The sequence below is a fragment of the Bufo gargarizans genome, chromosome 4, assembly GCF_014858855.1.
Source record: "Bufo gargarizans isolate SCDJY-AF-19 chromosome 4, ASM1485885v1, whole genome shotgun sequence".
Lineage (NCBI taxonomy): Eukaryota > Metazoa > Chordata > Amphibia > Anura > Bufonidae > Bufo > Bufo gargarizans.
The window spans coordinates 153,613,136-153,679,162 of NC_058083.1; the positions used below are offsets into that span (position 1 = coordinate 153,613,136).

Here is a 66,027-nt window from a genome sequence, read left to right on the forward strand (position 1 = left end):
GATTAGATACACAGCTCAGCAGACAGTATCACACAGGATAGGATTAGATACACAGCTCAGCAGACAGTATCACACAGGATAGGATTAGATACACAGCTCAGCAGACAGTATCACACAGGATAGGATTAGGTACACAGCTCAGCAGACAGTATCACATATTATAGTTTTAGATACACAGCTCAGCAGACAGAATCACACACCATAAGATTAGATACACAGCTCAGCAGACAGTATCACACACCATAAGATTAGATACACAGCTCAGCAGACAGTATCACACACCATAAGATTAGATACACAGCTCAGCAGACAGTATCACACACCATAAGATTAGATACACAGCTCATCAGACAGTATCACACCGGATAGGAATAGATACACAGCTCAGCAGACAGTATCACATAGGATATGATTAGATACACAGCTCAGCAGACAGGATCACACATGACAGGATTAGATACACTGCTCAGCAGGCAGTATCACACAGCCTAGGCTATTAGATACAAAGCGCAGCAAACAGTATCACACAGGAAAGGATTAGATACACAGCTCAGCAGACAGTATCACACAAAAAAGGATTAGATACGCAGCTCAGCAGACAGTATCACACAGGATAGGATTAGATACACAGCTCAGCTGACAGTATCACACAGGATAGGATTAGATACACACCTCAGCAGACAGTATCATACAGGATAGGATTAGATACACACCTCAGCAGACAGTATCATACAGGATAGGATTAGAAACACAGCTCAGCAGACAGTGAGGCGGGGTGCTGTAGAGGTCACTGTTATGGGGGATACTGTCGATATCTTTTAATGACACACACAAACATTACATGAAATAGATTAAATATACCCGTTCGAAGCCAGGTCCTTCTTCTAGTATATACACTCACCTAAAAAATTATTAGGAACACCATACTAATACGGTGTTGGACCCCCTTTTGCCTTCAGAACTGCCTTAATTCTACGTGGCATTGATTTAACATAGTGCTGATGGCATTCTTTAGAAATGTTGACCCATATTGATAGGATAGCATCTTGCAGTTGATGGAGATTTGAGGGATGCACATCCAGGGCACGAAGCTCCCGTTCCACCACATCCCAAAGATGCTCTATTGGGTTGAGATCTGGTGACTGTGGGGGCCATTTTAGTACAGTGAACTCATTGTCATGTTCAAGAAACCAATTTGAAATGATTCAAGCTTTGTGACATGGTGCATTATCCTGCTGGAAGTAGCCATCAGAGGATGGGTACATGGTGGTCATGAAGGGATGGACATGGTCAGAAACAATGCTCAGGTAGCCCGTGGCATTTAAACAATGGCCTAATTGGCACTAAGGGGCCTAAAGTGTGCCCAGAAAACATCCCCCACACCATTACACCACCACCAGCCTGCACAGTGGTAACAAGGCATGATGGATACATGTTCTCATTCTGTTTACAACAAATTCGGACTCTACCATTTGAATGTCTCAACAGAAATGGAGACTCATCAGACCAGGCAACATTTTTCCAGTCTTCAACAGTCCAATTTTGGTGAGCTTGTGCAAATTGTAGCCTCTTTTTCCTATTTGTAGTGGGGTCTTCTGCTGTTGTAGCCCACCTTTCTTTCCCATTCTGACATTCAGTTTGAAGTTCAGGAGATTGTCTTGACCAGGACCACAACCCTACATGCATTGAAGCAAGTGCCATGCGATTGGTTGACTAGCTAATCGCATTAATGAGAAATAGAACAGGTGTTCCTAATAATTATTTAGGTGAGTGTATGTATATATATATATATATATATATATATATATATATTGTAAGAAGGTACCTGGAATCATCGTGGATGGAAGGTACAGTCCTGATCAAAAGTTTAAGACCAAAAAATCATATTTAGCATGGCTGGATCTTAACAAGGTTCCAAGTAGAGCTTCAACATGCAACAAGAAGAAATGGGAGTGAGACAAAACGTTTTTTGAGCATTCAATTTAATGAAAACAACGAATAAACTGAAACAGGCTGTTTTTCAGCTGATCAAAAGTGTATGACCACACCCCAAAAAAAAACTAAAACCCCCCCAAAACAGAAATCCAACTTCCAAACATGAACTCAGTAATTAGTAGCTCCTCCGTTATTGTTTATCACTTCAGAAATTCATTTCGGCATGCTTGATGCAAGCGTTTCCATGAGGTGAGTGGGAACATTTCTCCAAGTGGTGAAGACGGCTGCACGAAGGCCATCTACTGTCTGGAACTGCTGTCCATTTTTGTAAACTTCCCTTGCCATCCATCCCCAAAGGTTCTCAATTGGATTTAGATCAGGGGAACACGCAGGATGGGCCAAAAGAGTGATGTTATTCTCCTGAGAGAAGTCCCTTGTCCTGCGGGCATTGTGTACTGTAGCCTTGTCCTGTTGAAAAACCCAGTCGTTGCCACACAGACGAGGGCCCTCAGTCATGAGGAATGCTCTCTGCAACATCTGGACATAGCCAGCGGCCGCTTGACGCCCCTGCACTTCCTGAAGCTCCATTGTTCCACTGAAGGAAAAAGCACCCCAGACCATTATGGCGCCCCCTCCACTGTGGCGTGTAGAAAACATCTCAGGTGGGATCTGCTTGTCATGCCAGTAACGTTAAAAAACATCAGGACCATCAAGGTTACATTTTTTTCTCATCAGAGAATAAAACTTTCTTCCACCTTTGAATGTCCCATGTTTGGTGCTCTCTTGCAAAGTCCAAACGAGCAGTTCTGTGGCGTTCAAGGAGATGAGGTCTTTGAAGACTTTTTTGTTTTTGAAGCCCTTCAGTCTCAGATGCCGTCTGATGGTTATGGGGCTGCAGTCAGCACCAGTAAGGGCCTTAATTTGGGTCGAGGATCGTTCAGTGTCTTGACGGACAGCCAATTGGATCCTCCGGTTCAGTGCTGATGAAATTTCTTTGGGTCTTCCACTTGACTTTTTTGTTCCATAACCCTCAGGATCATTTAAGAAATTTCAAATGACTGTCTTACTGCGTCCCACCTCAGCAGCGATGGCGCGCTGTGAGAGACCCTGCTTATGCAGTTCAACAACCGAACCACGTTCAAAAAGGGAGAGTTTTTTTGCCTTTGCCATCACAACGTGTGACTACCTGACAGAAAATGACAATGAATCCACATCTTTGCACAGATTTGGCCTTTTAAAGGCATGTGGTCCTAAACTTTTGATCAGCTGAAAAACAGCCTGTTTCAGTTTATTCGTTGTTTTCATTAAATTGAATGCTCAAAAAATGTTTTGTCTCACTCTCATTTATTCTTGTTGCATGTTGAAGCTCTACTTGGAACCTTGTTAAGATCCAGCCATGCTAAATATGATTTTTTGCCATTTTTCAAGTGGTCTTAAACTTTTGATCAGGACTGTATGTGTCACTGAGGTTCCTGTCCTCGGTGAAGTAAGAGCCGGTATTTTATGTGTCAGCAGCAGCTATTGCTAATTAACACCTGAAGATTTAGCATGGCTGTCATAGCTGATCTGGGACGGCTGTTACTGGGAGTAGTCAAAGTGCTGGGTAGGTGACTACTCCCCATGTTCCAGGCTGGGTTTTGCCAGGCATAAAAACCAGCCAGCACTACCTCCCTCTGACAGTGGAGCTCAGGAGTCTGTGTGCTGTGAACTGAGGGCTGTGCTGGGATTTGAGGTGGGCTGGAGGACTCAGGCCCCTCTAAAGGCGAACAGGCCTCCTATGGACTTGATGAGGCTGAATGGCTAACAGGGTATGAATTAACACCCAGGAGAAAAGGTGACCTGCATTTTGTGATACACCTTATCTGCATTTTGTTATACACCAGTGTGAATAAACACAGCTGTTTGATTCAAGAACTGTGTACTTTGCCTCTATACTGCATCCGCTAGTCCTAACTACCAGAGTGAATCCCCACAATATATACAAAAGTAAGCTCCAGCTCACCTCTACCTTTTTTGAATCAGACGTGCACAGTTGTAGTTTGATTCCCGACCTTTTGTTATCTACAAAGTAAAAAACAGCACCGTTCTTAAAAGCTGTGACTATCCTTTATTCTTGAGTACAGCAAGCACATACAAATAATCACGAAATCCCGATTGTAAACCTTTAGATTTAGGGTACTTTCACACTAGCGTTAGAGGAATCCGTCAGGCAGTTCCGTTGCCAGAACTGCCTGCCGGGTCTGTAAATCCGTGTGCAAACGGATAACATTTGTTTACGGATCCGGATGAGGATCCGTTTGATAAATGCATTAAAATACTGGATCCGTCTCTCCGGTGTCATCTTTTCCAGAACACTTGGTACCGGATCCGGCATTAGGAGTAAATGAGAAGGTTGAGCAGCTCTCACCTGCTGCACCTGTAGTGAGCACGGCAACCAGCCTGGACACGGCTGTAGCAGCAAACCAATAAAAGAGAAGAAAAATCTGGCTCTTGAACAACAGGAAACACTTTTATTTGCGGTAAAAACTCCCAATCCTCATAGGCAAGGGTATAGTCAACGCGTTTCGGACCTTTATATTTCAGTCCTTAATTATGTCATGATTAAGGACTGAAATATAAAGGTCTGAAACGCAATGACTATACCCTTGCCTATGAGGATTTGGAGTTTTTACCGCAAATAAAAGTGTTTCCTGTTGTTCAAGAGCCGTATTTTTCTTCTCTTTTATCGGATCCGGCAATAATACATTTCAATGGAAAATAATGCTGGATCCGGCTTTCCGGTAAGTGTTCTGGAATTTTGGCCGGAGAAAATACCTCAGCATGCTGTGGTATTTTTTCCGGCCAAACACCGTTAAAGTGACTGAACTGAAGACATCCTGATGCATACTGAACAGAATGCTTTCCATTCAGAATGCATTAGGACAAAACTGAAGCATTTTTTTTTCTGGTATTGAGCCCCTAGGACAGAACTTAATACCGGAAAACTTTAACGCTAGTGTGAAAGTACCCTTACAGTCAGGGTGCCATGATTCTTTGTATGTGCTTGCTGTACTTAAGAATAAAGGATTGTCACAGCTTTAAAGAACAGTGCTGGTTTTTACTTTGCAGATTGATATATAGTTTTGTGAGAAAATATTCAGTAGTTTTATACATTGACATCTCTGCTCTTTCTATATTTAAGACCACCCCCATATATCAGTGACTGACAGCTATCTCTGTATACACACTTACACAGAGAATGCTATCACTGATAAGACCTCCCCTGTGTAAAACTATCGGTGACTGACAGCTATCTATGTATACACAATTACACAGGGAATGCTATAAATCATTGATAACACCTCCCCGGTGTACAACTGTCAGTGACTGACACTTATCTCTGTATACACACACTGACAATGTTATCACTTGCTGATAATACCTCCCCTGTGTACAGCTATCAGGGACTGACAGCTATCTATGTATACATTTACACAGAGAATGCTATCAGTCACTGATAAAGATGGCCTCCATATACAACTGAAGTCAGAAGCAGATATTATTTAAATGGATAAATTACAAGTTTTAAAGAATTTCCCCATAAAACTTTATATCAATCTCCTCAGTTCCCCCTGTTCTATAGCATGCTGCCTGTTGATTCCACGACATTTTATGGTGCCAGATACTCTTTAACGGGCTCAGACTGACCCTATGCCCCCACCCTCTTCAGAAGTGGAACATGGCACAGTAGAGTTACTGCACTACATACAAATTACATTACACAGCATCTCAACCAACTTACATTCATATAAAAACTGAGGAGATTATTTACGCAGTGTACAGTCGTGGCCAAAAGTTTTGAGAATTACATAAATATTGGAAATTGGAAAAGTTGCTGCTTAAGTTTTTATAATAGCAATTTGCATATACTCCAGAATGTTATGAAGAGTGATCAGATGAATTGCATAGTCCTTCTTTGCCATGCAAATTTACTTAATCTAAAACTTAATCCCAAAAAAACCTTTCCACTGCATTTCATTGCTGTCATTAAAGGACCTGCTGAGATCATTTCAGTAATCGTCTTGTTAACTCAGGTGAGAATGTTGACGAGCACAAGGCTGGAGATCATTATGTCAGGCTGATTGGGTTAAAATGGCAGACATGACCTGTTAAAAGGAGGGTGATGCTTGAAATCATTGTTCTTCCATTGTTTGCCATGGTGACCTGCAAAGAAACGCGTGCAGCCATCATTGCGTTGCATAAAAATGGCTTCACAGGCAAGGATATTGTGGCTACTAAGATTGCACCTCAATCAACAATTTATAGGATGATCAAGAACTTCAAGGTAAGAGGTTCAATTCTTGTTAAGAAGGCTTCAGGGTGTCCAAGAAAGTCCAGCAAGCGCCAGGATAGTCTCCTAAAGAGGATTCAGCTGCGGGATCGGAGTGCCACCAGTGCAGAGCTTGCTCACGAATGGCAGCAGGCAGGTGAAGACTTTTGGAAGATGGTCTGGTGTCAAGAAGGGCAGCAAAGAAGCCACTTCTCTCCAAAAAAAACATCAGGGACAGATTGATCTTCTGATGAAAATATGGTGAATGGACTGCTGAGGACTGGGGCAAAGTCATATTCTCCGATGAAGCCTCTTTCCGATTGTTTGGGGCATCAGGAAGCAGGCTTGTCCGGAGAAGAAAAGGTGAGCGCTACCATCAGTCCTGTGTCATGCCAACAGTAAAGCATCCTGAGACCATTCATGTGTGGGGTTGCTTCTCATCCAAGGGAGTGGGCTCACTCACAATTTTTCCCCAAAACACAGCCATGAATAAAGAGTGGTACCAAAACACCCTCCAACAGCAATTTCTCCAACAATCCAACAACAGTTTGGTGAAGAACAATGCATTTTCCAGCACGATGGAGCACCGTGCCATAGGGCAAAAGTGATAGCTAAGTGGCTCGGGGACGAAAACGTTGACATTTTGGGTCCATGGCCTGGAAACTCCCCAGATCTTAATCCCATTGAGAACTTGTGGTCAATCCTCAAGAGGCGGGTGGACAAACAAAAACCCACTAATTCTGACAAACTCCAAGAAGTGATTATGAAAGAATGGTTTGCTATCAGTCAGGAATTGGCCAAGAAGTTGATTGAGAGCATGCCCAGCCGAATTGCAGAGGTCCTGAAAAAGAAGGGCCAACACTGCAAATACTGACTCTTTGCATAAATGTCATGTAATTGTCGATAAAAGCCTTTGAAACGTATGAAGTGCGTGTAATTATATTTCACTACATCACAGAAACAACTGAAACAAAGATCTAAAAGCAGTTTAGCAGCAGTTTAGCTGTGTCATTCTCAAAACTTTTGGCCACGACTGTATTATTGTAGAGCAGAGCTGATGACTTTTGGGTGTAGAGGAAGGCCAGCCACTATCCTCATTTCCTAGGGACCTGGCTTCCTGAAGGGTCCTACATAATCAATGAATTTGTAGCGTCTTGCTGCTCTTTTGCATACATCTATGCAGTGGGTCCCAGAATAAATTTTACTGGTGGGCCCTAGACATCCCAGTCCAACACTGCTCTTTAACCACTTCCCGACCGCCCATTGACTATAAACGTCCTTGGGCGGTTGGTTTATCTTTGAATGGACGTTCTGGAACGTCCTTTCAGAGATGGCAGCTGCACACTAATTGTGCAGCTGCTGAGCAGGGGGCGAGCTGTCAGTGACAGCAGGGCACCCCAAAAGAGAAGGCAGGGACCGTTTCTGGGTGTCCCTGCGTTCTATATCGCGATGTGTCTCTTCCTGTCCTGGCCTGTTCAGGTGATCGCCAGGGCCGGGTGAGTGCAGGAGCTGTCGGGTCTTCCATAGACCACGATAAGTCCTGCACTGAGGCTGTACAGTGCTGTATTAGTAAAAAAAAAAAAAAAAAAAGTTAAATGTCCCCCAGAGCTCTTGTATGACCTTATGGGGGACACAAAGTGTTAAAAAAAAAAAAAAAAAAAAAAAAAAAAAAAAGGGGTTTGAATTTTTTTTAAAAACTTTCACATTTAAAAAATAAATTTCCCCCCAAATAAGTTATTATTATTTTTTATAAATAGAATAAAAAAATAAAATAGACATATCTGGTATCACCACGACCGGCTCTATAATAATATCATATGATCTACCCTCAGGTGAACGCCGTAAAAATAAATAAACATTGCGCCAAAACAATTTTTTTTGTGAGCTCACCTCCCAAAAAACATAATGCTAATCAATCAAAAAGTCGTATGTACCCCAAAATGGTAGCAATAAAAATGTAACCTCATCCCGCAAAAAATTTGCCCCCACACAAGACTATAGCCAGAAAAGAAAAAAATAGGGCTCTATGAAAATTGCAACACAAATGCTCTTATTGTTTAAAATGTAAAAAAAAAAAAAAAAGACATATTTGGTATCGCTGCGTCCGTAACAATTGGCTCTACAAAAATATCACATCATCTACCTAGTGAACGGTGTAAAAAAATAAATAAAAATTATGCCAAAATTGTTTATCAATAAAAAAGTCGTATGTACCCCAAAATGGTAGCAATAAAAACATCACCTCGTTCTGCAAAAAACAAGCCCTCACAAAATAGCAACACAAAAGCATAATTTTTTCCTAAAAATGTTTGTGTAAAACGTGAAAAAATAAAATAGACATATTTGGTATTGTTTTGTCCAAAATGACCGAATCTATAAAAATATCACATGATCTACCCCATCAAATGAATGGTGTAAAAAATTAATTGAAAAATGACACTAAACAGCGATTTTTGTGACTTCACCTCCTAAAAATGAGCTAATAAAATTCCTTGGGTGGTGCAGTTCACAAAATGTGGTCACTTTTGGGGGTTTTTCACTGTAGGGTTACCTCAGGGCCTATTCAAATCCAACATGGTCCCCAAAGACCATTCCACCAAAATCTGCCCTCCAAAAACCATATGGCGCTCCTTGCCTTCTGTGCCCAAACAGCATTATACGACTACATATGGGGTGTTTCTGCAAACTGCAAAATCAAGGTAATAAATATTAATGTTTGTTAACCTTTGATGTGTTCCAGGAAAAAAAAAATTTAAAATGGAAAATGTGCAAAAAAAAAAAATGACATTTTGAAATTTCACCTCTATTTTGCTTTAATTCCTGTGGAATTAACATTATTTCTAAAACCAGTTTTGAATAGTTTGAGGGTGTCATTTCTAAAATGGGGTCATTTATGGGTTGGTTCTATTATGTAAGCCCCACAAAGTGACTTCAGAACTGAACTGGTCCTTAAAAAAGTTGACTTTGGATAATTTCTTAAAAAATTGCTTCTAAAATTCTAAACCTAACGTCCTAAAAAAATTAAATTACATTACTAAAATGATGACAACATAAAGTAGACATATGGTGAATGTTAATTAATAAATATTTTATGAGGCATCACTGTCTTAAAAGCAGAGATTCAAATTTAAAAAAGTGAATTTTTTCACATTTTAGTTAACTTTTGGATTTTTCTAAAAATAAAGGTAAACATATTGACTCAAATTTACCATTAACATGAAGTACAATGTGTCACAAGAGAACAATCTCTGAATGGCTTGGATAAGTAAAAGCGTTCCAAAGTCATTACCACATAAAGCAGGCATCCTCAAACTGTGGCCCTCCAGCTGTTGTAAAACTACAACTCCCACAATGCCCTGCTGTAGGCTGATCGGGCATGCTGGGAGTTGTAGTTTCTCAACAGCTGGAGGGCCGCAGTTTGAGGATGCCTGACAAAGTGACAGGTCAGATTTGCAAAATCAGGCCTGGTCAGGAAGGGGGTAAATGGCCCAGTCTGGAAGTAGTTAAAGGGGTTATCAGGTAAATTATACTGATGACCTATCCTCCGCGACACCCAGGCCCCCCACCGTAGAGCTGTTAGAAGACACCACTGCTCCATTAGTGCCTCGGCCTCTTCCTGGGCCATGTGACGTCACTGTACATTGGTCACATGGCCTAGTTGCAGCTCAGCCCCATTGAAGTGAAAGGGACTTAGCTGCAGTATCAAGCACAGGCACCATACAATGTACAGCGCTGTGCTTGGAAAGCTGCCAGGAGCCGGCTGCAATCACCCGAGCTCCGATGAGCGTGAGGGATCCACAGCCGATCGGCGGGTTTGCCCGGACTCAGCCCCCCCCCCCCCCCCCCAACGATGTGATAACGATGAGCTCTCTTGCCACTTTAAAAAGATGGATGAGCCTTTGTGGATGGGGGCATGGCAGCTTGACAGAAATGATAACTCAAATCTGCGCTATGATCCTCTGCATTTTCACCCCATGTGGTCGTACCCTAAAGTTGGAAAATGGTGTTGAGCGAATTACGTTATGGTTGGTGGTGGCGGAATCCATAAGTTATGGTCAGTGGTAGCAGAATCATTAATAGAATTCTTAGATAACCCAAACCTCGTATGCAGAACTTGAAACCACAAGTTCGCTCAACACTACTGGAAAACTACCATGCAGTTACTAAAACAATTTTTTTAAGGTGAAAGCCAGCAGGAGAAGTCCCTGGGTTGGGTCATTTCAGAAAATGGCATTTATCATGTAGAGAACATTAATACAAGACACTAATGTACTGTGATTGTCCATATTGCTTCCTTTGCTGGCTGTATTCATTTTTCCATCACATTATACACTGCTCGTTTCCATGGTTACTACCACCCTGCAATCCATCAGTGGTGGCAGTGGTTACACACTACAGAAAAAGGAACCAGCCTAAGTGCGCTCCCCATGGTCCCTGCCACCAGAGAGGTTGGAACTTTTTCCTAGTGTGCAAGCACAACCACCACTGATTAATTGCACGGGGGGGGGGGGGGGGGAGTTCCTGACAGATCCGTCTTGGCAATGTTAAAGATAATACAACCGGATCCGTTCATAACGGATGCAGATGGTTGTATCATCAGTAACGGAAGCGTTTTTGCCAAACCCTGCCGAATCCAGTAAAAACGCTAGCGTGAAAGTAGCCTAAGTATACTTGCCAGACATCATGACATTCAAATCTCCTGGTATGTAATTTTTGTGTTGTTCATAATACTGTCCCTCCATTCTAATGCATTTCACTTCAGACTTTCCCTGGATGTAAGCGCCAAGGGCAATATCAACATCATTCTCTCCTTGTGATGTTTTTAGAATGACAATTAAATTCTTCATTGTCTCATGTTGCACCAGAAGCAAATAGAGGAAATTATTTCTGCTTAACTAAGGGTACCGTACTTTCACACTAGCGTTAAAGTTTTCCGGTATTGAGTTCCATCACAGGGGCTCAATACCAGAAAAAAACACTTCAGTTTTATCCCAATGTATTCTGGATGGAAAGCAATCCGTTCAGGATGCATCAGGATGTCTTCAGTTCAGTCCCTTTTATGGTATTTGGCCGTAGAAAATACTGCAGCATGCTGCGGTATTTTCTCCGGCCAAAATTCCGGAACACTTGCCACTAACAGCAGGTTATACACATTAAACGCAGCACCAATTTTAGCAGGATTGTCAAAAACCTGTAGATTTGTATGGGTGGAAACCTGACAAGTCCAGAGACAGCTGCTGTTGGGGGAAATTAGAAACTGACATGTTGGATTTTACCCAGAAGACACCTCAAGCAGTGGTTGTGTCCCCCTCCTCACTGAAATTAACCAGTGTGGTTAAGTAGCTCCCTAATTCCTCTGGTTTTCCATTTTTTTTTTTTTTTTAATGCTGCACAAATTCTATCAACTAAGCATATGTTAAAATCTGGCAGGCTCTTATGGTCGGAAGGACAAAAACAGTTTTGTCCGAAACCCAGCATTTATGCCAGAAAGCAGCCATATTATAGTCAATAGGGATCAAGGGGTGAAATGGGAATGTATCCTTACAAATAGCTTCATAGGTATCTGCAGCCCCGCAATGCAATACTTGCAGAGTTTGGCTCCTTTTAGGGCTCTCGTCAGTTCTAATTTGGATGTACTATATGCACCGGACCCGACTATAAGGCCTCAGGCTCCATACTGTCCTAATGGTATCAAGCCTTCTGACAAGACCTTCCGTGAATGGGTCAATAACATACCCAAGTGACCTTACTATTACCACTATCTAATACTAAGTGTAACCACCGAGTGCTGTACAGACAGCAGTTAGATGGGCTGGGAATGACTAAGGTCCTAGTAGGATGTCACAGGTATCTGGAGCCATGCTGACTGTAGTGCATCCCACAGCTACTGGAGGGTGTAAAGTGAACACAATAATATAGATGGTCCAACAGATGCTCAATTAGGTTCAAGTCTAGGGAATTAGGGGGCCAGGATATCACTAAGTTTTGGTCATGCCCTACCAACCAATGTAGAACATTTCTAGCCCTGTAACAAATTACATTAACTTGCTGGAATATCCCATCCAACCCAAGGGAAAAAAATAATAAAAAAAATAATAAAAAAAATAATAAAAAAAATCTGCATGTATGGGATGTATATGACCTGCAAGGATGAATTCGTACCCAAATCAGTTGAGAGTGCCTTCAACATGGATGAATGAGCCCAGAGAATACCACAAAAACAATCCCTAGACCAAAATGCTGCCACCACCAGTTTGTGTTCTTCCAGCAGTGGTTGGAGGGTTTGTTCTGATGTTTCTTGCCTGACACGCCAAAGACTATTTATTCGATGAAGCAGAAAACATGACTCAGAGAAGACAACCCTTTGCCATCAGCAGTGGTCCTATTGTGATACTGTCGGGAAAACAAATCTTTTTTTTAAACTAAACGCAGTAGGGTACGATGAACTGCTTTAGACACACGATGGTAGCCCCCTGGTTCATTTTGGCTGTGTGCTGCTCCACTGTAGTGTGTTGGTCAACCTTCTTGTAACTCTCACATCAATGGCACATGGTGCTCCATAGTTTGTCACTTATTCACAATGGTGCCTCTTACCCACAACAGCAATGAGTGATATGTATGCAGACAGCCTATGGTACATCTTATATACCCACCAAGATAAGGTAGGGGAGGGTGAAAATGAATACATATATACACAGGACACTTCCATACATATCTATAGCTATCAGCCATTCATTATCTGCGAGTAGGTTGGACACTCACCCCTAATACAGGGCAGCGGAAAACGAGGTGAATACATAAGCTTCAGAGATATACCTGACGGCAGCGCAAGTGTCTGTTTTCATAAATTCAGTTGTTACCCACCAAGATAACTTCATGACATGTGACTTTCTTCATGAGCTACCCACTGCCACCAACAAAACTAGGAAGGGGTCATAATAATGTGATGCAGAAAACCTGCAACACAATATGTATGCTGCGGAATGTAAATGCAGGGATACACAATTTTCAGCCTAATTAGATAACATGAGGGGAAGTCTTGATGTTGCAGATTTTCTGGCAGAAAATTCCTCCATGTGTGAGTCCACACTTTTGCAAATCTGGTGTTGAAGGTCATCAAGGGCTTTATTATTGAATCAGGTGAGATAAAATACATCAAATACCTGGACTGACTAGAGGTTTCTTGAATGTGACTGCATGTGAGAAATAAGAGACTGGTCCAAAAAGTTGAGAGATCATTGCCATGCATAAAAAAACAATACAAAAATGACAGCAAAGGCACTCAATGAGAGATAGCGCTGTAAGGACAGTTTGCAAGTTCAAAGTTAAAGGGAACACTGGCTGCACTGCCGAGATACGGCAGAAAGGGGGGAGCTGGCTGTCACCAGGAGGCGGCAGGTGGTTACTAGCCATCAAGTGACTGTAAAAGACCTGCACAGCAAGATTTACTGTCAGCAGGCCCTGAGGTTTCAGTTTGCACAATAAGGCTTCTTTCACATGTTAGTGAATCATGGATGTGTTCTCTGTGGACAGTACACATACCCATTGACTTAAATGTGCTTATTTACACATTACACAGGGTCAGTGGAAAAACCACAAAGACATGCAATACTTTTGTCCTTGGTGCAGACCAAAACACATCCATTGTAGTATATGAATCCCTGAAAACCACTGACAACATGGATGGCATCTGTGTTCTGTCAGTGATTTTTGACAGACCATTGGTAGGAGATGCTCTAAGTTCAGCCTAGCAGTGTATGTGAAATATGGATGACAAACAGCCCAAACATGGATCCTTCATGGACGAACCACCGACCATCTAGTCACGGAAGTTATCATGAATGTGTGAAAGAGGCCTAAGGCACATACTGAATGCTAAAGGCCTCCATGCCCAAACTACAAAATGAACATCTCTACCCAAAAGCCCAATATTGCCAATATTTGTTGTATCTATTCACAGTTAAAATCAGAAGGCCTACCGTGTATGTATGCAGCAGAGAGTATTACACACAATTCATAAATGACGTGCAGCCCGGATTTAACTTTTTTGTTTATTTCCTAATAAAATGCAATTTGTATACATGCAGACTAAAACCAATATGAAAGATTTCACAAGTCTTTAAATAATCTTTAAATATACCAGTGTCTGCAACCAGTTTGTATAAAAAAAATAAGACCTTTCACAGCAATCCATTCCCAGAAGCTGTTTTAACACAAGTCTGACGATGGTTCTTTAATGTCATACTGTCAAGGTATCCTGTGCAAAAAGATATACATTGAAAGAAAACCAAAAATATCTGATGAATGTCCATTTCTGTGTTCAGATGTTTTAGTTACAAAAAACTACTTACAAAGTCCTTACAAACAAACATTTATTTCCCTTCTGATTTTCTGGTGTGGTATTCAGCGCCTGTGCCTGCTATGTCCAGAGTGACCACCACCATGATGTTTACTTTTGTGTGACCTTTCAAATGAACGAGACCTCTCTCTTCTATCCCGATGATGACCTCGGTCATGCCTGTGCTTTTTGGAAGGATCCCCGTGCTCCCTGGATTTGCTTGGGGTGGGGGAATGGGACTTTTTACGCTTATGACCATGTCTGTTTGAGCCTCTCAAATCATCTCCACGATGCTTTAGTTTGAGGTGTGGGGATGCATGGTTGTGATGTCTCCGGGGACTTTCACTGTGACTACGAGATCTGCTTCTTGATCTTGAGCTGTAAGTTCCAGATCGACTCCGTCTGTTATTATAGCTTGAGGAAGAAAAAAAAAAAGAAAAAAAAAAAGTTAAAGTATGTATATAAAGCTACTGTATATAGCACTGGCAAAATTCACTACCGCGCGGCAGTGCAACTTTAGAGCAGTATGTTTTTCTATACATAGTATAGATTTAAATTGGAATAAAAATAAAAAAAAAAGCAAGTTTAAATGTCCCAATTAACAAAAAGTAATTAATTACTTCTCTACTGTAAGAATAAAGGCCAATGCATGCAGTGCGTCACGTTACCACAAAACGAACACGTTAAGGTACCGTGAAGAAGCATGCTTTTCATATGCTTCACTATATGGCACGCAACGCAAAGTTAAGGAGCGGCAATACTTATACTTTCCATTGTGTTGTGTTCCGCTGTTACAGGGAACGCAACGGCCATGGTTAACCTAGCCTCTCACTGATAACTGATTAAGTAAATATGTTTTTTTGCAGGACTAGAGACACTTGTATAAGTGAAGGGAATGGATGGTCGAAAAGATCAGCACACAAAGGAGAAGGCAGCAGCTTCTGCCCAACTACCTCTCTGTGCTATAAGAGCTTAGAACTTGGTGGAACAGCTGTATGTTGCCTTTCTTTCCTTCAAGGAATGTATAAAATAAATTTGCATATTAAATACAGAGGAAGTACCAAAAACTGAGTCGTCTGAGTTTGAGTCAGGGCATTTATCTACCAACTCCACAGCCCTGAGCAGAACACTGCCCCCACCAGATTGCCTTCTTCCCATACTGCATCCTGGTGCTGTCTCTTTCCCAGATAAATGACATGTGCACCCAACAGTCCACTTGATGTAAAATAAAACAATGCATCAGAGCAGGGTTCAGCGTGGGCACTGCAACCAGGCCTTAAGGGGTTGTTGGCTGCTTTCTCAAACCAACGTCGTCACACCTGTCCACATGTGTGTGTGGCACTGCAGCTCAGCCCCATTCAAACGATTCAAAATAGCAATGCCAGATACAAACCTTTGAAAGGTGTGTGTCAGAGGAAAGGCTGTGTACACAGTTAGGGCATTTTTGTTTTAATTATTGCACTGAACTCATTTTAAGCTAAAAATAATTTTTTTAAATTGGTCTTTATTAAGAATTTTGAGCCTCTCTGTACAGCCTTGAGATTCTCTAGTGCCAGGCTCTGTATTTTTACTGTTCTCCGTTAAGCAGCTCATCCAACGGCTCTTCATCTCGGACCGCCTAAACACTTACGGCTCAATAATAATGTGGCTTGAAGAAGTGTTTATGACCTTTTAGTAATTTAGAGATAAGGTTTATTAGATGACCAGCACAAAGTTAAAGTGAAAGTACTATTCACATAAGCTAGACAGACAGTTAACCCTTTGTGACAGAACAGCTGAATATTTTCAATAAAGACCAATAGAAAAAATCATTTTTAGTACAGAATAAACAGTACAGAACCAAAGCTTTAAGTAGTAAGCTGCAATGCACTGTGTGGACCAGCATCTTTCTATCATGGCCTTTTACACCCACAACCCTGTTACAGAATCACTGGCTGACCTATTGAATATTTTCAGAAGGATACTAACACTTGCATAACCTGCCATTTTGGAGATACTCTGACGCATCACATCTTGTTATAGTTGCTCAGACCTTTACACGTTCCCATTTTACCTGCTCTAAACCTACTACAACTGCATGAGCTGACGGTTTACTTGCCGCCTAATATATCCTCATGAGATAAGTACAGTTATTAACTTTACCCCTGTGGTTTTAATGATATGGCCGATATTTCACAAACAGCCGGCCGCTGTAAATTATAGCCACATACAGCTTGGGGTATGTTAAAGGGAACCTGTCACCATGTTCTGACATATAAAACCAAATGTACCTTAATGCTCGAGTACTCTGATAGTTCCCAGCGATCGATCCATAATCTTCTCTGGACCAACCTGTCCTATTTTATCGCCCTATAACGCTTTCCCGCCTTTTATGACAATTAACATAAAACAGTCATATCTTACATGTTTGACCTCAGAAGAGAGTCATTTTCTCGGGAGTCAGGCACCTCAGCTCCGCCTAAGAAACGTCACTATAGATAAAATCTCACGCATACGCAATATTCAATTCGGGCAGAACATTCCAACACGTAGTGGCGTGAGGGGACATACACTAAACTATCTGATCGGTCTAACAAAGAAAGGGCAAGTGCGCGATTTCAGACAAGATTACAAGCAGTGAAAGCAGAAATTGGCTGTCAAAGTTTAGTGGGAGGGAAATAGGCTATGATGGTGAGGGGAAGGAATTATTTACGCAAATAAACCCAACGGCGGGAAAGCTTTATAGGGCGATAAAATAGAACAGCTTAGTCCTGAGAAGATTATGGATCAATCGCTGGGAACCATCAGGGTACTCAAGTATTAAGGTACATTCTGCTTTATATGTCAGAACATGGTGACAGGTTCCCTTTAATGTTAGGATTATAATGTCAGAAGTAAATGAGTCTGCACCATTGTACAAAAGTCACGATACTTACTGTCTTCTTGGAGAGCGGGATCTCGATTTTGTTCGTGAACGCGACCTGCTCACACTTCGACTTCTTTTGCCTTCCTTTCGCAGGCTGGAAACAAAGAAATAGCTCATTAGGCATAGGTGACCACTGTGGAATAAATACTGCTGGCTTTGTTAGTTATTTTTTTTTGTGTCTGACGTTTTCTGAAGTACACAGCATACTGAAACTATCATTTTGACATCTCTTCTAGAGGGGGGGGGGGGGGGGGGGGGGGGGGGGCAGAAAAGAAAAAAAGTTCAGGCATTTACAAAAGAAATGCCACTTAAAAACACACCATAAAAATTGTATGCAGTATGGGAAAAATAGAAACAGCTTGCCATGTATTTGGTACATCATCTGTGTATCCTTTTATATTTAACTGCCCAACTCTGTGCTGTTTCCCCTGATGAGACTTGCGCTCACCCGTAAGTGAAACATGCATGTAGGGATTTTCTAGGAGAGGGCTATTCAGGGTCTCCAATTCTAGGGTTAGGTTCCGGGCGGGACACCCTTGTTCTAGTGGGTGTACTGTAGTTAAGCCTCAGGGCTAGTGTAGGACCCCATAGGCCGGACCCCAAGTACCCATCTTTGATCCGAGAGGTAACTGCGGCACAACTGGAGTCGCCCGACTACGCGGTAGGACAAATTGGTTACCATCATACGGGTGCCGCCGTTCATCTCTTTTTTGTTCTACCCAAGTTTGACGTGTATGCTTTAATTTTTGTTTGGAGTCACCAATACTCTAATGTCATGTAAGATGTGACACGATTGAAGCTACACATCTTTTTGTTTGAGGTTCTATCTACATTTATTTATCTATGTAAGGGGCTATTTTCTAAAAAGCTTTAATTTAAAGTTATGTTTTAATAACCTAAAATTTCGATCACAATTACCAGATCCTTTAAAAATATATCATATACTCTATACACATACTTTTGTGTTTTGAGAACCTCAAAGCGGTATTGCTATCATTTATCTTTAGCTTGTTACTGCATGTGTAAAACAAAATTGTACCACTTTTTTGCCCTCTAGAAACTATCCACCTTACTGTTCACATAAAATGTGGACACTCCTCCGGCTCGACATTACTGCTGGATGTGAAGTCAGATAAATAACCCTTATACAACCAAAATGGCTGTAGCTTTTCTGCAGTAACTACTGGGGTGGGGTGCCTTAAAGGGGTGGTGCAGGGGTTTTATATTTATGACCTATCCTCAGAATAGTTTGCAAATAAAACCGGCACTCGCTGATGATTATTCTCGTAGATTTATTCAGTCACATATTCCATCATAGTGACGCGTGCGTTTCAGCAAATCATATGCTTTCAGACATGTGTAAATACCTTACCACTAGCTCTGATATATATACAAAGGAAATGACATCACATTGTTACTATAGGCTCCTCCCACAATCAGGTGTCTGGGGAGTATGTGAATCAACTCAATCAAACAGGTGAAACATTGTCAGAAACATCTAGTTTCATCACAAAAAAAAAAAATTATCATACAAATAATCGTATTACATGAAGCTACTGACATTATAGTCTCTATTGAGGCCTTTTGGATCCATTGTTTGTAACCGATGGATCCAATATGCCTCTTTTCAAAAGCACCTTATTTTGGTCTCCACCGCGTCGAGGTAAAGTAACGCCCTCTATGACCTGGTAGAGGGGTTACCCCAGGCGACTACTAGATAAACATAGAAATAGACTGGCAGGTCTACAAGAGGTTAAACCTTCTAAAACATCACGGATCCCACTGGTGGTCAAATATCACCCTTGTATCCAAAGGGTTAAAAGCATAGTCAATAAACATTGGCAGATAATTTCAAGATCTTACCCCCAAATTGATGAATTTAAGAGACCTCCAATGATGCGTTTTAAAAGAGCTGATAATCTGCGTGATAAAATTGTCAGAGCAGATATAGGCAGTAAAAAAAAAAAAATGGCCCTAGACATGACATTATCCACCACGAGACACGGCACATTCCTATGTTTAAATTGTGTGAATTGCTCTAATGTTATTAAAGGTGGTTACCTTTCACATCCGCACACCGGTGAACAAATCCCTATTCGAGGGGTTTTTACCTGTGATAGTCGATTTGTTGTATATATTCTTAAATGTCCCTGTGGTTTATTGTATGTGGGGGAAACCTCCATGAGAATAAAAGATCAACTTAGTAAACATAAAATCGACAATCAGAAAGGAGAACTTGCTACTCCCACTACCATACCACTTTCATCAAAAGGGCCACACTATAGCACAATTGCGCTACCAGGTCATAGAGGGCTTTACTTTACCTCGACGCGGTAATAAGTTGCTTTTGAAAAGAGAGGCATATTGGATCCATCGGTTACAAACAATGGATCCAAAAGGCCTCAATAGAAATTATAATGTCAGTAGCTTCATGTAATACGATTATTTGTATGATAATTTAGCTTTTTTTTTGTGATGAGACAATATGTTTCACCTGTTTGAGTTGATTCACTATATATATATATATATATATATATATATATCTATATCTATCAGAGCTAGTGGTAAGGTATTTACACATGTCTGAAGAAAGCATATGATTTGCTGAAACGCACGCATCACTATGATGGAAAATGTGACTGAATAAATCTACAAGAAAAATCATCAGCGAGTGCCGGTCTATATTTGCAAATGATCTACTGGGATCCCTGCCCGCAGACACATGCACCGCTACACCTCTTGAGCAGTGCCGACCTTCTTTGGAACAACTATCCTCAGGATAGGTCATCAATATCAGAAATTTGGCATTCTGCACCGCCCCTGCCCTGTGTAATGAAGAGGAAGCAGCGCTGGAGCAATGCATTCTTTTCAGATATTGATGACTAATGCTGAAGACAGGTTATCAATATAAAACCCCTGCACAACCCCTTTACTTTATCCTCCCTTTCCTTTAGTTATCTAAACTTCAGGAAAAACCTGAATTGGACATGATAATGGGAGTATGTATGTCATTTCGATTCATTTGACTGCTGCCTCCTGTGTATTAGTGCATTAAGCCATTTTTATATTTTAAATTGAAGAGGAGATTTCTAGCTACAAATAACCACACTACTCACCCATTGTAGGGACTCTTCAATGACTGCTTTTCTTCTGGCTCACGCTTAATTTTTGCAGATACCGGAGACTTCTCCTCGGCCTTCACTTCTCTCGGAGACGCTATACAAGTAAAGTCACTTATTACATTGCATAATAATATACTCTTATTTAGAAATGGTCTATTATGAGGCCATAAAGATTAATCATTATGAATTTGAAAAAATTATACAATATATGTCAACATTTTTGTCTGAAGTGCATAGTCTCAAAATGGTAGAGCCATAAATAATGGAAATGAATAACTTGATAGAAAACCTACATGGTTTAGATGCTGGCGAGAAACCTCCCATTGTAGAAAGAGCAGGTGTTCCATCAGGATTCAGCCCCTTTGCTTTGAGTTTAGCTTCCTGCAGGGCAACTTTCCTCTTTTCCACTTCTTTGTCCAAAAGGTCATAGTTTGGCTGTTAAAACATATCAAGCACATAGATTTATTTATTATTATATATTTTTTGCATTTTGTTGCTGAAAAATATGATTAACCACCTAACAGTTCTGCCCGACCATAGCATAAGGAGGAGCAGGGGGATAATGTACAGCATTAGCACAACATCAGAAGGAGATATCACAGTAAGGCCTCATGCATCATGGATGTGGACCTATTCACTTGAATGGGTCTGTAATCTGAAAGGTATAGTGCAGAACAGAGGCACAAAACCCCACAGAAGAACCATGGAGTGCTTCAGTATTATTTTTTGCGGTGCAGAGATCAAGGACCTATTCAAGTTGAGTGGGTCTGCATCTGTCTGCACCAGTCACACGGATGGTGCCCGTGCATTAGGAACCGCAATTTGCAGTTGTGTGCATGAGCCCATAGAAATCAAGTCAAGAATAATCATGACAAAATCTGCATTTACTTTCACTTTCAGCTGCATTCACTGCCATCCCAATATCTAACAGTGATAGCCTCCAATGTAGTGAAGATAATGCAGTGGTTCTCGTATTGTTTGAAAGCTTGGAATGTCAGCTTTCAACCAAGAGCTGCTATCAATCCTGAGATTTAAACAGCTAAAGCAGCCCCCACCTGCTGCCAGGACTTGGGCAGAACTATTAGGAGGATGAAGCAATCTGACTAAAGACAGCATGTATGGCAATTCAATTTACCTTCTTCCAACTGTAAAGTCTCAAAGTTGAAACACAGATTTCTTGAATGCTTTCTTCAGTAGCTCCAAATAATAAAAACCAGTGTGGTTTATTTGGTAATGGAATCTAAAAAAAAGAATGGAAAAAGGTTCAGAAACTGTTTATTCAGCAGTGAACATACACAAGACAATTTTGTAACATCACATCCATCAAAAACCCTATTTACTTAAATCTGATCATCTCTGGATTGGAGGAACCTGGGCTCATTTGTCCAGGGCAGGCTAGTGTTAAGATGGTGTGTAGTCAGATTCCTGTGTAGCTTGTAGCTCATCAGTTAAAGAAGGTAATAGTGGAAAATGCAATTCCTTATTCCCTGAGTCTAGGTACCCCAAACTGTAGGTAATATTACTGTTACATAAAAAAAACAAAAAAAAAAAAAAACATAGAACAGGGACTATTCCTTTGTGTTGCCTCCACTCCTGGTTTTGGCTCACAATCACTGATTAAACACTGAATGCGTGACAGTGACCTTACTCTGCAGAATACTCTACAAGCTCAAATAACATGTTCTCCTGTTTTAGAGGAGACAGATGTGGCCAGCAGGTGGCGGCATTATGGTGAAGCTCCTTCCTTGCCATGTGAAGAATTAGCAGTAGATCATAGGTGAAGTTGCCAAAGTGAATGCAGGGTATGTAAATGTATGACCACTACTGCCCAATATAAAAAATATAAGAGCTATTTTGTAAACCCAAAAAGGAAAAACAAAGAGGGTCATTCATTAAGACCAGCGATTTATAGGCCAGCCTTAAAGGGGTTTTCTCATCTCAGACAATGGGGGCATATCGCTAGGATATGCCCCCATTGTCTTATAGATGCAGGTCCCACCGCTAGGACCCGCACCTATATCGAGAACGGAGCCCCGAAAGTGAAGGAGAGCGCACTGCGCATGCGCAGCCGCCCTCCATTCAGTTCTATGGCTATTGCAGTCTGCCCTATAGAAATGAATGGGAGCATGGGCCGCGCATGCTCGGCACGCTCTTATTCACTTCTATGGGAGAGGCGGGGATTAGCACTTGGTGGTGGACAGACCTCGGGAAATCTGGGGTCCTCCAGCCAGTGCTCCCCGCTCCGTTCTCGATATAGGTGCAGGTCCCAGCGGTGGGACCCGCACCTATCAGCCAATGGGAGCATATCCTAGCGATATGCCCCCATTGTCTAAGATGGGAATATCCCTTTAATCCCCATGTGCTGGCAGTGGATGCAAGAAAGTTATGTAGAGGCACAGGCCTCTACAGAAACTTTGGCACTTAGTTCCACCGACCATATGACATGGTTTAAACTACGCCAGATCCCTGATGGTAAATCAGACAGGACAGACGTGCCGCCCTCTACATCGTCCCCTTTTTATACCACTTCAGAAAAGTGATGAGCGGAGAAAAGTACCAGATTTTGACGCAAAACCCTTTGCAACAATCTACGCCTTAAAATACACCAAAAAGAAAAGTATATTTTTTAATAACTGACCTCCAATGTTCCTAAAGCCTCACCTGCAAAACTCTAGCAGCAAGATAAATACAAGCGCAGGCAATAGTTTCTGCTTCGAATCTGACAAACACATTGGTTCGAAGGCAATCATTCATGAAGTTCCTGAGAAACAAATATGAACGATCACGAAATAATCTAACAAGTTCAGAATAAAAAAAATCAAGGGTCAAAGAAAACCACCACTTTGGAGACTCAGTATACTTTGTTTTTTCTTCTCACTCTGGTTATATTACAAATATAAAAGAATGTAAAATTACACTTACAAGTAAATATGGTAATTATATTGTTTTCTGACCCATATTTCTATCCCTTAATATAACTAAAGGCAAATAACGATATTAACACAGATTTGCTTTAGGAAATGCACCTTAATATATTTCTACTTAATATATTTCTTGACATAAATATTTAAATATTAAGGGAACCGGTTACAGAAAATGCAGTGCAATCTCCTAGTCCAGAATGAGCACATCAATTTACATAAAAAACATTTTTACTGAAACTTTTCCCACAACGCTAAACACAAATCTGCTAGGACCCTGCTCTATAGCATGCTGCCTGCAGATTAGACACCAGGTTCCCTTGAAACGGGCTCGTTTGACTTTTAATTTATTTTTTTTACTAGAGAGCTTAGTGGTTTAAAAAAAAATAAAATAAAATTATATATATATATATATATATATATATATATATATATATATATATATATATATATATATATATATAATTAATGAATCTATATCTCCCCCCCAATTGCTCATGTTCTAACACACACTGGGTCCCAGATGATCTCTCTCTCAGTCCTATCTCATGCAGGAAAGGGCAGAAATGGCCCACTAGGCTAATCACTGACTATGATAGGTCTCCGTAGTGGCTGGTGATTGGGTGAGTAGGCCTTTCTAATTCCTGGTTTTGTCACAGGAAAAAAAAAATAAATCGGGAAAGTAGTGAGGAGCTATAAGTGTCTGAAGGGGACAAATAGGTGTGGCTCAGTACCAACTGTGTTGTTTAACCAATGTGTGCATTGCAAAACATTCTGCTCTGCCAAACAACCACTAACTTATTAATATTTGCTGCAACTCTTCAGCCTGCTATGTTCAACTATTCACACAAGATAGAGACTGAGGCTACTTTCACATTAGCGTTTTCAATTCCGCTATTGAGATCCGTCACAGGATCTCAATAACATAGTAACAGTTTACAATGCCGAAAAAAGACATCTGTCCATCCAATTCGGCCTGTTATCCTGCAAGTTGATCCAGAGGAAGGCAAAAACCCCCATGAAGTAGAATCCAATTTTCCCCACTTAAGAAAACGCTTCAGTTTTGTTCCCATTGTCAATAGGGACAAAATTGAACGGAAGGAAACGGAATGCACTAGAATGCATTCCATTTGGTCATCACGAACAGCATAACACTGCAAGCAGCATTTTTCTGTCCGCAATGTGGTGCGGAGCAAGACAGATCCGTCCTGACGCACAATGTAAGTCAATGGGGACAGATCAGTTTTCTCTGACAAAATAGAAAACGGATCCGTCCCCCATTGACTTTAAATAGTGTTCATGATGGATCAGTCATGGCCATAGAAGACATAATACAACCGAATCAGTTCATGACTGATGCATGCGGTTGTATTATGGAAACGGAAGCGTTTTTGCAGATCCGTGACGGATCCGCAAAACACGCTAATGTGAAAGTAGCCCAAGACATTTTTTTCTATTCATTTCATTCTGCACATTAAGATAACAGGATGGTCTTTGCTTTGCTTGCATTTACAACTAATAAGCTTGAGATAATTTAGTTGAGGAATAATGGTATGATTACTAGAGTCCTAGGTCAGAGACACACTACTTCAGTGATCTATGACCGTCTGCTATCCAAGTAATCAAACATATATACGATTTAGCTTTAACCTTCTTCTGTACACCAGAAGAGTTAAAGTGCTCAAATTGTATTTTGCATTTCAATTTGTCACCAAAATTGAAATCTCTGCTTGCCGTCAGAAAATGGAAAGGTTTTTTTTTTAGTTTTTTTTATTGCATCATGAAGCTGAAACACTTTCAGTTTTTTTTACAAGAGCTCCGACACTTCATTAGCTGTGCAAATGTCTGCTCAATGCAGCCAGGACAAGTTTTCAGCCTCTGAAAGTCAATAGTTTCCAGTTACTAGGAGCAAGCATACTGTATATTCGAAAGATGCAAAACTTTGCATTACACATTGCTGAAGCTACATAAAACACACACCCCGAAAGTCCCTTTAAAATAAAAACTATCAGACAACATAAAACTGGTTTGAACTCACCTTACTATTTACAATAGCAGCCATACCTTTTATGTATCCCAACAATGTGATATTTAAAAAAAATAAAGCAAAATGTGGTAAAATGAAGACATAACATTACCCCTTCTCTGAACAGCACATTACAAAAATAGTTCTAAAAGTAAATATACAAATCCTTTGGCCACCAGCACAGAACTAGGAGATGCGACCAGATGGATATGGACCGCTTCAGTGAATCACGGATGAGAGCTTGCACTGCATTGGCTGAAGAGAAGGGCAGCCAATCAGGCCATCCGGAGAGGTTGGTATGGTGCAGAGGGCAGAGTTCTATGACTTACCATCAGGCACTACCCTTTAACCAAAGAGTAGAAAAAAGAACAAAGTTAAACAGAGATCTCCAATTGTTAGCTTGCTCATGCCATGAAAACAGTAAGCAGAAACTCTTGAATGTGTAAATGTGTTCAAATGATTTACAATCTAGGGCTCTGAGAACTCCAACAACTGATTTCTGCTACCATTTCCCTGGTAGTGAGAAAAAAACAAAACAAAACACGACTAAAAGAACCTTGCGATAAAAAAAACTAAAAGAACTTACCAGGCCGTCTGAACAAGGATTGGATTCCTTTCACATTCTAGGACCTGAAGGTACATAACGATAATCTAGAAAACATAAAATGGAAAAAAAACAATGCAATACTGAAAGCAGTATGACGTTAACCCCTTAAAGACAGTCACAGTACACGTAGAGTTCTTTCTTGCAGTTTTAAATAGACACCATGGGCTAATGTCTGTGACCAGCATTATAGCCAATCACAGACATTGCACACCTCAGATGCCATTGTCAATTGTGACCACAGCGTCGGAGGGGCTTTTCCACTCCCTGGGCCCAAAAGGCTCCCCATTAAAAATCATTATGGACTCCACGTATAATATTATATGTCAGACAGTAGGGGCCTCTATGACTGTCCCATCCAGCGTCTTCAAAAAAAAAAAAAAAAAAAAAACACAGGCGTATGCAAGTGTTCTAGAAGTGCAGTGTTTGTGTCTGCAGACGACCTCTGGAAGGGTTACTGTGGAGGAGCCCTTACAGCACTGAGACACACATTCTGTGTGCTACTGTAGGTACCTATGGAATGCAATGGAGCATGTTAATGTATTTTTTGCCAGGTCAGTACAGCATCAGACATAAAAAACCCTCCATACCAAATTCAAGGTACACAAGAATACAGTGCCATACAACTCAGAAGTCACAACACAACTGAATAATCCTTTATGTTTTTGTAAGGTCTTTCTATAGAAAGTTCTGTAGAACTACAGAAAAAGGTCAGTGAGGGATGCTGCATTTTAAGAACCAAAAATGCTATGGTGAAATGTATACAATAATTTGCACGTTCTCGTTTTAATTTCAACATTTTATTTCCACATTTCTTTTGAACCAATATACCACCAGCATGAAATGGGCTTGAAGGCTTCTGTCATTAGGAACACTGTTATTAAACTGTCCGACTTTGGACATGTGCTAATGTCAGCTTAAGCCAAGTCTTTGCCCCTTTTTGTGAAAAACTAGATTTTTGAACTCGCCATAAAATCTGTTTCTCTTCCGTACTTTGGGGGACACAGGCATTGACCATGGGTATAGCCGTTTTCACTAGGAGGCGGACACTAAGCACAAAGTGTAAGCTCCTCCCTCTTCAGCCTATATCCCTTCCTGCAAGGACCAAGCTAATCTGTTTAGTGAAAAAGCAGTAGAAGCCAGACATAAGAAAATCACATTATGTGCAAACCCAGAACCACAGAGCCATTAGCAAGAAATTGGGTGGGCGCTGTGTCCCCCAATGAACGGAAGAGAAACTGATTTTAGGGCGAGTACAAAAATCTAGTTCTCATCCGTCTCATTGGGGGACACAGGCCTCGACCATGCGACGTTCCAGAGCAGTTCCTGAGGGTGGGCTTAACTTCAGCCCCCCTGCTAATCAGAGAACTTCTGTCTGCAAAACTCTACGCCCCAAAGAAGCGTCAGAAGATGCAAAGGTGTGCACTCTGTAAAAACTTGGAAAAAGTATGCAAAGACGACCAGGTCGCCGGCTTGCACAGCTGAAGACCCGTGATGCACCGCCCGAGCTGAAAGAGCAGTCACACGAAAGGGCGGGGACCCGGTCTTTAATATGGTACGCTTCCACAATAGCCAAACAAATCTATCTGGAAATGGAAGTCTTCGATGCTGCCAGCCCTAGCCTTGGACCCTCTAATCACGAACAGGGAATACATCCGCCTGAAAGATGCCATCTGGGACAGATACAGTGCTGCCCATAATTATTCATACCCCAGGCAAATTTTGACTTAACCCCTTAAGGACCAGGCTCATTTTCACCTTAAGGACCAGGCCATTTTTTGCAAATCTGACCAGTGTCACTTTAAGTGCTCATAACTTTTAAACGCTTCGACTTACCCAGGCCGTTCTGAGATTGTTTTTTTCGTCACATATTGTACTTCATAACACTGCTAAAATTGGGTCAAAAAAGTTAATTTTTTTGCATAAAAAAAATAAATTTTTACCAAAAATTTTGAAAAATTAGCAAATTTCAAAGTTTCAGTTTCTCTACTTCTGTAATACATAGTAATACCCCCAAAAATTGTGATGACTTTACATTCCCCATATGTCTACTTCATGTTTGTAGCATTTTGGGAATGATATTTTATTTTTTGGGGATGTTACAAGGCTTAGAAGTTTAGAAGCAAATTTTGAAATTTTGAGAAATCTTCAAAATCCCACTTTTTATGGACCAGTTCAGGTTTGCAGTCATATTGTGAGGCTTAGATAATAGAAACCTCCCAAAAATGACCCCATTCTAGAAACTACACCCCTCAAGGTATTCAAAACTGTTTTTTCAAACTTTATTAACCCTTTAGGTCTTCCACAAGAGTTGATGGCAGATGGAGAAACAATTTTGAAATTTCTATTTTTTGGAAAATTTTCCAATATAATCAATTTTTTCCAGGAGTAAAACAAGGGTTAACTGCCAAACACCACTCAAAATGGGTTGCCCTGATTCTGTAGTTTACAGAAACACCCCATATGTGGTCGTAAACTACTATTTGGCCGAACGGGAGCACATAGAAGGAGGGGAACACCATATGGGTTTTGGAAGGCAGATTTTGCTGGACTGGTTTTGTTTATACCATGTCCCATTTGAAGCCCCCTGTTGCACCCCTAGAATAGAAATTTCAAAAAAGTGACTCCATCTAAGAAAGTACACCCCTCAAGGTATTCAAAACTGGGTTTACAAACGTTGTTAACCCTTTAGGTGTTCCACAAGAGTTAATGGCAGATGGAGAAACAATTTTGAAATTTCTATTTTTTGGAAAATTTTCCAATATAATCAATTTTTTCCAGGAGTAAAACAAGGGTTAACTGCCAAACAACACTCAAAATGGGTTGCCCTGATTCTGTAGTTTGCAAAAACACCCCATATGTGGTCGTAAACTACTATTTGGCCGAACGGTAGCACATAGAAGGAGGGGAACACCATATGGGTTTTGGAAGGCAGATTTTGCAGGACTGGTTTTGTTTATACCATGTCCCATTTGAAGCCCCCTGTTGCACCCCTAGAATAGAAATTTCAAAAAAGTGACTCCATCTAAGAAAGTACACCCCTCAAGGTATTCAAAACTGGGTTTACAAACTTTGTTAACCCTTTAGGTGTTCCACAAGAGTTAATGGCAGATGGAGAAACAATTTAGAAATTTCTATTTTTTGGAAAATTTTCCAATATAATCAGTTTTTTCCAGGAGTAAAACAAGGGTTAACTGCCAAACAAAACTCAAAATGGGTTGCCCTGATTCTGTAGTTTGCAAAAACACCCCAAATGTGGTCGTAAACTACTGTTTGGCTAAACGGCAGGACATAGAAGAAGGGGAACGCCATACGGTTTTTGGAAGGCAGATTTTGCTGGACTGGTTTATTTACACCATGTACCCTTTCAAGCCCCCTGATGCACCCCTAGAGTAGAAACTCCATAAAAGTGACCCCATCTAGGAAACTACGGGATAAGGTGGTTGTTGTTTTGGGACAATTTTTGGGGTAAATTAGATTTTTGGTTGCTCTATATTACTCTTTTTTGAGGCAATGTAACAAAAAAATTTAATTCTAAAATTGTTTCTACATTCGCTATTTAGTTTTGTGGAACACCTAAAGGGTTAACATAGTTTGTAAAGTAATTTTTGAATACCTTGAGGGGTGTAGTTTCTTAGATGGGGTCACTTTTTTGGAGTTTCTAGTCTAGGCTACATCAGGGGGGGCTTCTAATGGGACATGGTGTAAAAAAAAAAACTGTCCATCAAAATCTGCCTTCCAGAAACCGTATGGAGTTCCCTTCGTTCTATGCCCTGCCGTGCGGCTATATAGCCATTTACGACCACATATGGGGTGTTTCTGCAAACTACAGAATTGGGGCAATAAATGTTTAGTTTTGTTTGGCTGTTAACCCTTGCTTTATTACCGGCAAAATGGATTTAAATTTACATTTTGCCCAAAAATAGGTGTTTTGGCACCGTTTTTATTTTATATTTTTAACACCGTTCATCCGAGGCGTTTGGTAAAAAGTTATTTTTATAGCGACGACTTTTACGCACGCGACGATGCCCAATATGTATGGCTCTCAGACTTTGGAGACACTAAGCAGGCATCCTAAAACTGCGGCCCTCCAGATGTTGTAAAACTACAATTCCCACCATGCCCTGATGATGGCTGTAGGTTGTCTGGGCATGCTGGGAGTTATAGTTTTACAACATCTGGAGGGCCGCAGTTTGAGGATGCCTTCACTAAAACTAATATTTTTTGGGGAAAGAAAAATTGTTTTCGTGTCTCCAAAGTCTGAGAGCCATAGTGTTTTATGTTCTCTAGTGAACTGTTGGGGATTATAAAAATTTAGTACTCCATGGAAGTGTGATACTCCCTGAAGCAATCGATAATGCAGAGGCCCGGATGATCGGGGCACGTGTCACATTGAGTTGTGGTGTCCTTCCGTATCCCCCTCTTGTGACACACTCTGCACTTTTTTTGGGTTCGTCCCTTCTTTCCAGTATGGGGGACCACACCTGGAAAGTGTTGGCCAGGGACGATCCGGGCGCCTCCAGTTCCCGAGGTACTCCGGCCTGCTCTTTCCCGGTCCGAAAAGATCAGGTCTTTGAGGACTGCCTCATAGAATTGGAGGAATGTCCCTGTGCTGCCAGCGCTTCGGGATAGTACAAAAGAGTTGTACATGGCAACCTGCACCATGTAGACCGCAACTTTTTTGTACCATGCCCGGGTTTTGCGCATGGCGTTATATGGCGTGAGGACTTGATCAGAGAGATCAACTCCTCCCATATACCGATTGTAGTCGACGATACAATCGGGCTTGAGGACTGTTGCCGCGGTACCTCGCACAGGGACTGGGGTGGTGCTGTTACCGTGGATTGTGGACAGCATAAGGACATCCCTCTTGTCCTTATACCTGACCAGCAACAGGTTTCCACTGGTAAGTGCACGGGTCTCACCCCTGGGGATAGGTACCTGGAGGGGGTAGGCAGGGAGGCTGCGTTGATTTTTCCGCACGGTCCCACAAGCGAACGTGGATCTGGCGGCAAGGGACCTGAACAAGGGAATGCTGGTATAAAAGTTGTCCACGTACAAGTGGTAACCCTTATCCAGCAGTGGGTACATAAGGTCCCACACGAGTTTCCCGGTAACACCCAGAGTGGGGGGACATTCTGGTGGTTGAATCCGGGAATCTCGCCCCTCGTACACACGAAATTTGTAAGTGTACCCTGAGGTACTCACAATTTTTGTATAGCTTCACGCCATACCTCGCCCGCTTTGTGGGAATGTATTGGCGGAAACTGAGTCTCCCCTTGAACGCAACGAGAGACTCATCAACCGCGACCTCCCTTCCAGGTACGTAGGCCTGCTGAAATGTGGCCCCAAAGTGATCGATGATCGGCCGTATCTTGTACAGCCGGTCATAGGCAGGATCACCTCGGGGTGGACATGCTGCATTATCGGAATAATGCAGACATTTCCGGATGGCCTCAAACCGGTGACGTGTCATGACCATACTGTACAGTGGGGTCTGGTACAGGACGTCCCCACTCCAGTATTGCCTGACACTGGGTTTTTGGACTAGACCCATATGCAGCACGAGGCCCCAAAATGTCCTCATCTCGGCTGCACTGACCGGCGTCCAGCCACCGGGTCTAGCCAAAACTGAGCCTGGGTTTTGAGCGACGAACTGTTGGGCGTACAGATTCGTCTGCTCCACCATCAAATTCACCAGTGGGTTACTGAAAAAAAAACTAAAAAAGTCTATTTCAGTAAACCCCACTGTGGGAATCTGGATTCCAGGATTGCCAGCGAAATCCGGAATCTCAGGCTCAAAGTCCACTGGGGGACACCAGCTAAGTTCATCGGCAGGGGGCTCCGGTGAACTTATTTGGTGGGCCGGGAAACCAGTACGAACCCCAGGGCGGCTCGTACTAGGGTGGGCCACAGGATCCCTAGCATGTGTGGCCCCTGGCTCCGCCTGGCGGCGTCTCCGCTGCCTTGGTGGCTCATCGTCATCCGATGATGATGAGGAGGATGCGGATGACAAAAGGAACGTGGGGTCATCCTCATCCTCACTGGGGCTCTCAGAGTCGGAGGCAATCTGGGCATATGCCTCCTCGGCCGAGAACACCCGGCGGGCCATGGGTGTGTGTGTGTGCGTGTGTATGTGCGTGCGTGTAAACCTTTATTCTATGTGCGTGTGTGTGGGGGCACGGGTGTTCACGTACTAAAAAGTCCAGGCAAAAAAAAAGTTCAAACTTGCTGAACGTGGGCCAAGGGAGGACGTGAAAAGTGCCCGCAGATGGCAGGGGGGTTAGGGGTCTGGGGTCAATGGAGTTGATGAAGTTTGGAATAAAGTACTTTTTTTTTTTTTTCTAACTTTTCCCTTCTATCCCTGCCCTAAAGGTGCCTCTCCCTCACTGACCCTAACCTACCCTGGGTGGCGATGGGTGCAGGAGGGTGATGATGCCGATTTAGGGGGACACAGGAGCTGGTGCTGGACGATGCTGCACGGTCAGGGTGCTGGACAGGAAGAGGAGCGCAGGAAGTTTGAATCTCGCGCCTCTCTCCCCTGCACCAATCAGCACCCTGGACAGCGGCGTTCAGCACCAGGGCCAGCTCCGCCTCTGCAAATCCTCGGACTGCGATTGGTGGTGTAAAATTACGCCACCGATCGCAGTCTTTTTCCGGTTCATCGGGTCACAGGATACCCGAATGGACCGGAAACGCAGAAAACCGCAGGTCTGAATTGACCTGCGGTTTTCTGCGATCGCCGATACGGGGGGGGGGGTCCAATGACCCCCCCCCTGCGTTGTTACGGGATGCCGGCTGAATGATTTCAGCCGAAATCCCGTTTCGATTAACCCCCGCGGCGCCGGAATTCAGATTTTAAGTCAGGACGTACCGGTACGTCCTCGGTCCTTAAGGACTCGGGAAATAGGGCGTACCGGTACGTCCTCGGTCCTTAAGGGGTTAAAGTAACTTTTATTCAACCAGCAAGTACGGTAATTTTTTGACGGGAAAGGACATAGGTGTCTCCCAAAAGATAAGACGATGTACAAGAGGCATTATTGTGGGGAAAAATTTCTCAGCTTTTATTTACATTTGAGTAAGAAGTGTCCAGTCCAAAATTATTCATACCCTTCACAAACTGTCACATTCTGTGGGAAAAATCAAAAGTTCTATACCATTCAAATAGTCCAAGCTGTTCTAAAAGCATCCTAATTACCCAGATTATTTGGGAACAGTTCAACTCAACAGGTGAAAAACAGCAGCTCTCTGCAGTTGGTTTGTGGACAGTCATGGCTAAGACAAAAGGAGCTCAGTGAGGACCTGCGGCTCCGCATTGTGGCTGCTCACAAGTCAGGAAAGGGCTACAAGGCCATTTCTAAATGTTTTAAAGTTCCAGTGGCTACAGTGCAAAGTATTATTAAAAAATACAAGATGTTCCGCACTGTGGACAATCTCAGAGGACGTGGTCGGAAGCCAAAAAGGACACCTGTGCTGGCCAGGAGGATAGTTAGAGAGGTGAAAAAATAATCCAAGTATCACCACCAAGGCCATCCTGGTGAATCTGGGCTCTGCTGGTGGCAACGTCTCAAGGCAGACAATCCAACGGACACTGCACACTGCTGGGTTCCACAGATGCAGACCAAGGAGGAAGCCACTTCTCTAGATAAGGCACACAAAAGCTTGCTTGGCCTTTGCAAAAGCTCATCTGGACAAAGAAGACGACTTCTGGTCTTCTGTGTTATGGTCAGATGAAACAAAAATTTAATTGTTTGGTCACAATGATGTTTCCTTCATTTGGCGTAAAAAAGGAGAAGCCTTCAACCCAAAGAACACCATCCCCACTGTCAAACATGGTGGTGGGAACCTAATGCTTTGGGGGTGTTTTTCAGCCAATGGACCAGGGAACCTAATCACAGTAAACGGCACCATGTATTGCTCTTGGAATTACATGAGGATTCTCAAGGACAACATCAGGCAGTCTGCAGAGAAACTTGGCCTTCGGCACCAGTGGACATTTCAGCATGACAATTACCCCAAACACACAGCAAAAGTGGTGAAGAAATGGTTAGCAGACAACATTAACATTTTAGAGTGGCCCAGCCAGAGTAAAGATTTGAATCCAATTGAGAATCTGTGGAGGGAGCTAAAGATCAGGGTGATGGCAAGAAGACCCTCCAACCTGAAAGATTTGGAGCTCATTGCTAAAGATGAAAGGACAAAAATACCAGTGGAGACCTGCAAAAAGCTGGTCTGCAATTATAGGAAGCGTTTGAAGCTGTAATAGCCAATAAAGGCTTTTCTATTGATTATTGAGAAGGGTATTAATAATTTTGGACTGGACACTTTTTGCTCAAATTTAAATAAAAGCTGAGATGTCTTATTGTGGGGAAATGTTTTTTTTCCCCACAATAAGGCCTCTTGTACATTGTCTTATTATCTTTTGGGAGACACCCACGTCATTTCCCATCAAAAAGTTACTTGCTGGTTGAATAAAAGTAACTAAGTCAAAATTTGCCTGGAGTATGAATAATTATGGGCAGCACTGTAGATATGCACTGCACGCACCAGATCCAGAGTACGGAGCGACTGTTCTCGGGGATGAGATGGGTCCGGACAAAATTAAGGAAGAATAATCTCATTTAGATGGAATGTCGACACCATCTTTGGCAAGAAGGACTGCACAGGGCAAAGGATCACCTTATCCTGATGGAGGATCAGGAAGGGAGACAGACATGACAGAGCCACGAGTTCCGACACTAAGGATATAAATATTTGCACCCAAAAAAGCCACCTTATAAAGACAGCAAGCGGAGCGACACCTGCTGCAAAGGCTCAAAGGGAGAAGATTAGAGAGCGTTGAGCACTAAATTAAGATCTCAAGGATCCGACTGACGGACGGAAAGGGGGCGCAGCATGTGCCACCCCCTGCAGAAAAGTCAGAACCACCAAAAGCAAAGTTAAATTTCGCTGATAAAGAATGAAGAGAGCTGACACTTGCCCTTTGAGGGAGCCAAGAGCCAGCCCCAAGTCCATGCCCGACTGCAGGAAAGCCAAAAATTGCGGCAAAGAATAGCGAAAGGGAGACAGCTGTCGCCGCTCGCACCAACTAAAGTAGGACTTCCAGGTCAGGTGGTAGATTCTGGAAGACGCCGGCTTCCTGCCCCGAATCATGGTCTGGACCACCGCATCCGAAAACCCACAAGCTTTCGGTACGGCATCTTCAACAGCTATGATGTTAAATGTAGCGATCCTAATTTCGGGTGGAAGATCGGCCCCTGAGACAGAAGGTCCTCCTGGAGAGGAAGACGCCAAGGTTCGTCGGAGAGAAGGGCAACTAGGGACGCGTGCCTCACCCTGCGCGACCAATCTGGGGCCACAAGAATGACAGGCAGTTCCTCGGACATCATCTTCTGGAGAAGACGTGGGATGAGGGGAAGAGACGGGAAGACGCAAGGAAACGTGAACAGACTCCACGGCCTTACCAGCGCATTGCATGCCAGGGCCATGGGGTCCCTGGACCGCGCGACGGAGTCCTCGATCTTGTTGTTGAAGCGTGAGGTCATGAGATCCACATCTGGCTGCGCCCACCTCTCACAGATGGCCCAAAAGACCTGTGGATGAAGAGCCCACTCAGTGGGATCGAGACGCTCCCGGCTAAGGAAGTCCACGATTCCAGTTGTCGACGCCGGGTATGTGAACTGCTGACAGTGCAGAACATGTTTCTTCACCCAGCTGATTGGGTGCAGTCCAACAACTCCACGGTGGTGGCGTACATCAACTAACTAGCTTGGTCCCTGCAGGAAGGGATATAGCTGAAGAGGGAGGAGCTTACACCTTGCGTGCATAGTGTCTGCCTCCTAGCGGCAACAGTTATACCCATGGTCAAGGCCTGTGTCCCCCAATGAGACGGATGAGAAATTAAATTTTATTTTATGCAAATGAGCCACTATAAGCAATGAGGATGTTGCCCCTACTCCTAGAGGCTCTGCTCTCACTCCTCTGGGCACACCCTCATCATGCCGATTGCCAGGGCCTGGCAGTGTTCACATCTTCCTGCTTGGCCCTGTCAATGAACTTGATGAGGGTGTGCCCAAAGAAGGGAGAACACGCCCATTGCTCCTAGGAGGCTTATTTGCATAAATTTTTTTTTCACAAAAACAGAAGCACACAGAAAGAAGGGACACAGATGTTTTAGTTCAGATGACATTAGCACAGGTCTAAAGTCAGCCATTTCAATAACCAGGTTCCAGATGACAGAATTTTAGTTAAAGGGAACCTGTCACCCAAAAATCGCCTATTAAGCTGTTTACAGTACCTTATAGTGCTGTATAGTCGTTTCCTGATGCACTTTTTGTTAGTTTTGCAGCATGTATGCTCAGTCAGAAATCGATGTTATATTCAGCTGCTGCCCCGTGCTTCAAGTCAGGCTTGAAGTCACGGGGGCAGCGGCCTCGGCGTCTTACATGGCCCTCTCCCCGCCCCCTGCCTCTGTGACTGACAGCCGAAATCCGATTCCGGGACCGCGCTCAACGGCCGCATGCGCAGTAAAGGGCGGCAGGAGCGAGGTCCCGGCTGCCGCGCGTACTACGCGCCGTCTTACTTTCGCCGCACTGCGCATGCGCCCGACATCCTGTATCAAACGCGCCCGCGCCCGGCATCTGGGCGCGGGCGCGTTTGATACAGGATGTCGGGCGCATGCGCAGTGCGGCGAAAGTAAGACGGCGCGTAGTACGCGCGGCAGCCGGGACCGCGCTCCTGCCGCCCTTTACTGCGCATGCGGCCGTTGAGCGCGGTCCCGGAATCGGATTTCGGCTGTCAGTCACAGAGGCAGGGGGCGGGGAGAGGGCCATGTAAGACGCCGAGGCCGCTGCCCCCGTGACTTCAAGCCTGACTTGAAGCACGGGGCAGCAGCTGAATATAACATCGATTTCTGACTGAGCATACATGCTGCAAAACTAACAAAAAGTGCATCAGGAAACGACTATACAGCACTATAAGGTACTGTAAACAGCTTAATAGGCGATTTTTGGGTGACAGGTTCCCTTTAAGTATTTCATTTAGCCGGAGACCTTCCATACTGCATCTGCTCACCTTGTGAGGATGTTTCACGTGAACACAAAATCCCAGCTCCTTTAACACTCTTCTCTCCGCCTTTATTACTTGATTTTTGGTGTTTATGTAGCCTTGATCAAGTATCAGTGGACTCTGTGTCCTAATTTATGGGAAATAAAAGTTTCAAAATTGTTTGGAAACGAAAATAATCTTTTGCAGCCTTTTTTTCCCTTCCAACCGACTGAACGGCAACAGAAACCAAAAGGTTTGGCTTCCTGCAAGCATGTCCAGACTTCTACTTTGTACTGTCCAAGTTTAATTTAAGTGAGTCTAGGCGAACATATGCCATGATAGAACCACAGGCACAAATAAACTTACTGTAAAAATGGCAAAATAACTAACAACTCATCATAAAAAGATGCTCTACACTGAACAAGAAGAGTGTCTTGTAAGGTTTGAAGTGCTGTAGTGCACACTAAGGTCTCACTGTGCATACAAAATAGTATTTTATTAAATGTATATTTCAGTGATCTACTGAGGAATACGTGGAGGATATCAGGTTGGGCAATAAATTTGTGGCATAAACTCATGGAATTGCTTTGATAAACTGTGCTCCAATTGTGTCTAGGAAATAATATCCCTTCTGCAGAACAAAAGCAGTCATCTTACAAGCATACCCCCTTCAGCTGGCCACGCACCTTAAGCCTCATTCACGTCAGCATTTGTGAGCCTAAACCAGGTGCACCTCTAAACACAGAACATCTGCAGATCCTTATACCTTATGTCTGTGGAGGCTCCACTCCTGGTTTTGGCTCACAATCACTGATGGAAACCACTGACGTGTGAATGAGGCTTTAGATAGCAGTGACCTGAACACCTGTTCAGCTGCCAGCTATTTCTTATAACCCCCCCATACAATAGACTTCTCCCTGGAGTATCGAAAAATCAGGCATGTTGAAATTCAACACACCTGATGCACCCCCCCTTCTGCCATTGGTTAAGGCCCTCTGCACATAACGGTATTCTCAACACATATTCCCAACAAATATGACATCCGTATGCCATCCGTTTTTTTGAGGATCCATTGCAACAATGCCTGAACCGGACAAGAATAGGACATGTTCTATTTTTTGCGGGGCTACAGAACGATCATACTGAGGCTGTCTGCATTTTTTTGTGGACCCATTTAAATGAATGGGTCCGCATCCTATCCGCAAAAATAAACCCAAAAAACTGAACGAACACAGAAACAAATCAACGTTCGTGTGCATGTAGCCCTTTTGCAAACTGGGTGCAGAACCATTAATTTCAAAGGGGCTGGAAAAAAAAAAAAAAAAAAAAAAAAAAAAGACAGCACACTGTGCTCTCCATATCCATATGTCCATGCCACGGTCCCGTGAAAAAGATAATACATGTCCTATTCTTGTCTGTTTTGCAGACAAGTATAAGACATTTCTACAGGAGGTGGAATATAAAATAAAGGTTAAAATGACTTTCATTAAAAGGAGGTTTTCTGGGTGTTTAATATCGATGACCTTTCCTCATATGGGGGTTGGACCCCTGCCAAACACCCCCCGCCGATCAACTGCTTGAAGAGACCATGGTGCTCTTGTGAGGGCTGTGGACTCTTCTTAGGCCAGTGACATGTTCATTATTAAAGTGGCCTAGGTGCAGCTCATTCCCATTCAAGTGACTGGGGCTGAGCTGCGATACCAAGCACAGTCACTCATCAATGGATGACAATGTGCTTAGTAAGGCTACTTTCACACTCGCGTTTTGTGCGGATTAGTCATGGACGGATCCGTTCAGATAATACAACCGTCTGCATACATTCAGAATGGATCTGTTTGTATCATCTTTAACATAGCCAAGACAGCGCCGTCTTGAACACCATTGAAAGTCAGTGGAGGACGGATCCGTTGTGCCAGATTGCGTCAGAAAATGGATCCGTCCCCACGACTTACATTGTGTGTCAGAACAGATCCGTTTGGTCAGTTTCGTCAGACGGACACCAGAACGCTACAAGCAGTGTTTTAGTGTCAGTATCCAAAGCGGAATGGAGACTGAACTGATGCATTCTGAGCAGATCCTTTTCCATTCAGAATGCATTAGAATGCAAACTGATCCGTTTTGGACCGCTTGTGAGGGCCCTGAACGGATCTCACAAAACGAAAAGCCAAAACAGCAGTGTGAAAGTAGCCTAAGGTGCGAAGAGGAGCAGTACTCATGAGAGCGTCGCTGCCTCCTTAGATGATCGGCAGAGATGCTGGGTGTCAAATCCTCACTAATCTTGATTAACTATCCTGATGATAGGTCATCAATATCCAAATCTTGGAAACCCCCTTTAAACGTGTACTGGCACAATTATGGCTACATAGTATTACAGATCTATAAAACAGCAAAGTGAAACCACTAGGACATGTATCTGTATATTGTTAAATATACATATCTATACACACTAAATTTACTTTCATAAAAAATATCCTCAATGGGAGCTAAAACGGAAAGTCTCAGCATAGGCATCCTAAAGCCTGGGTCATTGTAAACCTAGACTATCAATGTCTATTTAATGGAAAACACAGGTTAAGATCATATATTTTAGGCTCCAGTCACTCATTTGCTGTTAAGTGGCAGAAATAGGGGAACATGAAAAACTGTTAAAAAGGAAATGTTAATGTGTCTGTCATTTAATATCGTACAGAAGTGTAAATGTAGCTTTAAACGGTTCAAGTCCCATTTCAGCATTAAAATATACAGTTCTCACACTGACTGCTCAAATACGTGTATTAAGCCTAAGGCACTTGGATAATAAAGATGTCTAAAAAAGATATTCATTTTAAAAGGATAACCGATCCCATTCACTTTGATTGGGCTAAGCTGATGGACAGCGCCTAGGCCCCTTCCACCAAATGATCAGCGGTTTTACACCCAACGGTCTGATATCAATGAGCTTTCCTGGGAATTATTTCGGTATTCAACTCAAGTACCACACCATATACATTGTTTTACCACTGCGGATGATGGCCAATGTATCTCTACAGTGGCATTCGTTTCAGGTATATGCCAGGGAATACTAGATTTATGTAAACACAGGCTAAGGGTACATTCACACGACAGTATGTTTTGCGATCTGCAAAACACGGATACCCGCTGCATGCATTCTGTGGAATAGAAGAGCCGGCCCCTAACAGAACAGTCCTATCCTTGTTCATAAGGCAGACAATAAGGTGTTAAATTTTTGGCGGAGTGGACATGGAATGCACATGGAGTCATTTCCACTATTTTTGCAGCCCCATTGAAGTGAATGGTTCCACATACGGGCCACAAAAACAGAACGGACACGGGGAAAGAAAATATGTGCCTGAGCCCTAACACCCAGGCCTATATGGTTAAAGCAAACTTAGTTCACTATAAACACTTGTTATAATATAAGTTTAGTGAAGTTAAAATCGGGGAAGGTCTGCGTACTGCGATTCTAATACAAATGCTGGCACATTATGTCCCATCCCATCCAGACTGGAAGGTGTTGCCTATTATTCTCCAGAACTCCTGCCAATTATCCGCCCATTTGAAAGACTACTACATCAACTGCCTCAAATGCATGCTGAAATGTCAACTTTAAGGCCCCTTTCACACGGGCGAGTATTCCACGCGGGTGCAATGCGTGACGTGAACGCATTGCACCCGCACTGAATCCTGACCCATTCATTTCAACGGGGCTGTGTACATTGAGCGTTGTTTTTCACGCAATTGCGCGTTGCGTGAAAATTGCAGCAGGTTCTATATTTTTTTTTTTTACAAAACGCAGGTCCCATAGAAATAAATGGGGCTGCATGAAAATCGCATAGCACCCGCAAGCAAGTGCGGATGTGGTGCGATTTTCACGCATGGTTGCTAGGAGATGATGTTAGTAAATAGGGATGAGCAACCCCAGACCCCAATAAAGTCTAATCACTATTATTTTCCCTTCTAAAATGATTATAGGGTAAAATGATGGCATTCCTACTACAGAATGCTAACTAAAATGTCCATTGAGGGGATAAAAAATAAAAATAAACACCTCATCCACTTGATCGCGCAGCCGGTATCATGGTAACCACATGGTGAGTGCTGCACGATCAAGTGGATAAGGCGAGTTTATTTATATTTTTTAACCCCTCAATGGACATTTTAGTTAGCATTCTGTAGTAAGAATGCCATTATTTTCCCTTCTAACCATGTTAGAAGGGAAAATAAAATAAACAGAACACCTAACCCAAACTGCAGTGAAGAAGTCTGTGTTCGGGTCTGGGTACCACATTCAGTTTTTTCTCACATGCATGCAAAACTTAACGCCATGCAATCGCAGACAAAACTGACTGAAATTGCGTGCCTACTCGCGCAGGTTTGCCACAATGCACCCGCCACTCATCTGGACAAAATCCGTGATGCCCGTGTGAAAGAGGCCTAAGGGTATATGCAGACATGGATTATTGTGCAGAAAATTTGCAGCATAAAAGAGTACCAGATTATAATATACTCATGTACACGGTGAGGATATTGACCTGCCATGTGGACTTTGGATCTGCAGCATGTCAATTGTGTGGATTTCAGTGCAGATTTCAACTTTTGCAACACAAAGGGTATGGAGTAAAATCGGTGACAAAATCTGCAAGTAAAATGCGGATTCTGATGTGGAAATGCAGCAATAAAAAACCATGGAAAATTGGCATAAACTACACTGCTGTGTGCATCTATGCTAAACCTTTAAAGGGAACCTGTCACCAGGATTTTGTGTATAGAGCTGAGGACATGGGTTGCTAGATGGCCGCTAGCACATCCACAATATCCAGTCCCCATAGCTCTGTGTGCTTTTATTGTGTAAAAAAAACGATTTTATACATATGCAAATTAACCTGAGATGAGTCCTGTCCCTGACTCATCTCACATACAGGACTCATCTCAGGTTAATTTGCATATGTATCAAATTTTTTTTTTACACAATAAAAGCACACAGAGCTATGGGGACTGGGTATTGCGGATGTGCTAGCAGCCGTCTAGCAACCCATGTCCTCAGCTCATACACAAAATCCTGGTGACAGGTTCCCTTTAAAGATTTTTTATGATAAACATTATTAACACATGGTGGATGCACATTCATGAGAATGTCCCTTTGCTTTTGTAAGAGTTTCGAAAATAGACAAGAATGCTTTATAAAATGGAGAAAGGTATGGTTCCCAGAGTTTAAATAAATGCATGAGATGGAAATAACCCTTTAGACCAGGGGTCAGCAATAGTGATGAGCGAACTTCTGTTTTCAAGTTCGGCATACAAGGATTAGGTTATCTGAGAATCCGGTTATGGATTCTGCTACCACAGACCATAAGTTATAGTACGTTGTAGCAGAATCCAAAACGGAATTCTTTGAAAACCCAAACCTTGTACGCTAAACTTGAAAACAGAGGTTCGCTCGTCACTAGTCAGCAACAGTCAGAACTCTAGCTGTTGTGGAACTACAATTCCCAGCATGCTCCATTCATTTCTATAGAACAGGGCTGGCCAACCTGCGGCTCTCCAGCTGTTGAAAAACTACAACTCCCAGCATGCCCAGTCTGCCTACAGCTATCAGCCTACAGCAGGGAATGGTGGGAGTTGTAGTTTTACAACAGCTGGAGAGCCGCAGGTTGGCCAGCCCTGCTATAGAAGTTCTGAGAACAGCAGAGCAAATCTGCATCTTAGGAATTGCAGTTTCACGACAACTGGAGGTTGCACACCCCTGCTTTAGACAGTTGCTGTCAAATGGGTGTCACATTCAACATGGAACAATGATCTATGCACACTGCTAAAAAATGTTACACAAACTGGTGTTCTGTCATTTATTTGGAAAATGATGGAGAAAAACTGTCCTAGTGCTGCAGGGGCTTCATAGAAACATAGAATGTGTCGGCAGATAAGAACCATTTGGCCCATCTAGTCTGCCCAATATACTGAATACTATAGATAGCCCCTGGCCCCATCTTATATGAAGGATGGCCTTATGCCTATCCCATGCATGCTTAAACTCCTTCACTGTATTTGCAGCTACCACTTCTGCAGGAAGGCTATTCCATGCATCCACTACTCTCTCAGTAAAGTAATACTTCCTGATATTACTTTTAAACCTCTGCCCCTCTAATTTAAAACTATGTCCTCTTGTAGCAGTTTTTCTTCTTTCAAATATTCTCTCCTCTTACCTTGTTGATTCCTTTTATGTAGTTAAAAGTTTCTATCATATCCCCCCTGTCTCGTCTTTCTTCCAAGCTATACATGTTAAGGTCCTTTAATCTTTCCTGGTAAGTTTTATCCTGCAATCCATGTACCAGTTTAGTAGCTCTTCTCTGAACTCTATCTCCAGAAGGATATTGATACTTTGGAGATATGGTCTCCAGTACTGAGCACAATACTCCAAATGAGGTCTCACTAGTGCTCTGTAGAGCGGCATGAGCACCTCCTTTCTACTGGTAATGCCTCTCCCTATACACCCAAGCATTCTGCTAGCATTTCCTGCATCAACATAGCAAACACTTGTTTCCTATGCATTTGTGCCAGATTGATTGGTCAGCTGTTGTGATGATCACATATTCAGATGGTCAGAATGTTATGTAGTGAAGAGGATAAGAGAGAATATCATTAGTAACCAGGTCCCACAGAGTACATATAGACTAAACTGATTACTCAGCTACTGATAATTTAAGAGGAATCCGGCCTTCGCTGACGCCCAGAAAGTGGGTGGCAATTACCCAATAATACTGGTTACTTCTGTTTATAACTGTATCCACTGACTTTCTTGGGGGCTATGTTTATATGCAGCAGCCAATCTGAGCATACATGGGAGACAGAGGTCAGACCACTGACTCCAATTAGAAAAGCTGCAGTTGCTGAACTGCCTTAAAGAGGATGTCCAAGAGTTTGAGGCCTTGTTCACATTTCCACGTCAGTTTGACATTCGTGGAAACAAAAAATAAAATAAAAAAAGTCAGTGTGTATTTCATCAGTGAAGATACCCGTGTATGGTCCGTGTGTCACCTGTATTCCATGGACACTGCTCAACTGAAAGTTAGTTTCTAGAGCATCTCCCATTAGTGATCAGTGATGTGTTTTTTATGGACCCATAGACTATATTGAGTGTGTTTGGTCCACATCAAAGTAGTGCATGTCTCTGTAATTTTTTCAATGACCACCAGTCAGTAAAAAAAAAATACTGATGTGAACAGACAAAAAATCCATGAGAACGCAGTCTATATTTAGCTATGGATACAGTTTCTTGGTTCTACATGTGGAATATGTCTCGGTTTGCTGTCCCGTGTGCTGTGGAAAATGCAAACCGCACACGTCAGTAAAAACTGGAAATGCGAATAAAGCCTGGTACTGATGGACCATCATGAGGGTAGGCGAGTAATATGAAAATTCCTGGACAACACATTTAAAGCGGGTCATTATAATTTACTTCGCTAAACTATGGCAGGATATTTTAACATTGAGCCCAATGAGCTATCATGTCAAGTGGCCCACACAGCAGACTCATGCCAGTTCCTCCTTTACCTACTAAGTGACCGATGTACATACTTCTATACCATGGCAGCCAGTAATCATAACACGGCATGAATATGATGGATTAATAAGCATTAATCTACTGGATGCTGCCTAATATATATTGTGTTGCTTGGCATCATAGCTCTGCACACCCGACACTACATAGGGCTGCCTGCAATTCAACACTCCAGGTAGAAGTAAAACTGGCACCTCTAGTGCAGCGCCAAAGAGGACAAATGCTTTAAATCTGCCATAAAATTCTGTGTGGGGAAATTATTCCATTTGCACCACAACTGGCTTCAAAAAGTAAATTTTTGGACCTTGCTATATATTCAAAATAAATAAATAAATCGCAAAACTTCTTGCATCTTGCTGTAGCCATCTTTGATAAGTGGCCATGTTCAGCTATGTTAGAGACACCCAAGACTTCAAGTGACTTGTAAAGTCACAATGTTACTGCAGTAAAGGGAAAGGTGGAACAGACAAGTGTCATGTTTTATGATGCCAAGCAACGTTTGATAAATTTGGTGCAAATAATTCCAGCGAGTTCAGAACAAACTTCAAAAATCCTCACTATGAGAGACCTTTACTAAAACACTGGTCAATCTAACCCCAACTACCATCAAATGCGCCATAATTCTCAAGGGGCAGCATATGCTTCCATTTGCAGTGCATTTATGTAGGTCTGTGCCAAAATGGGAATCCCTGTAATATTTTGCATAAGCACAGGGTGCCAAACTTCATGACTTTTTGATGGCCGTTTTCTGGCGTACAGCCCAAGTGCAGTACTGGACTATGCAGTAATTCTCTGAATCTACCAGCAAAGCAGCCCTATAGTGTGAGGCCTATTCACAGCCAAATAGCATGTAGGGAACATGTACACTTCATAACCTAAGTATGGGTTAACTAATCAATCCGGATAAGGAATATATATTGTCCAATATTATTGCTGGTACAATCTAATAGGTTAGGCTAGTTTCACACTAGCGCTTTTAGATCAGGCAGGCTGTTCTGGTAGGGAGCAGCCTGCTGGATCTCTCTGCATTCTGGCACTGCCGGGAGCTACCGCATTGCTGTCTGGTCCCGTTCACTATAATGGGAACCGGCAGAGATCCGGACACAACCTGGTAAACATGTAGAGAATTCTCAGCATGTTTGCCAGGTCTCCATTTGTCCGCATTATAGTGAATAGGGCCAGCGGGTGTCTGGTAGCATCCGGCAGACAGTTGTGGTAGGTAGATGTCTAAGGCTAGTGTGAAACTAACCTTATTAGAATGTGCAAAACACGGTCCCAGATTTTAATCTAGAGTAATGATTTTATTACTCTACCACGGCACTCTATGCTGGCAGCAAATGCTGACTTCTATTGCCTCCCCCCTCTCAATGTAAAAAGTAAACCATGTTTTATAAATCAAGATGTGAAGATTTATTTATTTATTTATTTTTTGTCCAGTTACTCTATTACAGTGTACCAGGTGTACCAGTGGGCTGGTGTGAGGGACAGCTATTTAATTATGTAACTACCACACACTTTTTTTTTATGGTTGAAGACAGTTATGGCCTCAGCCAACAAGGGGGAGGGGGGGACAGGCACAACTTATAGGGATCATCACTGCTGATATCACATCTACAGGGCGAGGTCCAGGAGAATGAGAGCCGTGCTCAGAGGAAAGGTCACTGATAAAGTAGTGTCGATGGGGCAGAGTCTTACAACCCTTGCCACACCTCAAAATGTAGAGAACTAATGCAACAGAAAATGACAAAGCGCAAGAAGACCAGGGATTTTAGAGGGGGGGGGGGGACCACAGTGAGTGATATCATGTTTCCTGTCAATTGATGCTGAAAATTACAAAACCTGAATCTCTCTTTAATGTGTGCCAAAATCGTACTAAAATAAATGGTGCACGATTCTGCAATTCTGGCACAAAGCAAGCCACCTGTTTGGGGTAGAAGACTAGACAGTCTAAAAGGTGTGCTATATTTATAATCCACAGTGATAAATTTGGGCCAATGCAAAGTGGAAATGAAAGGGATTGCTTGGCAAGGACATGAAAGTGCATAATGGTCATCTGGAAAGCCAAACACTACTTACACGACAATATGATAATGAAGTTATAATGTAATAGGTTATTAGGTAGACTAGGAGTAATTACATTAAGGGTCCATTCACACGTCCGCAACTTGGGTCCGGATCCGTTCCACAATTTTGCGGAACGGGTGCGGACCCATTCATTTTCAACGGGGCCGGAATGGATGCGGCCAGCACACTATGTGCTGTCGGCAGCCGCACTTCTGTTCTCGAAAAAAAAATAGAACATGTCCTGCAGTTGCGGACAAGAAAAGGCATTTTCTATTATAGTGCCAGCAATGTGCAGTACGCGAAATGCAAAACATCTACGGACGTCTGAATGGACCCTTAGGGTGAGTGCACACAGTTAGGGTGCGTTCACCTCTCCAGAGAAAATGCTGGCTGTTAGCCAGACAAAAATCTTTGTATGCAGTGGTATTTGTCTGGCCGAAACCTGGCATTTAGGTCGGACGGCTACCGGACCAGCGGCAGACCTCTTTATTGTCAATGAGGATCCGGTAGTGATGTAGAGTATTTGGCAATGCCGGATCAGGTAAACTCCAGAAGACTGTTCTCTGCCGGAACAGCCCATCAGAAGTGTTCAGCGGAGATGTGAAACGGGCCTAACATGCAGTCTTGAAAGCCAGAAGGAACTGATCCTCTGATCAAAACACATTGTAGACATTGTTAGTGTAAGGCCTCACGCACACGGCTGTGCCGTTTTTTTTGCGGAAGCCGCCTGTGTTGCCTTCCGCAATTTGCAGAACAGAAGCTGGCAATATAAATGCCTATTCTTGTCCGCAAAAGCGCGGACAAGAATAGGACTGGTTACATTTTTTTAACGGGGCCGTGGAACAGAGCCACGGATGCGGACAGCACATGGAGTGCTGTCCGCATCTTTTGTGGCCCCATAGAAGCGAATGGGTTCGCATCCGAGCAGACAAAACGGCGGCTCGGATGCGGACCCAAACAACGGCTGTGTGCATGAGGCCTCAAGCAAACGTTAGCAAAATCCTTCATATATGTGCTGGCAGCAATTTTAGGACAGTCAGCTGAAAGGCAATTATCAGTTCTGCTTATGCAAGGCTTTCGTTAGGATTACTAACTCAAATACACAAAGCAGTAGACTGAATTTTAGACTATATAACAACATTTATGTAGAACAATTTATTACTGAGAAAAATAATTTTATAGAGTTTATGAAAAGTGATTATTTGGCATAGGCTGCAATGTCGTAGGAAAGGAATTATGGTAGCAGTGCCTGCAATCTGTATTTGTGTTTTGTTTGCAAGGGTTTCTCCAAGCATCACAGTTAAAGCCTCGTCCACATTTCCACATCCATTTGATATCAGTGGAAAATCCATCTGCCTTTTATGTGTGAAGAGTCCATGTTTGGCCCCTGTGTCATCTGTATTCCACAGACACTACTTATCTAAAAATTAATTTCCAGATCCTCTCCTACCATCCATGTTGTGTTACTGGTTTTTCATGGATCCATAGACTTCAACAGGTGTGGTTGGTCAATATCACGGACTAAAATAGCTTGTCTCTGTGGTGTGTGAACGAACACATTAAAATCCGGATAGCACATGTCCGTGAAAAAAAGAAATGTGAACGAGGCCTTAGGCATGATTGACACAGCCATATTATAACTTGATTTTTAATACACAGTTAGGTCAGTGCATGGGCCTGGCAACTACTTGGCGTCAATAGTCTCCTTGAGACATGGGGAAAAAGTAATGCATGTCATGAGTTTCTCCACATGTACCAAGGGCCCGTATAGAGAAACTCAGGGCGTCAACTATGGCTCTTTGTGCAGTCTGTTGTGCTCAGGTTATTGGCACAGACTATAAATGAGGATTTGTAAGAGAACTGTACAGGTCTCTGCTGCAGATTTTCAGTACAGTATCCTGAAATCAAGACCCTGACCAAATATGTTATGTGCCAACTCAAAACAGTGCGCCAAGGTATTCAATACACTGAGTTCAAGAAGAGAATCTAAAATTGTGTGCACTGTTATAAAGATCTCTAATAAAAAACTAATACATTATTTTTTAAAAAGTGAAAATTACTAAAACTTCTATTCCCTTGTGGTTTGCCATGATACTTTAAAGCACACAATCCCCCAATGGTTATAATTACTTCCGACAGATAAATAAGAAGCTGTCTTTTCTCTTGTCAGATGTACATAGTGTATAATGGGATTGGCTAAAATATACTTTGAGAATATAGGATTGCTAGAAAAAGTAAGAGGTGCCACTATAATTATTCTTCCCTGCCGTGTGTTTCTCTGGGAAAATATTGACAATCAGTTAAAATAAACTTGGACAGCAAAGACAAAGGCTTAACATGATACAGGAGTCTGTCCAAATGGTTCACCAGTGGCCAACCTGTGAGTCCCCGATTCCAGTGACCTATTCTCAGAGCACTGGCTTCTCCAAGGGGATTTTCGACACTTCACTCACTGTTGCCAAGACGACAGCTTCATCTCAAAGTACCACTCCACATCACCCAGGCACTGGTAAATGTAGCTGGTTGCTGTATAGTCGGTTGCAAGGGGAAAAAAATGTAAAGTCACTAAAGGCATCTAATAGATATAAGGCAACAAGTTTATGTATTGATTCACATGTTAAGGTTGTCCTACATTCATATCAGATAGAGAACTCAAGATCAGATTACAGATGGGTTAACAGTACAGTCAATTAAATAAAAACAAGCACAAACAAGCCTGAATTTAAGCTTTACTATGACATGGGATTAGATAATAAAGTTACCACAGACATTAGATATTCCCCGTTGCCTTAATTACCATGCACATTCAACCATGCCACAGAGGCCACTGCTCATCTCAGGGGAAAATGCTGGGGAAGACTGCTCCGCCATGGAGCACTGCCTGGAGGGAGCCAGATTTTAGGTGAATACCACCGAGATGAGCAGGGCGCACCAACTAAAACCCAACATCTATCACCCGCTTTTTATAAATTGATGCAAGACTTATGAGACCCTAACACCTATGCTGAGAATACAAGAAAGCATGACGACACTGGTGTGATGCCATACACTTCATACAAAATCATAGCAAAGGCGTATAACAGTAATACATATAAGTACCTGTCACCACAAAATGCACCGCAATCTGCAGGCAGCATGTTATAGAGCAGAAGGAGCTCAGCAGGTTGATATATTTTTCTGTGGGGAAAGATTCAGTAAAACCTGTAATTTATACATTTATACCTCCTGTGAACAGCTATCAGTACAGGGACGAGGTGTCATCAGTGACTGACAGCTATATCTCTACTAAGGGTCCATTCACACGACCGTATCAATGGGTCTGACTCCGTTCTGCAATTTTGCCGAACAGTTGCAGACCCATTTATTTCAATGGGGTCGCAAAAGATTCGGACAGCACACGGCATACTTCCATTCCACGGCTCACAAAAAAGATGGAGCATGTCCTATTCTTGTCTGCGGTCACAGACAAGAATAGTCATTTCTATCACAGGGCAGGCTGTTTGCTGACCGCAAAATGCGGATATGTGAATGGACCTTGATACACACAATGATATCAATGATACCACCTCCCTCTTGTACCTACAGTTGTTAGAAAATGCAAAGATATAAATGGATAAATTACAAGATTATATATAAATCTGCTTAGCTCCTCCAGCTCCATAACATGGTCAGACTGCTTTGCATGTTGTGGTGACAGGTCCTCTTTAGAGGCGCTCTCAGCACTGACGTGTCTGTTTCAGTACATATTTCTATTCCACAAATATTTCAGGAACACTGTCTTAGAACTTTGCATTGTTTTATTCCTCTGTTAGTTCTCTTGGAAATGTATGAATAAATTACCAACTGGGTGTTATTCCCCCTGTAAGTTGGTTGTGTCATGCCAGGAGGAATGGTTCAACACCCACTTGGCAGTTTATTCTTACATTTGGGCCTCATGCACACAACCGTTGTGTTTTGCGGTCCACAAATTGCAGAATGGCACGGACAGCTATTAATATAACTGCCTATTCTTGTCCGCAAAACGGACAAGAATAGGTCTGGTTATATTTATTTTTTTTGCGGACCATGGAACGGAGCAACGGATGCAGAAAGCACACGGAGTGCTGTCCGCATCTTTTGCGGCCCCATTGAAGCGAATGGGTCTGCATCCAAGCTGCAAATACTGCGGCTAGGATGCGGACCAAAACAACAGTCGTGTGCATGAGGCCTTACAGGAAGAACAGAGGATGGGTGCTTCAAGTTATAGGCAATGCAAGCATTTACCAAACCAGACACGTGGAGAGCTAACAGATTCAGCAACCTTTGGCACTCCACCTACATGCAACTATAACTCCCAGCATGTACACTTAGTTGTTCTTTTAACTCCCACAGAAGTGAAAAGGGGATTCTGGGAGTTGTAGTTTCAGAACAGCTGGAGTACAGAGGTTGCAAATCTCTGCTTTAGTGTTCATTTACAAAACGTTAAAATTGCATTCTCAATGGAGTATTTTCCTTGACTATAGCAAATCTTGGCCCATTCTTAAAGAAGACCTGTCATCACTCCCGACATGTTTGTTATACCAAATAACTGTATTCCCCATCCAGTAATGATTCTGGAGCAACTATGCTGTCCTGTCCCTCAGTTATTGATACCACAAGTTATTAGGCATTCTCAAACTGCGGCCCTCCAGCTGTTGCAAAACTACAACTCCCAGCATGCCCGAACAGCCTACAGGTATCAGCCTACAGCAGGGCATTGGGGGATTTGTAGTTTTACAACAGCTGGAGAGCTGCAGTTTGAGGATGCCTGCTTTAAAGAGTGAACTAGAAAACCCAGGTTCATGGTAATAAAATGTAACATTTGTCAATGACTGTCTGCTGTCCTGAAATGCAATATCCGTCTGTTCCTATGTCATGTTGTCCAGGGCAGCTGGAAGATTTTGCCTTGTTACAAACGCTAACATTAACGGTACAGCCACATTGGGTCCCGTTTAGGCTACTTTCACACTAGCGTTCGGGCGGATCCGTTCTGAACGGATCCGCTCATAATAATGCAGACGGAGGCTCCGTTCAGAACGGATCCGTCTGCATTATTTTTAGCATAGAACAGCTAAGTGTGAAAATAGCCTAGTACGGATCCGTCCAGACTTTCAATGTAAAGTCAATGGGGGACGGATCCGCTTGAAGATTGAGCCACATTGTGGCATCTTCAAACGGATCCGTCCCCATTGACTTACATTGAAAGTCTGGACGGATCCGCACGCCTCCGCACGGCCAGGCGGACACCCGAACGCTGCAAGCAGAGTTCAGCTGTCCGCCTGTCCGTGCGGAGCGGAGGCTGAACGCCGCCAGACTGATGCAGTCTGAGCGGATCCGCCTCCATTCAGACTGCATCAGGGCTGGACGGCTGCGTTCGGGTCCGCTCGTGAGCCCCTTCAAACGGAGCTCACGAGCGGAAACCCGAACGCTAGTGTGAAAGTAGCCTTACACAGCAGAACTGCCATGGATTTCAGCCTATGCATTGCAAAGGGCGAAATTCGCACCACAGGTCAATTTCTTAAAATCTTATCCACATTGCTGGTACTGTAAACTGTTGTCTGTGGTGCAAATACATAGTGTTTATGCCCCATGTAAACCATAGGATGAATATATTTCAATGTTTTATCTAAGTGTTAGGAAAATATAAAGGAAAAACAAAAACAGATTTCAAGCTGTGAAATACACTGCAAGGGGGTTTGTAAAAAAAATACTGCTACCTTTTTCCGCTTTTAGGGCTTGCACATTGCCACCTTTAGGCTCACTTCACACTGGCATTCAAAGCCTCAATCACGGGTTTTCATTGGCCTCTCTGGAGTTTTTGGTATCAAGAATAGCAGTGTAGAAATATTCTTGCTCTTGCAAATACTGAACCCCATAGAAGTCAGTAGGGTCTATCAGGATTTGCTGGTGTTATCCATAAGGTAACCATCTTATGGATAAGCGCTATCATGGCTCCATTATAATTAGGGATGAGTGAATTGACTTCGCGTAAAACTTTGTTCCAATACTGTATGGCGCAGGAGCTCCGTACAGTATTAGAATGTATTGGCTCTGATGAGCCGAAGTTATTGCTTCACGAAGTCTTGCGAGTCTTCGCATAATAGCTTCAGAAATGAATTTGTACTGTAAAAAAAAAAATCCCTGAACACTTGGGTTTGGTTCCAATGTTTTATCCGAAGTCGCTCATACCTAATTTTAATCAAAAGGCACTATGTTAATCAGAGCCTTAGGCTACATGCACATGACCATATGTGTTTTACGGTCCGCAAAAAATAAATAAAAATAAATAAATGCATCCGTATGCAGCTCCATTGTAACAATGCCCAAAACGGACAAGAATAGGACATGGGTGCTGTCTGCATTTTTTTTTTGCTGACCCATTGAAATGAATAGGTCCGCATTCTATCTGCAAAAAAAAAAAAAAAAAGGGGACGGACACGGAAACAAAATATGTTTGTGTGCATGTAGCCCTAGGCTGGGGATACACAGCCACATGTGTTGCGAGCCGAAAAAGATAAAACCACACTCCGCAGAATGTGAAGCAGCAATGTCATGCAACTTTTTGTAGTAATATTCAATGGTGTCGCACTGCAAAAGTCCCACAAAAATCCAACTTAGGCTACTTTCACACTCTCATTTTGTGCGGATCCGTCATGGATGGATCAGTTTAGATCAGTGGTGGCCAACCATTTTTCGTCTGAGGGCCACACTAGACATGGTATAAATTTCGCTGGCCAGAACCAGGTAGCTTTGCCAGAAAGAATTGCAACCACTGTGAAAGGGGGGGCACATCTGGGCATTTTGTAGTAGTAATGCCCTCTGTGCCTCCTTCACAGTAGTAATGCCCATTATGCCCTCTTAAAGGGAACCTGTCACCCAAAAATCGCCTATTAAGCTGTTTACAGTACCTTATAGTGCTGTATAGTCGTTTCCTGATGCACTTTTTGTTAGTTTTGCAGCATGTATGCTCAGTCAGAAATCGATGTTATATTCAGCTGCTGCCCCGTGCTTCAAGTCAGGCTTGAAGTCACGGGGGCAGCGGCCTCGGCGTCTTACATGGCCCTCTCCCCGCCCCCGTGACTGACAGCCGAAATCCGATTCCGGGACCGCGCTCAACGGCCGCATGCGCAGTAAAGGGCGGCAGGAGCGCGGTCCCGGCTGCCGCGCGTACTACGCGCCGTCTTACTTTCGCCGCACTGCGCATGCGCCCGACATCCTGTATCAAACGCGCCCGCGCCCGGCATCTGGGCGCGGGCGCGTTTGATACAGGATGTCGGGCGCATGCGCAGTGCGGCGAAAGTAAGACGGCGCGTAGTACGCGCGGCAGCCGGGACCGCGCTCCTGCCGCCCTTTACTGCGCATGCGGCCGTTGAGCGCGGTCCCGGAATCGGATTTCGGTTGTCAGTCACAGAGGCAGGGGGCGGGGAGAGGGCCATGTAAGACGCCGAGGCCGCTGCCCCCGTGACTTCAAGCCTGACTTGAAGCACGGGGCAGCAGCTGAATATAACATCGATTTCTGACTGAGCATACATGCTGCAAAACTAACAAAAAGTGCATCAGGAAACGACTATACAGCACTATAAGGTACTGTAAACAGCTTAATAGGCGATTTTTGGGTGACAGGTTCCCTTTAATAGTAATAATGCCCTCTGTACCCCTTTCACAGTAATATGCTCTGACACACACACCACAGTGGGTGTTTTTTTTTTTTTTTTTTAACTGAAGCAGCAGCAGGCTCAGCTCGGCTGCAGTGTACACTACAAGGCACACAGCAGTTTTCAGGAGGACTAGAGAGGAGCTGGATCGAGCGAGTGGCTGCAAAGATGGAAAGTTTTTTCCTACTTCGAGGAGGGTGAGCTGCAGCCGGCGGCAAGCACAGAAGTGAGTGAGAAAGGTGCGTGCACACTTCCTGACTCAGAGCACGCACGCTACTTTATAGGCTGATCCCCCTGCTGCAGCCCTCTGTCTGTTACTGCTGGCTGTGTTCATTCCACCTGAGCCATTCAGTTAATGATTCACTGACTGGCAATGGCCAGCCGAGATGAGCGCTCACACATAGTTCGCTGTCCGATGGCGGCACTGCACGGGCCGCATGACAGCTTCGCGGGCCGGATTTGGCCCGCGAGCCGTAGGTTGGGCATCACTGGCTTAGATAATACAACCGCATGCATTTGTTCAGAACGGATCCGTTTGTATTATCTTTAACAAAGCCAAGATTGTGTCAATGAAAACTGATCCATCCCCATTGACTTACATTGTGTGCCAGGACGGATCCGTTTGGCTCAGTTTCATCAGACGCAAGCAGCGTTTTGGCGTCCGTCTCCAAAGTGGAATGTAGATGAACGGAGGAAAACTTATGCATTCTGAGCAGATCCTTTTCCATTCATTAGAATGCAAACTGATCCGTTTTAGACGGTTTCCAGAGTCTTGACCGGATCTCACAAGCGGAAAGCCAAAACGCCAGTGTGAAGGTAGACTTAGATGGATTTTTGTGCAACTGTCGCTTCGCAGTCGTCACATGTTGCAGTGCGACACCATAGACATTGCTGCGACAAGAAGCTGCACCCTTACATAGATTCTTTTGAAGTTCTTTTTAAAGGGGTTTTCCAGGAGTAAAATATTGATATCCTCAAGATAGGCCATCTATATCCGATTGTGCAACACCGCCATTACTCCTAGGCAGCACGCCCGCTGTTTCGGGGTGACTTGACACTGATCTTTCTTTCACCCCCTATATTCAATCTCTCTCCCGTTCATGTCGCCTGCACCTCAAAAACATCTCTAGTATCTGCCCCTTTTCTCACTATGGAAACAACAAAAACTCTCATTGTTGCCCTGATCCACTCCCGCCTTGATTACTGCAACTCACTATTAATTGGCCTACCCCTCACCAGACTTTCCCTTCTCCAATCTATTCTTAATGCAGCAGCCAGGGTCACCTATCTGTCCAACCGCTACTCTGATGCCTCCGCCCTGTGTCAGTCATTGCACTGGCTACCCATACACTATAGAATCCAATTCAAACTGCTCATCCTCGCCCACAAAGCCCTCCACGATGCTGCACCACCCTACATATCTTCCCTCATCTCTGTCTACAACCCTACCCGTGCCCTCCGTTCAGCCAATGACTTACGACTGACTTCCACAAAAATCCAAACCTCTCTCTCCCGGCTCCAAGATTTCTCCCGAGCTGCACCGGTTCTCTGGAATGCCATACCCCAAGAAAGCAGGCTTAATCACAACTTGCAGTTTTAAGCGTTCGCTAAAAACATATCTTTTCAGGGTAGCCCATCACATCCCTTGATCTAACCTCCCATAGCCCATTTATCATTTCCTGAAGCTGAGCCTCCACTGCACCCAGAAGCACTTTGTATATTGGCTGCTGACCGGCTCATGTGGCTTCATATCTGCTCCACTATTCTCCCAAGATGGCTGAACTATCGTACATAACAAGCACTTCTACCTTTTGTGTCACCCCTATCCCCTCAAAGATTGTAAGCTCTTGCAAGCAGGGCCCTCATTCCTCTTGTAGTAATCGACTTGTCTAGTACTATGTTATTTATGACTGTTTGTACATGAACCCCTGAATTGTAAGGCTCTGCGGAATGTGTTGGCGCTATATAAAGATTATTATTATTATTGGTGGGGGTCTCCAACTGATCAGATCTTAAGGATAGGTCATCAATATATTATATTCAGAAAAAATTTACTTTGATAAAAGAAAAATTGTGGCATGCTCCGGAGGTAGCCTCTTCCTGGATGCATACATCAGCAGCACACAAAGGTCCAGATTTACAAATCCCCAACTCAAGTCCTCAGGGTTTGAGAGTATCCCACATAATGAATACCTGTGGTCCTGACACTAATTGTATCACCTACTGAATACTAAGGAAATCCTGAAAATATGACCGGCAGGTTGGCCCTGAGGACTGGAGTTGGGGAGCTGGCTATCTGGACCTGCACCACAGGCTGGATAATAAATCTGGTGCAGGGATAGACACTTATACCAACTATTGATTGGCTCTCTTTGACACAGATTTTGACACCAGAATCGTGGTGCAATATGGCGCATCTTAGGCCACACCCCTTGTCAAGCATGTCAGAAAAGTGTAGAAAGCCTAGATTCGCCAATTTTTGCCACTTTTTTTTTTTTTTTAGTAAATCTGGGCCAATGTACAGCTTTGTCATGTGCAAGTTCCCCTTTAGAAGTGTCCTTTTATTCATTAGCAATAAGCATCCAGCTTTTGTTCATTTCTTTAAACTCTATTTTCTATGGGCAACGCGCCCATTTTTATTTTAGTCAGTTTTGATACATTAGGCCCAGTGAGCAGTGTATAAAATATAAGTTTATCCAGTCATGTAAAAAGACAAACCATCACACTTCTTCTACAAGACCGCAGACTGAATATATTTCAGGTGGAATGTGCCGGACAAAACCGCTAGCCTCTATTTTGTACAAAATCAAACCTGTCATGCTTCTGGCTGGTAATTTAAGGAGTCTGCTATAAAGGCTGGCTCATCCCATACATAGATAAGTGTTGAAAAGAGTTCCAACACAAGATCTTAACTGGAAAATTAAGCAAGATATGCACAAGACATCAGGAAGGGGATTTTAACACAGCAACGATGCACAAAGAATACAGTGAAATAAAAATTTGAAAGAGGGAGAAACAAGTAAAATACCAAGATGTCATAATCTGCACGGCCAATTGGATTGAAAATGACATCACAAAAAGGAAAAGACTATCAGAACTGGGTCTTCACGAGATCCTGCAGGCAGGGCGAAATAAAGAAGCAATACAAGGAGGAACGATTCATTGTGCACCCGTTTTGTAAGTTAAAACTCTCAGTTCCCCAGTGAATGAGAACATGGCAAACTGCGGAAATGAGGGAACGCTCAGACAAGCCACATAGCACACATTGTCATAGCAAAGCTACATACCGTTTGGCTCTTAACTGGCGCAAGTGATGAAAAACATTTATCACATCTCTAATTCGTCTGGGAGATTCTTCGATTTTGGAAGCGAGATTCATACAAGCCATGGCAACAATCTGAAAAGAAGCCAGTTTGATGAGAGTACCATATTTCAATGTCTGACAGCACAATGCATTCAGTCTGCAGACCACAGAGCTAGAAGCATCAGACGGGCTCCACAAGGTCGGGTCTGTCTTTACATTCTCGTCTGGAAAATGCAAAGAAAGATCCCTCAACGGATCCCAGTCATCTCTATGGAGTGTTATGTTTTAACCAGTTCTCACCGATCTTTTATCGCATAGCATTAGATTATAATAATATGCATTATTTCTCAAAATAATGCCTAAATGAATAGGTATGAAGGAATAAAACCAAGGAGGGGAGCAGGGGGACCAAGCCAGCCAGAGACCGGGAGGAGAGGATCGGGGGGGGGGGGGACCGAGCCAGCCAGAGACCGAGAGGAGGGAATCGGGGGGAAACCGAGCCACAGACCCGGAGTTGGAGGGGAGAGGGGGACCGAGCAAGTTACAATTATTTGTTATTTTAACTCTGTTTTAAGAATGAATCCCCAGAAAACCCCTTTAAATGTACTTTTTTTGTATTAAAATTTAGCCTAAATGAAGAGGGCTTTCCAGCTCACCTGACATATCAATCTTCACAAATACTTATGGTATAATTCTTATATCTGTGTTTTGCCACTCCTCTTAGTCCTCCTGGAAATGTGTGATACAGATACCTGGGTCTTAAAGGGACTGTCACCTCAGACCAGAACAATTACTACAGTAATAGATACTCTGGTTCCCCTGTAAAATGGCCATGCAATGCACAGGGAGGACTAGTCCTCTCTGTGCATTGGATGGCCAGTTCACAGGCGGACAACAGGGTACCTGGAGTGGAATAAGAGACAACCGTTTCTGATGTGCACCCACGGTCATGTATGCTGCTCATGCATTGTAAATAGGGTTGGACTGCAGCAACAGAGTCCCTTTAAAATCCAGTTACTAGTGATGAGTGAATAGAATATATTGAAAAATCAACCTTCCTTGAGCGGAGAGGTCCCACTGCTCAATAGACTCCCCCCTGCCGTTCATTGACAGGGCCAGACATCTAGTGGCTGCGCCGTTTTAAATAACGGCAGAGGATCTGCTACTGGTACCTGAGCAGCGCGGATTTCGGGTGTGCATGCGCCATTCCTCTTCCAGGGGTACACATGTGAGTGGCACTAGCAGTCAGCATCTGTGCTGCCCAGGTAGCAGCAACTACTCAGAGCCATGGCACAGGCCCGAAATTTACCTTAAACAGGCGAGATGTCTGGCCTTGTCAATCAAAGAGGAGGGGAGAATATCTTATACAGTACAATCTGCAGGCAGTATGTGAATGGACCCTTACAGAGAACGCCATCACTGATAAGATGGCCCAGGTGTACAAGTGAAGTCAGAAACAGCAGAGACCTAAATGTATAAGTTACAGGATATACTGAATATTTCCCCACAGAACTCTATATAATCTGCTCAGCTCCTCCTGATCTATGACATGCTGCCTGCAGATTACACAAGTCATACAAATCAATTCACTCATCACTACCAACATAGGGGAACAATAGAGGAATGGCACAAGACAGCTGCTCCAGCATTGTTAGGTAGAGAGGAACCGAGCCTTCACTATGCCAGCCCTGTCAGGAGGGGACAGCTACATGGCCGCCATCACCACATACACTTTCCTCACCTCAAAGCTGTGCTTCACAAAAGACTTGGAGAAGAAAAAGCGGTGGAATAGCACTTGACCAGTCGCCATGGCCACCTGAGGAGACAAGAAGGAGTAAGAGACAGATCCCAGGGAAGACGTGAGAGACAGCCGCCATCTTGTGCGGCCCAGTCACACAGCAGCAGCCGGCCCCCGGCACTGCCCTGACACCCACTTACCTGCGGCATTCGGAGTAAAATGCCGGCCGACTGGATGAGCTCGCAGCCTAGAATACGGAGGTCGGTCTCCATGTGGAGGTCTAGGCCATCCACCATGGAGGGTGTCGGCGACAGTCGCTCCTCGGGAATGATGGAGTTATCAATGGTGAGGTAGACGTCCGAGTACAGCCGGTCGCCGATAAGAATTCCATCGTTAGGGCGAGGTGGGGGGGCGGCGGGAGCGGAGAGGTAGGGAGCAGCCGCCATTACTGTGACGAGGAAACGAATCTGCAACGAACAGGTCAGGCGGGGAGCCGGCAGTGACGCACCGCCAGCGCTCCCATATCCATCCGCCAGTGTCAGGACGCGAAGTAGTCCGAGTTCCCGGCAGCCCGCGCGCGCAGGGTCTTCGTCACTGTGCGTGGAGTGTGCTATGTCCTACATGTGTTCTGCCAAGATTTGTAGTTTTTCTCTTTTATCGTATAAAACGATTGCATCACGTCCCATAGTGACTGATATTGATGCTAGCAGGTTGTATGCATGTGAATTATGTCACTATGGAGCTCATCCAGCCACAGGCCTCCTGCACCCGACCATGTATGTTTTGCGGTGGGCAACTGGAGGATCCACAATATAGGGATATCTGCCATGTGCATCCCGCACCTTTCCCGGTCCCTGTTGTAGAAAATGCCTATTCTTGTCCGCAAAATGGACTGTTTCCAGCAGTGGCGGATCCGGAGCCTGGTCTCAGGAGGGGCACTTCCATATTGTTTTGTGGCGGCGGACAGAAAACAAGTGGTACTATTTTATTTAACCTGTCTGAGCAGAAGAAATGCTCTGTCTATGGCCTCATGCACACGACCATTCTGTTTTTGCAAAACACGGAAGCCGCCCGTGTGCCTTCTGCAATTTGCAGAATGGAACAGGTGGCCCATTGTAGAAATGCCCATTCTTATCCGCTAAATGGACAAGAATAGGATATGTTATTTTTTTTTTTTTGCAGGGCCACGGAACGGAGCAACGGATGCGGACAGCACACGGAGTGCTGTCCGCATATTTTGCGGCCCCATTGAAGTGAATGGGTCAGCACCCGAGCCACAAAAACTGTGGCTCGGATGCGGACCAGAACAACTTTAGTTTGCATGAGGCCTATAACTAAGGGATATCAGGGTATATTATACAGGGGGTAATAGAACTAAGGAGGGGTAGCAGGGTAAATTATACAGTGGTACTATAACTGAGGAGGGTTATCAGGGGACATTATACAAGGGGTAATATGACTGAGGGGTAGCAGGGGACATTATACAGGGGTAATATAACTGAGGGATATCAGGGGACATCATACAGTGGTAATATAACTGAGGGATATCAGGGTACATTATACAGGGGGTAATATAACTGAGGGGTAGCAGGGGACATTATACAGGGGGTAATATAACTGAGGGGTAGCAGGGTACATTATCTAGGGGTAATATAACTGAATAGGGCTATCGGGGACATTATACAGGGGTAATATAAGTTATATTACACCTGTATAATGTCCCCTGATAGCTCTCCTCAGTTATATTACCACTGCATAATGTCCCCTGCTCCCCCTCAGTTATATTACCCCTGTATAATGTACCCTGATACCCCTCAGTTATATTACCCCTGTTTAATGTACCCTGATACCCCTCAGTTATATTACCCCTGTTTAATGTACCCTGATATCCCTCATTTATATTACCCTCTGTATAATGTACCCTAATACCCATCAGTCATATAACTGATGGTATCAGGGTACATTATACAGCTAAGCCAGGCCACAATGACGCTGCTACCCTCACCTCACTTAGCAGGCGCGCGGGCCGGCACGCAGTAGCTTCAGGCAGGCTCTTCTTCCTTCCTCTGCCGCCCAGATGGGATCACCCCCTGAATTTATAGTGAATTTAGCCGGCACCTATGGCACAGGTATTGCAATTTACAGTGCGGGACGGGACCGGGCTGGCCAGCGTTAGGGCAGGGGAAAGGGGAATCAGCAAAACTATATACTATATTCTCGGGGTTGGGGGGGGGGGGCAATTGCCCTGTTGCCCCCCTGGATCCGCCAATGGTTCCCAGTGATGCATGGGGGTCCTACAGTGTAAATGTTTTCATGGCTGCAACAGGGACGTTCTGCACACATGTCACTATGCAGCCGCTCGCTGGTCTCAGCAGTGTACAGCACATGACTGCTGGAGTCAGGAAGGATCAGAACGTGATACTGGAAGTGGTAGGGAAAATACTCTGGCTGGTCAGGCATGTGTTAAGCCGCTCCATTCATTGCAGGAAGTATAGAGCCCCTGTTCTTTTGATCAATCTATCAGACCCCAGACCCCCCCCTGCCACTTGCCCCCCCCTACCAGCCCCCCACCACCACCAGCCCCCCCACCCCCTCCACCCATCCCCCCACCACTCCCCCCAACCCCCCCCCCCCCCCCCCCACCACCACCACTAGCCCCCTCACCACCACTTTTTTTTCTGCGTTCGCTGACTGGTCGGCACTTTTTAGCGTCCGTCCACTGTTAGCGCATCGCCTGCCCCACCGCTGATCAGCGTTGTACCGCTAATCAGCAACTTTTTTTTTTTCCTAACACTTGCCCTTTTTTCCTTTTTTTAGTACGCGAACACCCGTTGCCCCCACACACACGCACATATAATAAAGTTTTACACACACGCACACCTACACGCACACACACCCATGGCCCGCCGGGTGTTCTCGGCCGAGGAGGCATATGCCCAGATTGCCTCCGACTCCGAGAGCCCCAGTGAGGATGAGGATGACCCCACATTCCTCTTATCATCAGCATCCTCCTCATCATCATCGGATGACGATGAGCCACCAAGGCGGCGGAGACGCCGCCAGGCGGAGCCAGGGGCCGCACATGCTAGGGATCCTGTGGCCCACCCTAGTACGAGCCGCCCTGGGGTTCGTACTGGTTTCCCGGCCCACCAAATAAGTTCACCGGAGACCCCTGCCGATGAACTTAGCTGGTGTCCCCCAGTGGACTTTGAGCCTGAGATTCCGGATTTCGCTGGCAATCCTGGAATCCAGATTCCCACAGTGGGGTTTACTGAAATTGACTATTTTAGTTTTTTTTTCAGTAACCCACTGGTGAATTTGATGGTGGAGCAGACGAATCTGTACGCCCAACAGTTCGTCGCTCAAAACCCAGGCTCAGTTTTGGCTAGACCCGGTGGCTGGACGCCGGTCAGTGCAGCCGAAATGAGGACATTTTGGGGCCTCGTGCTGCATATGGGTCTAGTCCAAAAACCCAGTGTCAGGCAATACTGGAGTGGGGACGTCCTGTACCAGACCCCACTGTACAGTATGGTCATGACACGCTCCCGGTTTGAGGCCATCCGGAAATGTCTGCATTATTCCGATAATGCAGCATGTCCACCCCGAGGTGATCCTGCCTATGACCGGCTGTATAAGATACGGCCTGTCATCGATCACTTTGGGGCCACATTTCAGCAGGCCTACGTACCTGGAAGGGAGGTCGCGGTTGATGAGTCGCTCATTGCGTTCAAGGGGAGACTCAGTTTCCGCCAATATATTCCCACAAAGCGAGCGAGGTATGGCGTGAAGCTATACAAAATTTGTGAGAGTACCTCAGGGTACACTTACAAATTTCGTGTGTACGAGGGGCGAGATTCCCGTATTCAACCCCCAGAATGTCCCCCCACTCTGGGTGTTAGCGGGAAACTCGTGTGGGACCTTATGTACCCACTGCTGGATAATGGTTACCACTTGTACGTGGATAACTTTTATACCAGCATTCCCTTGTTCAGGTCCCTTGCCGCCAGATCTACGTTCGCTTGTGGGACCGTGCGGAAAAATCAGCGCGGCCTCCCTGCCTACCCCCTCCAGGTACCTATCCCCAGGGGTGAGACCCGTGCACTTACCAGTGGAAACCTGTTGCTGGTCAGGTATAAGGACAAGAGGGATGTCCTTATGCTGTCCACAATCCACGGTAACGGCACCACCCCAGTCCCTGTGCGAGGTACCGCGGCAACGGTCCTCAAGCCCGATTGTATCGTCGACTACAATCGGTATATGGGAGGAGTTGATCTCTCGGATCAAGTCCTCACGCCATATAACGCCATGCGCAAAACCCGGGCATGGTACAAAAAAGTTGCGGTCTACTTGGTGCAGGTTGCCATGTACAACTCTTTTGTACTATCCCGAAGCGCTGGCAGCACAGGGACATTCCTCCAATTCTATGAGGCAGTCCTCAAGGACCTGATCTTTTCGGACCGGGAAAGAGCAGGCCGGAGTACCTCGGGAACTGGAGGCGCCCGGATCGTCCCTGGCCAACACTTTCCAGGTGTGGTCCCCCATACTGGAAAGAAGGGACGAACCCAAAAAAAGTGCAGAGTGTGTCGCAGGAGGGGGATACGGAAGGACACCACCACTCAGTGCGACACGTGCCCCGATCATCCGGGCCTCTGCGTTATCGATTGCTTCAGGGAGTATCACACTTCCATGGAGTACTAAATTTTTATAATCCCCAACAGTTCACTAGAGAACATAAAACACTATGGCTCTCAGACTTTGGAGACACGAAAACTATTTTTCTTTCCCCCAAAAATATTAGTTTTAGTGCAGGCATCCTCAAACTGCGGCCCTCCAGATGTTGTAAAACTATAACTCCCAGCATGCCCAGACAACCTACAGCCATCAGCAGGGCATGGTGGGAATTGTAGTTTTACAACATCTGGAGGGCCGCAGTTTTAGGATGCCTGCTTAGTGTCTCCAAAGTCTGAGAGCCATACATATTGGGCATCGTCGCGTGCGTAAAAGTCGTCGCTATAAAAATAACTTTTGACCAAACGCCTCGGATGAACGGTGTTAAAAATATAAAATAAAAACGGTGCCAAAACACCTATTTTTGGGCAAAATTTCAATTTAAATCCATTTTGCCGGTAATAAAGCAAGGGTTAACAGCCAAACAAAACTAAATATTTATTGCCCCGATTCTGTCGTTTGCAGAAACACCCCATATGTGGTCGTAAATGGCTATATAGCCGCACGGCAGGGCATAGAACGAAGGGAACGCCATACGGTTTCTGGAAGGCAGATTTTGATGGACAGTTTTTTTTTTGACACCATGTCCCATTAGAAGCCCCCCCTGATGTAGCCCAGACTAGAAACTCCAAAAAAGTGACCCCATCTAAGAAACTACACCCCTCAAGGTATTCAAAAGTTACTTTACAAACTATGTTAACCCTTTAGGTGTTCCACAAAACTAAATAGCGAATGTAGAAACAATTTTAGATTTAAATTTTTTTGTTACATTGCCTCAAAAAAGAGTAATATAGAGCAACCAAATATCAAATTTACCCCAAAAATAGTCCCAAAACAACAACCACCTTATCCCGTAGTTTCCTAGATGGGGTCACTTTTATGGAGTTTCTACTCTAGGGGTGCATCAGGGGGCTTGAAAGGGTACATGGTGTAAATAAACCAGTCCAGCAAAATCTGCCTTCCAAAAACCATATGGCGTTCCCCTTCTTCTATGTCCTGCCGTTTAGCCAAATAGTAGTTTACCACCACATATGGGGTGTTTCTGCAAACTACAGAATCAGGGCAACCCATTTTGAGTGTTGTTTGGCAGTTAACCCTTGTTTTACTCCTAGAAAAAATTGATTATATTGGATAATTTTCCAAAAAATTGAAATTTCATAATTGTTTCTCCATCTGCCATTAACTCTTGTGGAACACCTAAAGGGTTAACAAAGTTTGTAAACCCAGTTTTGAATACCTTGAGGGGTGTACTTTCTTAGATGGAGTCACTTTTTTGAAATTTCTATTCTAGGGGTGCAACAGGGGGCTTCAAATGGGACATGGTATAAACAAAACCAGTCCTGCAAAATCTGCCTTCCAAAACCCATATGGTGTTCCCCTCCTTCTATGTGCTACCGTTCGGCCAAACAGTAGTTTACGACCACATATGGGGTGTTTCTGCAAACTACAGAATCAGGGCAACCCATTTTGAGTGTTGTTTGGCAGTTAACCCTTGTTTTACTCCTAGAAAAAATTGATTATATTGGAAAATTTTCCAAAAAATTGAAATTTCATAATTGTTTCTCCATCTGCCATTAACTCTTGTGGAACACCTAAAGGGTTAACAAAGTTTGTAAACCCAGTTTTGAATACCTTGAGGGGTGTACTTTCTTAGATGGAGTCACTTTTTTGAAATTTCTATTCTAGGGGTGCAACAGGGGGCTTCAAATGGGACATGGTATAAACAAAACCAGTCCTGCAAAATCTGCCTTCCAAAACC

At 43.7% G+C, this 66,027-nt stretch overlaps 1 protein-coding gene across 1 annotated transcript; it reads right to left on the bottom strand.

Moving 5' to 3' along the window:
• Positions 1 to 14,276: 14,276 nt before the first annotated feature.
• CCNL1 (cyclin L1) lies at positions 14,277 to 60,058 on the bottom strand. The gene is made up of 11 exons (XM_044292506.1): positions 59,741 to 60,058; positions 59,544 to 59,618; positions 57,786 to 57,895; positions 37,234 to 37,354; positions 26,143 to 26,207; positions 23,271 to 23,370; positions 21,745 to 21,849; positions 20,903 to 21,044; positions 20,604 to 20,703; positions 17,498 to 17,581; positions 14,277 to 14,996 (listed from the first exon to the last, which is right to left on the bottom strand). The coding sequence occupies exons 1-11, from the start codon at positions 59,984 to 59,986 to the stop codon at positions 14,648 to 14,650; spliced, it is 1,497 nt and encodes a 498-aa protein (XP_044148441.1). The 5' UTR covers positions 59,987 to 60,058; the 3' UTR covers positions 14,277 to 14,647.
• Positions 60,059 to 66,027: the final 5,969 nt, after the last annotated feature.

Excerpts from the sequence above, each read along its gene's own strand:
- CCNL1 (XM_044292506.1), bottom strand. The coding sequence starts at position 59,986 with ATGGCGGCTGCTCCCTACCTCTCCGCTCCCGCCGCCCCCCCACCTCGC. Across the intron at positions 17,582-20,603 it reads TTGAAGAGTCCCTACAATGG|CCTGCGAAAGGAAGGCAAAA; the intron begins GTGAGTAGTGTG and ends CTTTGTTTCCAG. Across the intron at positions 14,997-17,497 it reads TCCCGCTCTCCAAGAAGACA|CTATAATAACAGACGGAGTC; the intron begins GTAAGTATCGTG and ends TTCTTCCTCAAG.